Source organism: Mesoplodon mirus, assembly GCF_964341445.2.
Source record: "Mesoplodon mirus genome assembly, chromosome: 20".
Classification (NCBI taxonomy): Eukaryota; Metazoa; Chordata; class Mammalia; order Artiodactyla; family Ziphiidae; genus Mesoplodon; species Mesoplodon mirus.
The window spans coordinates 39,737,253-39,809,341 of record NC_138996.1 but is presented as its reverse complement, the minus strand read 5'-3'; positions in this window follow the sequence as shown (position 1 = coordinate 39,809,341).

Here is a 72,089-nt window from a genome sequence, read left to right as displayed (position 1 = left end):
TAATGTTTTATTTGGCAAGTGCAACCCAAGGGCAGCAAAAGTGAGGGTAAGAGAAATGAGGTAGGAAGCAGGGGAATTGTGCGTGTGTAGTGATGCATGCCCTGCCGGCCACGACTTCCCAGCCAGTCTCTGCATAGCCACTTGAGCACATGGGCATCTCTGGACGGGCCAATACGAAGAAACCACCATCTTGGAAAAGCCCATTGGAGGCAAGAATGGAGAGACAATTAATCCCAGGTCTGACATTGATCAAAGTTCACCTCAGAGAAGATATAATTCCCAACACCTGATCCTTTTAATCTGGCTAATTGCAGTGCTGTTTATATTTTACTGTGAATTAACGTCTTCATATGCTAGATGAATTAACTGCAAAGGTATCCCATGTTCGACTGGAAATGTCAGACAGAGGGGAGAACCCACTTGGTTTTCAGGGCTGCCTCACAGCTGCTTGAGCTTTATAACTGTGACCCACAGACCCTCTTACCGCTGGCTCTTTAGTTTAGTGCAGACTTAGGAGCTGGTGGAATGTACAGCTTCTTGCTTGGGCATGAGAGTTCATTTTATTGTTGTTAGATTGATTCCATCCTTGACTTTGTGAGTCTATCTTTAATATCCAGTTATAAATGATATGATCCTGACTTTTGAGAATATTGGAGAAATGAGACAACACCCATAATATATTAAATGATTTTTTTTGTGAGACCCTGGACAGAAATTGTGGCACGAGTTATAGACCTTGAGAGGCTCTCGGTGTCAGGAGGCTATTCATAAAAGCACACTGCTTACAATAGCAGGTACCTGAGGAGGTGAGATCGAGGGTAATTAAAGTTAATTGATATGTTATTGTTCTCTGTGTCGTAGCATTAAAATATAGAGGAAAAAATGAGTGTTAACTTGTCCAATTGCTCTTCGATGTTACATAACAGAAAAAAAAAAAAAAGACACAGCCATGAAGAAGGTATTCATGAATATTTTCCTGGACCTTGACCTTAGTCTCCTCCCCAGACAGTAAGGTGAGGCATAAAGAAAACTGTTCGTTCATTTAATATGCACTTTGAAGGATGCAAATTTACCCGAAATGGTGGTTTCTGATTATGAAAGAAGTCACTGAATTAAAAAGACGTTTGAGTCATTTCATCTACAGTAAGTTTTGACCAAAGATCCTTAACTATCATACAGTTTGACCTCTTTGATGACTGTAAACTGGGTTCATTTCTTTCTTCTCTCCTCTTTCTTCCACCTCGTCAACAAGCACACACAGAAATAAAATCTAGTTGACGGTTTGTCTATGCCAAAAGAATTAACTAACTTCAGAAGTCAAGAGGGTAATTGAATTCTATTTATGCTATAGGTAACATACCCATCCGTAAGTTACTAAGGCATCCTCAGATATTTTCTGCCTTCCTGTAAATGGTAATATAAAAATTTCCATTTGTGAAATCAGTAAAATAATTAGGATAACAATGACAACTATCATTTCCTGAAATATATGTGTCCCAGGCACACATTGCTTATCGTTAATTCTTACAAGTTTCTGAGTTAGGTGCTATCATTATTCCTACTTAAATAAAGAAATTGACCCCTAGATGCTATAAACTGTTTCCTTTCTCCTCAGGTAGGCATTACCTGTTTGATATCAGGAATCTATTCCTGAAAAACAAATTTTCTGCATGGAAACATTGAGCCCCTTTCCGTCTATTTTAAATGGTAAAAATTATGATGCATTACATGTCAAGCCAAAACCTTGATTCAGGTTCCCAAAAGGCAACGAAAACAAGTAAAACACATACAGGTAAGAAACAACTGGTTTAGGATATCAAAGTCCTAGAGCTTTATTTCTTGAGAGACACAATGAATGTAGCTGTTGACAGTGATTTAGAATGAGCAGCATGACTATTACTGCCAGCAACCTCCAAGGTGGGTATGCCCCAGGCTGGCATGCCTCTCCCTTTCCAAAGGACTCTGGCCATCTACCAATTGTATTTGTCAGGCAGCTTGAGGATTTGCACACGGATTTGTTTAAAATGAGTATTGAGTTTTGAGACCTTGAATATACATGTTTTTCTTTGTAAAAATTAGCCATAGATTATTTTGGTCAGAATTACCTATAGAAACAAGAAATGCAAACAGATAACACGAGGTAACTGAAGAGTTTATAAAAGGACTGTTTGTCAAGTATGAGCAAGACTAGGAGAAACCATCCGTAGGCCTGAACACTTGTGTTTAAGTTGACACCTAGAGAAAGTAAGAAAGCAGCCATGGTATAAAAGAGATCACCCAGAGGAAGCTGTGGCCTTAGCAGAGGGACAGGGCCATCCCATAGCTCACTTGGGAGATGCCTGGGAAATAATTATCCTAACCCAACTCTCCTTCTTCCCTCTGACCTTTGGCTGGTTCCCCATTGGCCAAGCCCAAATGGAAACCAGAGATCAAAAGAGCCTGCTGACGGCGTCCATAAAAGTCAGCTTTCCAGGGCACCAAGTAGGGTGTAGGAAGGTGGGGAGTGGATCTGAGGGGGGCAAATTGAAAATATTCATCACAACAAGTATTGAATAGTTGTGTTTTGCTTTGAAGTCTCTGGTCTGACTCCCTTTGTTGAGCCGCTGTGTCCATAAGCGGTATCAGCTCTCTTGTCCTTTCCCCACCTTCCAGAAACAAAACACTGAAGTGAAAGCCTCGTCCAACCCAAGACTCCTAACCAATTTCTTATCGCAGAGATCCTTCAAGTAAAATCTGCTCCACAAACACTAGTCAGACCAATGAACAACATATTACATGCTCCAGACAAGACAACTCCAAGAGAAAGACGTTTTAGGTCTTCCCTCTGCAATGAAAATACTTGTAGGATGAGTTCTATCTATAGAATGTTATTCAGTTCAAATCCCCTGAATTTTCCAAATTGGCTTAGAAGCCTTAGGAATTTCAAAACTACAATTGCCTCCAAAATCTTTGGGCAAAAACAGACTCCTACTGTAACACTGCAGATGCAGACATCAGCAGCTTGCAGGAAGTTAAAACTGACACCACCTGAGACCTAAATCACCCTCTGGTCAACAGCTGATGGGCTAACAGCCCCTAACACCCTTTCTGAGCAGCAGTCACACAGAGGGGTGGTTATATCGGCTGGTAAGTTCCATCTCCATGGAACTCCTTCAGTCTGGGACAGTTTCTGCTGCTTCACCTGAACGAAGTGCTCTGAGAGGACACAGCTAACTGCCTTGCTGGCTGTGCAAATCCGCCAAAGACCCACGATACAACCGAAAGAGGAGCATGTTGATACACTGCAAGCTCTGTATTGTTGTACTTTGTTTTCAAAGGTGACACCGTGGAGGGTGACTGTGCTGTGGGTGTGTTGGGAAGCTGGACTCTGATGCAGGACTTCGGGTTCAGTCACTTCGGGTGCACTCGTAAAGGCGGCCCTTCAGACGTGGCCGCTGCCACTGTTTACAGAACCACGGAACTCTCACCACCACCACCCCCGCCCCGTCCACCAGGTGAGCTATCACTTGCTGTTGTGCATGTTTCTACAGGAATCCTTTTCATTGGCGATACTGGCTTTACTAACGGAAGTTTGTACAGTATCTGGTTTACTCCTGACGGTTCCACAGGCCCACAGAGAAACTTCAGGGTATACAGAGAGATTCTCCTTTAGAGTATTTGCTCCGATGGTCATTGGTGTTCCCTATTTTTCATCACTGTTCACTAGCTCATTGACAACCGTGTCACTCCCAGCTCAAAGCTTCCAAAGCTTTCCTACTGTAAAAAGAATAAATCACCAACTTGTAACCATGGCAGACGAAGTCCATGCCTGTGTCTCTGACAGCACTGGCTCTGTGTGCCCTCCAGCCATAGATCTTTTTCTCTGTGGCCCTTTGTGCTGACGCTTGTACTGCAGGAAACCTTCCCCTGACTCATCCTCCATGGGCCTGCCTCTGCTGCAGTGCGACCGCTTCGGAGCTAAGCTAGAATAATTCCCTGCTCCGTCCCAGTCATTTCTATTACACTGCCCTATATAGTTGCTTCATGACACTGACTAAAATTAAAATAAACTTAAAACATTCTGATGTGTTAATGACTACCACTTCTGTTCCCTATAGAATCCCCAGTTCCTTGAAGAATTCTCAACAGATAGTAAGTACTGAATAAATATTTGTTGTATTAATTTCTTTACATCTAAATTCCACTGGACCATCTATCATTTGTCAATCAGTTTCCAATCATTATTTGAAAAATTTTCTGAAGACGAGCATGTTGGTGTGTGATGGTGGGTACATGGGTAGTGGGATGATGGGAATATAGAGGAAATGAAAGATACACATCCTTGTTTGCAGGAAGGAGGGCAAGGTTACCACTTTCTCAGGTTTGAGAAACGTTAGCATATGGAAAATACTGATTCCCCCTGAAGCATGTGTATGTATGCATTTTAATATAAATTCACCTCATAGTAGGAATTACTTAAGGGGTGAAAGCAAATTGGAAACTAATTATTACTGTGGTTATTTCTTATTCATGTTGTTATTTACATTTAGTTGCCAAAGGGAAGACGGAAAAACAAGTCCTCACTCTCTTACTGTCTCTCAGCCAAAATCAAGAAGACCTGCTCTAATCACCATGAAACTAACACAGAAAATAGGACCCTTAGTTACCACTGGTTATTAAAAAACAACTTAGAATTTTCCTGCCTCAATTTTCTCAAACTTCCTTCTTTATGTGGGTAATAAAATGACTTTCTCAAAGTTAGATCCATTACTCCCTAGAAGATAGTAAAGTGTCTCATCTGTAGGCAGATTTCTCAAAGGTTTCACATTATGTCTTTCTCATTGCCACGATCACTATGAACACAGTCAACTAATGTATTTTGTTAATGAGGCACCCTGTGACCTCACAGAATTAATGCTGTATTTTAAACTAGGGGAAAAAATTCTCTAAGTCTTAGTGGGAGCGCGGCTGGTATATAAAGCCCATACAATGCATTTTGAGCTGCTGGAAGTTACTTATATTGGATGTTTGATGCACCCATTCTGTTTTGCTTTCCTCTGAAACAATTCATTTGCCTTTTAAATGGAATCACAAAAATACTTAATAAAAATGGTAATACATCCAAGGGAACATGGTTATAGCCAAAGGATTGATGTAGAGAAAATTCTAGCAAATGAACATGGAGGTGGTACGTGGAGGCTGAAGAAGGCTTTGGGATATTCATTAAGTGACAGTGGGCTTCATGACATTTTTCTTTTAAAAGATAGTACGTTGTGGTCAGGATTCTTTTTGTAAATTTTATCTGTGGGTTAGTGTGCCTTTCTCTGGAGGATCTTTCACAACCAGTCACAAATGAGAGTATGGCAGAGAACTGCTCTGTGGAAAATTAGACTGTAGAACAGTTTTGAAGGCATCAACTCTCACATCCCAGTTCTAGTAAGTCTTGAGGCCATAAGCATCACAGATGAACCTCTCTGATCATAAAGAAGTGATTTAAAGAAGATGAGTAGAAATTTCCACAAATGACCGTAAACCTGGGAACCTAAAATTCAGCAGCAAGCTTTGGATTCCATGTCCTCTTCCCCTTGCCCTCCATCTCCAAAAGATAAAAGTCCGATGGTGAGAAAATCAGCAAGTTAGTTTCTAAAACTGCATTTCTCACTGTCAGAATGGCCCTCATCAAAAAAATCTACAAACAATAAATGCTGGAGAGGGTGTGGAGAAAAGGGAAACCTTTTGCACTGTTGGTGGGAAGGTAAATTGATACAGCCACTATGGAGAACAGTATGGTGGTTCCTTAAAAAACTGAAGATAGAACTACCATGTGACCCAGCAATCCCACTACTGGGCATATACCCTGAGAAAACCACAATTCAAAAACACACATGCACCCCAATGTTCATTGCAGCACTATTTACAATATCCAGGACTTGGAATCAACCTAAATGTCCATCAAGAGAGGAATGGATAAAGAAGATGTGGTACAAATATACAATGGAATATTACTCAGCCATAAAAAGGAATGAAATTGGGTCATTTGTAGAGATGTGGATGGACCTAGAGACTGTCATACAGAGTGAAGTCATACAGAGTGAAGTAAGACAGAAAGAGAAAAACAAAATATTGTATATTAATGGATATATGTGGAATTTAGAAAAATGGTACAGATGAACTTGTTTCCAAGACAGAAATAGAGATACAGATGTAGAGAACAAACGTATGGACACCAAGGGGGGAAAGCCGGGAGGGTGGTGGTGGGATGAATTGGGAGATTGGGATTGACATATATACACTGATATGTATAAAATAGATAACTAATAAGAACATGCTGTATAAAAAATAAAATAAAATAAAATTCAAAAAAAGATAAATTTTAAAGACTCCAAGGCATTTATGAGGATTATATCTATCAATATTTATACTGGAGATATAAAATGAGAAATTGAAAAATATGTATTTATGAAATCATTTAAAATAACCGTAATAGACCTATTATATGTTAACAAAAAGAACACATGCATTAATAAAAAGTAACTCTATTTTCCAAACTAAAACTACAGTGAGAAGAGTGGCATCATTCTACATTTTTGCAAATCTCCACTGTCTAGCTTAACAGAAAACAGCTGGACTCTCCTACGTGCTTCCACGTTCAATTTGTTGCAAAATTCCAGGTCACATGACCCCTGAACACTCTTAGACCACTCGTGAGAGAATAAGAGTTGAAAAAGTCAAATAACACCTTAGCATCATTATGAAAATAATTCAGCCTAACTGACCCATGGAAAGGATCCTGAGGACCCTCCCCGAGTTGCCCCTGCAGTCCGCGACCGCAGTGTGAGGGCAGGTGGATTACATTAAAGGGCCAACACGATTCTGAGCTCTTTATTCTCATCCAACCCTCCAACCCTGTGAAGGACCCATCCTTATCTTTACCCCTATTTCATAGGTGGGGAAACTGAGGCCGAGAGACACTAAATAAAGTCAGTGGCAGAGCTGGACTTACACCCAGCAGTCAAATTCTAGCACCCTACACCTTGACCCTGATGCTATACTGCCTGCAGGTTTAGAAAGCTGCGGGCAGGCATATTCCCAGGACATTGGAAGCAAGAGTTTAGGCAACTAGCAAGGGCTTTGCCAAAAGACTGAACCGGGACTGAACTGAACTGCCAAACACACACTTACCCCCTCCAGCTTCCCCCAGCCCGTGGCTCTGGGCTCCCACTGGACCGGCTTTGCTAGTGTGGCTTCAGTTCCGAGTGAAGGAATCCTTCAGCAGAAGGCACGGCACGAAAACTTGCAGTGCAAACCTGGGAACAAGGAGAGGGAGAGGTCCCTCCTTTATGTGTCACCTGGCCTGGAGTCAGGAGTGTTTTCCACATGTACTGTCTCTCTTCTCAATATTGATCCTTCTTAGAGAAGCAAAGCCTTGCAGCAGCCCGACCAGCACGCACACACACGTGAGTTCTTTCAGTGTTTTTCAAGCTATCAAACAGCACAGTGAAAATTAGAATAACTATACCTTGATAAAAGTAAACTCTCGGGCTTCCCTGGTGGCGCAGTGGTTGAGAGTCCGCCTGCCGATGCAGGGGACACGGGTTCGTGCCCCGGTCCGGGAAGATCCCACATGCCGTGGAGCGGCTGGGCCCGTGAGCCATGGCCGCTGAGCCTGCGCGTCCGGAGCCTGTGCTCCGCAACGGGAGAGGCCGCAACAGTGAGAGGCCCACGTAACACACACACACACACACACACATAAAGTAAACTCTCACAAACTTTTGAAAGTTGATGTGTAGTGAAACTTAAGATCTATTAAAAATTAATAAAAATAGATGGCTGTCATATTTTTAAACATAAATATTTTCTTGATGTTGACAAAATACCATTTAACATCTCTGAAATGGGTGTCTCATAGCATTGTGTCTTTTTTATTCAACCAAGCATTGTGTCTCTCATCACACAATATTTTAGAACACTTCATCTTTAGCTTATCTAGGCCTAAAATGAAGTCATATTATGTCTTTCCCTTATGGAAAAATCAACTAGTATGTTAGGCCTTTGGGCAAGGTCTTCTCTTCTTGCTACCCAGTATTTTAACAGACTTCTTACTCTGTCAAATAAAAAGAGAAAAAGAAAAAGAAAACACACACACAAACACGCCTTCTTAAAGTTTGGAAAAACACATTGAGGTACAGCCTGGCCATTGGTGATAAAGACCCCACTGGCACAGAAGAAGTTAAATCCTGTCTAATCTCTCCTCCTCCTCTCTCTCACATCTTAACCAAAGAATCATTTCCATCTCCAAGCTGTTTCTAATTAGGAGTTAATGACCTCAGAGTTGTGTGAGTTTACCATGTTCTGTACCTCATTTGATTTCCCCCTCCTCCCAGGCTAAAACAATACCAAGAGGACTGAAATGAAGATAAAATACACCTCTATGGTCCCACTGGTTATTGGATCAGAGATATATAAATACAGAGAAGTCCAGAGGGAAAGATTATTATTAACACTACTTCCATGACCTATGCTAACCAAGAAATGGAAGTAATTATAGCGCTTTCATGTGCTGGGCAAGGGGTCCTCAGACTTGGAAATCATGAATGAAACGAGGACACGTGAGTGCCACTGATGCTTCGGGGGCTGGAAGTTTGGGGACCGACGGCCCCTGCGTACAGAAGGAACGACACGACACACAGTCCCTGGGAAGTGTCAGAAAGAAAATGTTTTTTCCTGAAGTAAAACAGCCACAGTTATTAACCTGCAAAATAAGAACTAAGTAAATGGGAAAATAATTGAATAAGAGAAAAAAAGATGTATTATATACGGTGCCTGATAGCAAAATGCCACACTACCTGAGAGGTTTCCAGAATGATGTTATGCAGACAAAACAGTGAATTCCAAAGGACCAAATGCGTCTTCTAATCGGTGAATTAAATGATTATATGCATACATGCCTGTGCTCTCTATACCCCAGCTTCCCATTTGTGAATGAATTAGGTTGAAGTAAATATTTAGTCTCCAGGAATCCTTGGTGCAACGTTTTATTTATTTATATTTTTAAAATTGCACACGTTTATGACTATAACTGGCAGTGCCTCTTACTAAGGACTCATTCAGTTGTTTAAAAAAAAGAATTCTCAACAGATTTTAGCCAAGGATTCAGAGGAAAAAGAGTTACCAACCAAAACCTCAAATGTTATAAAACAAGATGAATCATCTTGAAGTGCTGTTAAATACATAAATCTTGAACAGTCTCAAAAATATGCCTGAAAATAGAGCGACCTGGGTATCATTTAAAGAGGAGAAATGGAAAAAAAAAAAAAAAAAAAAAGGAGGAGGTGGAAATAAAAGCAATATGCCATTACAGCATATTGACTGAGCTGGTAAAGTCACCACGATTAAAATGAAGCAATTCACTTTGAACTAACTCTAGTTGACTTGGCTAATGTGCCTCAGGACAGTCTGTGACCAGCCAGAGGAAGCCTTTTGTGCTTCAGTTAGCAATAAAGCCTGGAAATCCTGACTCTTTCAACGATGAACACAGATAACAGAGGAAACCAGAAATGCCTGGGCTCTTGTATTATACTTTCAGCCTGCAAGTCGTCTAGCTGTGCCGCTTCAACACGGTTGAGGTTTTTATACGTGGACCACTTTAAACCTCGTAAAGCCTTCTGCACATAAAAACTCCATCAGTCACCCAATTTAGTCTATTAACGTGGCAAAATACATTGTTCAAGATGTGTCCAAAATAGAACATTGAATCAGTGGTGGAAAAGGTAACTCTGACTCATGAAACCTACAAAATTGGCTAAGGTTTCTATTATTAACCAAATACAAGATCAGTTGTTCTTTGGTCTTTTCAGGTGGGCTGTCCACGTGTCTGTATATCCTGTTTCATTTTGTTTTGTGGAAAAACCGAACAATCTGTTAGGAACAGATGTTTTGCAATCTTTGGGCGGGAGAACAGTGGTAGGATTAAGAAGCCCTTCGGATTCCTGTGCTTCTGGCTCTGCTCTGATAAACACGTAGCTTTCATTTCAGGAGGGCTGCTTGATGTCCGCATATCTGAGTACCTACAGCGTATAACCCACCCCCAAAACAAAACAAAACAAAATCTGCTAAACACCCCGCTTTCCCTCCCCAGCAGTTATTTATGAGGCAAGTTTACAGCGTATTTCTACAGGTTAGTCAGTGTCACATCACTGACCTGTACAGTTTTAGATGCAGAAACGAATTGTCTCCCTGTTCTTCAGTGGGATAAATGCCTCCTTTTTGATGCTTTGGTGCCACTGTGTAAAAGACAGCGAAGTGAGGTACATGAAGCTAGGTTAAAACTCTTCATATAACTCTACTAGGTTGACAAAGCTCTGGATTAAAAATCAGTCACGCATGCAAAAAATGTAATAAATGAATGAAAACGTATGTTATGGGTCATTGCTGCTTTAATAGCACCTTTGTGCTGTGGAATCCAAATAGCAACAGTCATCTTATCCACGCCTCACAAATGAAATAACATTAGGTTTCTAGGCACCTAGGAATTTGCAAAGCCTTAAAGGGAAGGTGAAAAACGGCGACATCTGGAACATTTTCCTTGGATGCGAGAGCCTTCTCGGTATCTCTCAGATACTATCACGTTTTGTTGCCTAAAGGTCATATCCCCACAGCACACAGCTAGCACAGACCGAGGCTCCTGCCCACGGATTTATTTCACGCAAACACCGAGGGCGTGCAGAGACAACTTATCAGTCCGAGAGAGGACTCCATTTAAAGCTGCTGCAACACGGATGCTGTGGTTCATCTCCATTTTTCAGCTAAATAGAGGTTTTCTTTTTCACTTCATGTAATGTCTTCAACCAGCTCGATCCTTCTAGTAAAGTGCAAACTCTGTAACAATATATCTTCTATTATGCCGCTTGTTACTTTACTAAGACAGGAAATTAAAGCAATAAAACACTTTCAAAATGGTAGGGCACACTCAGGCACTCATTTTTCTTATGTACCGTATTATTCTTCAAAATACCTTTTATGATACTAATATTAAATTCTTTGAAGTCTGAAGAATCTGTTGAAAGTGTTGAATTTCTAAGATATAGAGCCCAAACACTGCCTCTACTCATGCATTTATTAAAATGGAATATGTGGTTGAACATTTTAAAACACAAAATACAGTACGGTTAAATAATATATGACCAGATACATTTCAAGTCCACATTAGAGAGTCCGTTGTGTGGAAATTTGATTGAAGGCTCAGGAAAATCTATTTTGCTTTTGCTCACCTGGTGTGACCAAAGGCACAACATATGTGGTCGTTCATATAAAAGGCTGGTAACTGCAAAACGAAGTGCTGAGAACCAGACAAATACCGTAATGGCCACTTATGCAGCAGGTTCATATAAAAGAAATTGAATCAGGCTTATGAGGCTGTTCCTTCTTTATTAACCTCCTGGGAAAAGGTCAGACAACTGTTCTTTTAATACTAAGAGTACTATGTGAAAATGGCTAAAAGAGAAATATAAAAAACTGCAATGCATCCTAGGCAGTATATTAGGTAATTGTATTAAACAGCTTAGAGAGATGTGGGAAAAAGCCCTCTTCGTTGACTACTATGAAAAAAAAATCGTCTTATTTTCATTTTAGCAATATTCATTTCATCCAAACTTACGGAAAAAGAAGTAGAAAAAAAAGAAATGGATAAAAGGAAAACCACTGAAAGTGAAAATTTAGGAGATGTGAGAGCTCATAAAACAGGTCTCTTCCCTCATTCACACCCACCTTCCAGGCCCTCCTCCCTCCTTTCTTCCTTCCTCCCTTCCTTTTGCAAAGGTTTGCTAAAAAAGCAGAGGCTGAGGATGATGAACATCTTTCCCTCAAGACCGCACAAAACTCCAACTTCCCCTTAGGTGAAACTGCAATGTTGCCTCAGCTGTGCAGGAATTTTTCTCTTCTTTGGAAACCCCCAAAACAGTTGATCTCTTTCTCAACGTGTCATTTAAAACAACAGCTATTTAGCAGGTGTGAATGTTCCAATTAAATAGCAACTGCTTTTTGGAGGTGATCGTAAGACCCTTTGCAGTGTCAGGCTCCAACCCCATCCACTGCCTCCCCTTGCTCAGCTGATTAGGGTCAGCACTTTAAAATTAGAAAATGAAGCCCTTGAACCTCTCATCACCACTATAGGCATACTTGCTAACATTAAAGGATCTTCCCTACACCAAAGGGAAGTCAAATTGGCCTGCCTGCTGATAATTTACTCCAGCCCTTTACCAATTCCTCTCCCTGTCTCAGAAATATCTTTTTGATATTTTTTGAAACACTGCACTAAATTCCCAGTGATAAAATTAGCTGCTCCAGTCTGAGGCATTAGTCCTCAATAACTTATGTTTCCCTTCTCATCTGCCACCATTCCTCTCTGCTGGAATTCCAAAGCAATCAACTACCTGGGGATACTTTTCCCCAGAGACCTTTTTTAGCACACTATATCAATTAACACAAAAGCAATTTTGGACCCCCTCCAATACCCAGCACTACCATCTGGTCTCCCTGGAACCTCATGGAGGGGGGGCAGATTTCAATTTGTCAAAACAATGTAAATTCCCCAAATTATTTTCAAATTATGTGTGTTTAACGTCGTGCCCATTCATCTCTTAAAAGGTGTTTTGCAAATTCTTTTAAATTGATTCTCCACCTTGCATGCTTGCTCTCTCTCTCAGGCAAGAAGAAATTAGAGTTATAAAGGTTGAAGTTTAACTCAAAAGAAATAAGAGTTTGTAAAATCTAAATAGCTTATAACCAAGGACAATAAGAAATGATTAGATGCATTCACACTCTCCAAGCCCACTTGCCTGTCTCCCCGTGATTGCTGTGGGGATATGACCTTTAGGCAACAAAACGTGATAGTATCTGAGAGATACCGAGAAGGCTCTCGCATCCAAGGAAAATGTTCCAGATGTCGCCGTTTTTCACCTTCCCTTTAAGGCTTTGCAAATTCCTACTAGAATATAAGCAATTAATTTGAAAGTATTAATAAATGAAGTCATTTTTAAACTCATTTTAATCGGTTTGGCAGATGAGTTTGGCTGTTAACTTGAAAAGTTCTGATGTGAAGACAAGTGTCAGGCAATCTCTTATCTTTTTTGGGGCTGCGTTGGGTCTCCATTGCTGCACGCAGGCTTTCTCTAGTTCCAGTGAGCCGGGGCTACTCTTTGCTGCGATGTGCAGGCTTCTCACTGCGGTGGCTTCTCTTCTTGTGGAGCATGGGCTCTAGACATGCAGCCTTCAGTAGTTGTGGCTCGCGGGCTCTAGAGCGCAGGCTCAGTAGTTGTGGCGCACGGGTTTAATTGTTCCCCGGCATGTGGGATCTTCCCAGGCCAGGGCTCGAACCTGTGTCCCTTGCATTGGCAGGCAGATATAACCACTGAACCACCAGGGAAGCCCCAGTGGCAGGCAATCTCTAGATCAATGCTAGCCAACACAGCAGCCATTGGCCACCTGTGGCTATTTAATTTAAATGTGAACTAGTTAAAACCAAATACACTTTTAGAAACTCAGCTCCTCAGTCATCCTAGCCACATTTTAAGGTTCAGTAACCATATATGACTGGTGACTGCCCTGCTGGACAACACACAATAAGACACCCCCATCACCGAAGCCAGTGCTACTGGACCACACTGATGTCTAAGAACATGGGATGTGCCACGTGAAGTGTAGCCGGCTGTATGCACACACAATTCTTCTTGATGTAAAAGATGGAAAATGGCCCCCAAAGCAGGCAGGACGTGTGCAAAAAAACAAATTGCAGAGTCCTGAGTAGGGTTCCCTGTGCTCTACAGTAGGTCCTTATTAGTTACCTATTTTATATATAGTAGTGTGTGTGTCAATCCCCATCTATCCCTCCCCCCCTTAACCCCCTGGCAACCATAAGTTTATTTTCTACATCTGTAACTCTATTTCTGTTTTGTAGGTAAGTTCACTTGTACCCTTCTTTTTAGATTCCACATATAAGCGATATCATATGTTTTCCTCTATATGGGAAAAGAATCTGAAAAAGAGTGGATATATGTATATGTATAACAGAGTCACTTTGCTGTATACCTGAAACTAACGCAACATTGTAAATCAACTATACCCCAATAAAAATTAAAAACAAACAAACAACAAACAAATTGCAGCTTGTCTGACTCTTGCTGAGACTGAAACAGAGCAGGATCATAGTACGGTCCTTCCTCCCAACCCCTGTCTCCGCTTGCCTTTTGTCTGTAGGAAAACTTTAGCCAAAGAATCAGTTTACTCAGAGAAGTGAGAAAATGCAGGAACAGAGGAAAACAGTGCAACAAACAAAATAATAATAATTTAGTCGTTAAGCAAAGTCAAGGACCTTCAGCTCCTCCTCAAGGGCTACAGATCATATTCTGAGCCGTGTCCTGTGAGCTGTCTTGTACATACTAAACCCCACCAGGTGTAAGAAGTTAACTACCTGATGACCAGGCTGTAGCCGTGACATAAGCTGCCACAATTCCGAGAACTGGCCTCAAGGAGATAGGAACAAACCGACCCAAGAACTGAAGACTAACTGTACTTGGAACAATCAGGATGACGCTGGTCAGAGCACCGCAGGACCAATTTCAAGATGACGGTCAGAGCGGCCTGTGCTGTTTCTGCAGGGGGCCCCTCCCTCCGCCTGTAAAAGCTCCTGCCCCTGACTGTCGGGGTGGGAGTCGGTCTTCGGACAGGAGTCGCCGCCCCCCACCCTGTTGCCGGCATCTGAAATAAATCAAACAAGCTTTCCTTTCCACCCACCTTGCCTTTTTATTGGCTTTTGGGCAACAAGCAGGCGGATCCCCACTTTTCGGCAACACGAGGGGGCCCTTTCCATTAGCACGAAGCGTAAATGAAAGATGAGGACACCTTGGTGTGCTTGGTTGTACGGAATTGAACAGATGTATCTCATTTTCTGCATGCTTTTGGCTGATGACTCCTGCCTCCGCTGATAATAATCATCCTGCCTCTCTGCCCGGCCAGGTGCTCTAAATGGAGCTGATTCTAGCCCTGGCTCTGGGCAAAGACCCTGGGCTGGCCGACGACTCTGGGCTGGCCGAGTCTTGCAGCTCTCTAGCTAGCGAGATAAATGAAAACTGTTCAGCCCCTGAAGCCGAGCCGATCGCATCCCACTAGAGCTGCTTCTGGCCTCCTGCCTGAGTGACTGGGAGGGAACGCGCCGCCCCCTCCGGCTGGAGTTGCTCAGAAGGCGATGCCCCAGACTAGCAGCCATCTTACCCCATAAGAGGAGGAGGGCCGCTGACTGATGACTACGGAGAGGACAGCAGAGGCGGGGGAGGTAAGAGACCAGGTCCTGGGGCCTGCGCGTCAGGCACTGGGTCCACTCATGCTCGGAGCCAGTTGTCCCCGGATTCGTGCAATTCTCTGCATTTCCCTGTGGGACACACACTTCTCTCGCATCAGTGGGTAAATGTCCACACACACAGTCAGGCACACGGCTTATACCAGACCTTCAAGTTGTATGGAACAGACTAAAGAGCATTCCTGGCAGAGAGAAGCACATCTGCGGAGGTCCTAGGGCGGGAAGGAGCCTGACACGTTGAAGGAATGGGAGCAGGGCAGGGTGGCGGAAGAGTCACAAGCTGGGCTGGTCGGGTGGCACAGCAGGAGGAAGAGGTGCGGCGTGGAGATTGGGGCGCATTTCACAAACAGTGAGGACAACACGGGGTGACTCTGCTCACATGAGTGACAACCCTTTGGCTGCTCCGGTGCATATGGAAGAGAAACCAGGCCGGAAACATAGTGGCAGTGAGGAAAGTCAGGTGGGAGACTGTGGCGGGTTGGACCAGGATGCGGGCAGGAGCGTGGAGAAAAGCGGTGGAGGTGGGAGGCGGTTTGAGGAGAGAATCGAGAGGACTCGAAATCAAGAGTTTGGGCTGGCGCACCTGGGTGGGGGGTGACGGCATTTACCAGGACGAGGCACCGAGGAAGGAAGAGAAGAGGGTGGGACGTGCAGTGGTGCCCTGTCATTTGATGAAGAGGGTAACGTGGACTGTCCAATTAAATCCAAACGTACAAATGAATTCTCCACTCTTAGAGCTGGAAATTGCCCTGAGGAAACAATGAGTCAAAAATTCAACTTAGGCTTAAATCCCACAGGCCCAACACTATCAAAAGATTTTAACTGCTAACTTGTTTTTGGACAATTAGGGTACCGCTTATTAGATTATAATAATGTTCCAAAAATACCATTTCTAAGACGAGAGTCTGATGCTATTCTAGTACTTTTCTAGTGCACTTGCTTTATATTCTTTCTCTGGTGCTTAAGAAGATGAGTGGACTCTACTATAATTGTCTTCTATTGTACTGGTGTACGTGTTTTCTTATTTATTCATTTGTGTATTTCTTTGCTTACCGTATGACCTAGTAGGTTCATATACCAGTGTACACTAGTCCTGGATTTTTGATCTCAAGTGATCCAAGCCACCTGGCGAGTCCAAAATTACCTGACTGTATTATACCATAGCAATAAGAGCCATCACTTAATAAACACTTTGTATAATAACATGTATTAAATCAACCTCCATGACAACAATACGAGGTAGTCTCATTGCTCCATTTTACAGATGAAGAACTGAGGTACAGAGAGGTTAAGTAACTTCCCAAGGACACAGAGAGCTGAAACGTGCCCCAGACTGTTTGTATCCAGAAGCCACAGTCTGATTCTGTGCTACCTCCTGGGTCGTGCGACTAGATTCAGTTCACACCACTGGGGCCAGTATCTTGATTCAAATGCAGGGAAATGAAATGCTCTGTATAAATCATCCTTACCTTTCTATTTGAAAAAAGTATTATCATAGCAGAATTTCAAATCCTACGATAAAATCATAATATGCCATAGACTACGATACATTGATTAGAAAATTCTTAAAGAAAAATTTCCTGTGAACAACTTTGGCCGGGCTCAGGGTAGGGGTGCAAGGCGTTCTGTCATTTCATGTTACGTTTAGTCTGGGGGTAGGGCAGCTCAGAAGGCAGTGGCCCTGGTCAGGATGAACACACACTGCTGGGGCACTCAGGAGCGGGGTACTCTTTGGATTTGGTGCTGTACGTGGTCTCCAAGAAAATCCCAGGTGGGGCTCAAAGCAGGAAAAGTATTATCTGATCTGAGAGGGCAGGAAGTACTGAGGTGCCATCCTGAGGAACAGGAAGGAGATAATTTATATTTTGAAGGATATCATAATGCTTCCTCATTTTTTTCTCTCTCTACAGTGAAAATTCTGATGAAGCATCTCTTTGAATTCTTGTTTAACAGAGGAGTCAGTATATTTGATGAAAAGAGCATTCCGATATCTAAGTGGACCTTCCCAGTTTTTAATGGAGACTTTTATTTTATTGCAGCCCTGATAGGACCAGGCAGCTCAAAGCTTTAACCACAACAGAAATTTCTTTAGGCAAGTTCAAGTCATCTTTATTTCTAGTCTTTTTTTTAATGCAATTTATTAGTGATGGCAGATTCTCTTCTGAAGCTACTACTGAAAGAACATTTTCTCCATGATTTTATTTCCAAGGGGTTTTAAGATTTTTGAAGGCAAGGATTATATCTTTATGCTCCTTTATACTCATCAAAGCAGCTTCTAGCATTCCTTGTGTGCAGTAGGTGCTCGTTGGATGGAAAAAAGCACTATTTCTGTGATATTTCATGTCATTCTTATTGAAACTTTAGAGGAAACATTTAGGGACAAATTCTCCCTACCCAGTGCATAGTTTGCTTTCCTTCTTGAACCTAAATATTTCACAGGCTTTTGAGGCACTGGAATCTTCTGATGGTTATTGTTGATTTTCTTCTTCTTCTTACATAAGTGTTGATTTCTTTGGTGCCAGCAAACCAGTCCTAATGGAAGTGGCTGATAATAACAGCACAAAGCATTTAAATAATACTTTAAGATCTACAATTCTGGACTTCCCTGGAAGTCCAGTGGTTAAGACTCCATGCTTCCAGTGCAGTGGGTTTGATCCCTGGTCCAGGAACTAGGATCCCACATGCCATGCGGCACAGCCAAAAAATAAAAAAATAAAAATAATAATTTTCCTATCCATCCCTTCACTTCCATGGACCCTCCCACAATATAGTTATCGAGGTATTAGGATCTTCGAGTGGAATTTTCTTCTCTTAAGTATCACACCATGATAGATGCAGGATCAGCTGATTGTCTCAACTGCATTTCAAAAAGTTTTTCCTGCTTCATATAGAGTCAGTAAATGAATATGGCAGTAATTTCAACCACTGTGGCATTTTGTCATTAAGAGCCTCTTCATGTCCTAGAGTTTCATGTTGAGTCATCCCGATAGCCTGGTTACATCCCTAATAAACACTGAGAGAGGAGCAGGAAATAGCCATTTCAGCAGGTGGCACCTCACATATTTGCAGTTTCTGTCCCTCCTTTAGTCAACATAGTTGAAGGCTGCATGATGACTGAGTAACCACTGATTGGTCCTATTGTGTATTTGTGGCTCTTCTTTTTTTATGTCGAATTTTAGTATGCAGAAGATACTGTGGAGGATCAAAACCAGATATGTGATACATGCACCAAGCTCAAATATAACAATGCCATGTGGTCAGGGAATTTTTTCTTCAGGCTGACTTGGGCTGATAGCAAGCTCTTTTGGTGGTGGCCGTGTGTCAGAAGTTGCCTAGAGATGCTAAAATTTAGTCCTTAAAAACTGAAACTCCTTATACCTCCTCCACCTCTATTCTTTCTTTTTCTTTTTTAAACTTTGGGAGGAACATTTCTTGAGAATGGGTGACTTGCCTAGCCTCACACAAGACGGATTTGGGCAGATATTAAGGATATTTCAATTGCCGATGATGGAGAATTTTCATTTCAAGTCTAGACTTCATGTAAAACTTGTCACTAATGACAAAAAAATATTGGCAGAAATCTCATACAAATGATGATGTGCAGTACCTACTACTAACTACAATGAAGGAAAAACTCTTCAAAAGCAGTCACCTCAGTAGGTCTCAGAAAAATGGAAATCAAGGCAAAAATAAAATGCCATTTACCTCCATTTGACCGGCAAAATTACTCAGTGAGGAATACTCCTTAACGAGAGATGGGATGGGGATTGACAGAATCTCATTTCTATGGCTGTGGGAGTATAAATTGGTAAATCCACTTTGCAAACTACTTTATCTTATAAAGTTGAGCATGTATATTTCTTCCTACCCACCAATTCCATTTTAAATATATTGCTTAATTTTAATTGTTTCTCACCTTATAAAAAGGGTTTTATAGTGGATTGTATTGCGGCACCCAAAAGACAGGTCCACCAGGGGCCTAAAATACGTCACCTTATTTGGGAAAAGGGTCTTTGTAGATGTAACTCAGACTCTAAGGATGAGATCATCCTGGATTAGGGTATGCCCTCCATCCAAGGACAAGTGTCCTTTTAAGGGAAGAGAAGTCACACAGAGGAGAAGGGGATGTGAGGACAAGGCAGTTGGAATGATGTGTCTACAAGCCAAGAAACGCCAGTCATTATGGACTGAATTGTGTTCCCCCAGCACCTCAGAATGTGGGTGTATTTGGAAATAGCGCCTTTAGAGAGGTAATTACGTTAAAACGAGGCCTTTAGGATGGGCCTTAATCCAATCTAACTGGTGTCCTAATAAGAAGAGGGGATTAGAACACAGAAAGACATGAGGGGGACACCTGCGTGCACAGAGGGACCACCGTGTGGAGGGGCAGCAGGTGGCTGCACTTCGGCCAGCAAAGGGAAAGGACCCAGAAGACCCAACCCTGACACTGCCTTGACCTTGGACTTCCACCCTCCAGGACTGTGGGAAAAGACACTTCTGTTGTTGAAGTCACCCAACCCGTGGTGCTTTGTTATGGCAGCCTGAGCAAACTATATGCCAAGGATTTCCAGTGACCCCCAGAAGCTAGGAGGGAGGTATGGAAAGAATCCCCCTTAGAGCCTCCAGAAGGAGTGAGGCTCTGCCAGCATCTGGATTTCAGACATCTGGCCCCCCAAACTGTGGGAGAGTAAACGTCTGTTGTTTTGAGTCGCCCAGTGTGTGATAATTTGGTATAGCGGCCTTAGGAAACTGATAGAGGCATCACACCCAAGAGACACTGCTGCCCCGGAGCACCAGCAGTCCTGCTCCTAGAACACAGCAAGTGCACCCCACACCTAGAGTCTCCTACAAATCACAACAGGGAGCCACAAAGCCTTTCCCCAACCCCGCTTTTGGGTAACGTAAGAAATTTGCTTGAAAATTTGATAACCAACCCATTGGGGCTCCCTCCCCATGTCAAGGATGCACGTCTGAGGGTGAGGGTGTGGGTGTGTGCACGTGGTGGGAGGATCGCAGCCACAGCCCTGAGAGGCCAGAGAAAGGATGGCGCCCTCCCCAGATCCCCAGGGCCAGGGTCCAGGCGGACCAGTCTCCCTAGCCCGTGGCACACTGCCTCCATTCTCTTTGGATGGTATGGTTTGGGGAGGTGGCTAGAATTACCAGGAAACCTCAAGTCTCAAAAGCCGGGAGCTGGGGAGAGGACTTGCCTGCCAGGGAAGCTTCACCCTGTCCCACTGTGGGTTCAGGCAGGTCTCAGCACCTCCCAGGAATAGCTGGCCTGGGTCTACCTTCTGCCTACTCTGGCCCCTCAGGTCACATAGGCATGGTGGCTCCTCTAGCCTCTGGATTAGAGGTCCATTCCTGAGAAATGGACTCTGGGTCCTTGGGTGGGAACATGAGTCAGGCTGTGGGTGCAGCTGAATTGATCACATTTACTATTTTGTGATATGGTGTGTGAGCTTCGATTTATACTGTGACTTAAATTCTCCAGGGGAAGCTGTTTCAACAAGAATATTCATAACAGCTTTATGTGCAAGAGCAAAAACCTGGCAACAATCTAAATGCCCACAGGAGAAGAATGGACAAATTCACTGAGGGTATATTCACACAATAGAATATTACACAGCTGTCAAAATGACTGAATCATGGCAACAAGGAACAAAGTGGTTATTAGCCTTAGCAATAAAATACTCAGTGAAAAAAGTACGTCACGGGAGATTACATATGACATAACTATGAAATACATGTGAAAACAACCAAAACTAAAAATATCTGATTTTTGGGTTTCCCTGGTGACACAGTGGTTGAGAGTCCGCCTGCCGGTGCAGGGGACACGGGTTCGTGCCCCGGTCCGGGAAGATCCCACATGCCGCTGAGCGGCTAGGCCCGTGAGCCATAGCCGCTGAGCCTGCGTATCCGGAGCCTGTGCTCCGCAACGGGAGAGGCCACAACAGTGAGAGACCCGCGTACCACACACACACACACAAAATCTGATTTTTAACGACACACTTATCTAGGTTAGAGGAAAGAGAACGATGAGTACAAGATTCGGGGTGGGCGGGTCCCTGGTCCAGGGACAGGGGACTCCAGATGGGGAGGGAACTCTTGGGAGGATACGTTACTCTGAACGATCTAGATCTGGGGTTGTGAGGTGTGTTCACGAGAGTTAATACATTTTTGCAATAAATTAGTAAATAATTAAAGAAACAAATAATAAAAGAAAATCATAGCTGGCTAAATGACAGGGAGGTATAACGAAGCAATGATTGTCTAATTATTTGCACATCTGGTCAAAGAATTAAAAGAGCAACCACCTTTTCTCAGAGGTGTTTTTAACTCATAAATACGATCCTGTTTTTATGCAGATATAACTGCTTACCGCACCTGATGAAGAACCTCATCTAAAGAGAACGAATACTGAGGCAAAACAGAGAGAGCTACGTGAGTTACCTAATGCTGGGCTAAGTTATGAAACAAGCAAACCAGTCTTCTTAGTTATGTGTACAATTTTAGGTGTGGAGGAAATACGACTATCTCAATGGTAGGAGAATGTGTGCAAATTATTCTGCTTTTGATAAGTTGGGTCTCAGCACCAGTCTTGTTTGCCTAATAATTTGTCTGGGACAAAGCACTGGATCTGCAATTTGTTGTAGCCTTTGAACAAGTTTCTCTGTGTGTCCTCCTTAACTGCGAGGTTACAGCGCCCCGCTGTTGCTTTTGTCCTGATTTTGAATGTGGGACTTATAATGATAGTGTGAATCACTGGAACCTTCTCCGTGCTGTATCCCTGGTCTTGCTCATAATGAAGGGATAATGGTGCACTCCTCCAATTGGGACGCCCAGAGATAATGAGGCTTGTCAATAAGATATCTCTACTCAACGTGATTCCTCCATTCTCTTTCAACTTGTTTAGACATATTCTACCTATGCGCTTATTAGTATTTAGGGATAACTAGATATGTTTGCCTTTGCCTGGATGTTTACACAACCTTTCACTTTGTCAGTTTCAACTACCATCGCTGAGAAAACAGAGCGGAATGGAAAAACTTCAGATACTTAAATTGCCCACTGGTTAAGGGGTTTTTTAAAAATGCAATGCATGTAAAAGAAGAGAGAAAAACTTGTTTCCATTTAAATTTGCATCCCAGGTATAATGAGATTACTATATATATATATATTTGAAAAACCCGCATGGTTAAAAACAGTGGCCTATAATATTTTCATAATACTTGAAAAATGGCAAATTGTTCCTTGAATTAATAAGCAAATGATCACTTTCTTCATAGTCATCTTTTCATTCTGGTCAGAATTTCATGGCTGTGTTATTACAGGATAGAATCTTTTACTTTGGTGGCCTTCTTATTTTTCTTCTTTACATTGGGTTGGCCAAAAAGTTCGTTCGGGTTTTTCTATAAGATGTTACAAAAACCCAAATGAACTTTTTGGCCACCCCAATATTTCTTTAGTAATAAAATTAAGATATGTTAAATACTGGTCTTTTGATAATGGGATAAACATAATTTAGACAATACCTAAAATTTTTTACCTAAATTTCAGATGTTCACTTTTGTCAAAATATCTTTTCATTGTGTCCTATAAGGTAATCAAATATATATCCTTTTAAAAGTAACTTTAAAAAATCTTTGAAAAGAAGTAACATTAGCATTTCTTCTACATAATGCAGTAACATTAGCATTTCTTCCTTCTAGAGGAGGAAACTCCACCAGCACCTTAGCTAAACATTTTGGTGGTACCCACTATATCCTATGTCTCCCAGAAGCCTGCAGAAAAGAGCCCTTAGTTGGGGGACAAAAAACAGGAAGAAATCAAAATCACCCCTTGGGCCTGATCGCTAGATATTATCAATATCATTCTTAAGGAAATGCGCACTGGAAACAGGCTATAGTCAAAATATAACCTTCCAGAACAGCTCCTGGGTGTTGGAAAAGCAAAAGAATTTTCCTGGAACCTTCTATGGCAACTCTGGAGCTGAATTATTGATCACTGGAAACATTCAAAACTGAGAAACGTTTTGGACTTCTCTGTGTTAATCAAAACTACAGCTTTCCCTCTTCCCAGTGTGTTTCAACACAACAGGAGCGCTGCTTTACTGAGGGAACCGATGGTAAGCTATTTTACAATGTGCTTTCTCCAGGGAGACTCAGTGGTATATCAATTAGGCAATATGTGACATACTAAAATATTTTATCAACAACTGTTAAGGAATATTTAAACAGGAGTGAGATATAGCCCTAGATATGCTAATACATAAAAGAGAAGAAAAAGAAAACTGTCTCCTCAACAGGCAGAAATTTAATAAGAGATAATATATAGATATGTTAGCAGATAAAAGATAATGAGAAACATAACATGAAAAGAAGCACCGACGTCTGCTTCTACTCCTAAAGGTAGAAGCCCTGAGTTGTCAGGTGTTCTTGAGATTAAATATAGCCTCATCCTTACACCCTGTTGCAAAAACTGTTTAGGAAAGGTTTAACATGGCTAAACTTGATTTACAGTTAACTGATTTCAGTCACTAAATAGTAAGGCTGAATCTAATTTTTCCCTAAAGAAATGAATACTGATTGTTTAAGAACTTACCATTCTTGTGCAGAAAGACCAACGTGGGTTTATTCTTAGACAGACAACCTATGTAATAATATGTAAACAGAAGTTTCATAGGACAATGTTGCTGTGATGGTTGGATTTGTGTGGCTCTGATTTTTTAAAGCTACAAATGAAAATGAAATGAAAAGGTTACGCATTGATTTGGGCTCTGGGGTCACAGACATAACAGTTAGGTCCCATAAATGGTGGAAGTCAGGCTAAGCGTAGGCTGAATACAAGGTATGAGGGGTAGGAACCTGTGAGCGGCTAAACTCTTCCTTCTTGTGGCTCTGAGGAAGGCAGACCTACACTGTTGCCAGATGGTCAGGGTATTTAAAGAGGCCAGCAACTTGTATTTTTATGTAAAATCTTCATATGTTGTGTCATGGCTCATTAAAAAACAAAAACAAAAACAAAAAACAAAAAAAGGTGCCAGGTTGTCAAAACATGTCTGCACACCAAACATCAGCTACTTGTATAGCAGATCTGGAGAACATTTATGCCATGATAGAGGTTCAGAAATAGAGAGATATTTACATTATCTTTTTTAACTAAAACAATACAAGTACCTATTTTTCGTAATCTACAAAAATAAGCAGTCAGCCACTTATAAACTGTATTGAGCATCTGTCGTGTGCCAGGAATTGTTCGAGGTGCTAAGGGTGTATCAATGAATGACATCAATGAAGACCCTGTCTTCAAGGTATTACAATCTTACGAAGAGTGAAAATGAAAGTCATGAAGGCAAACAAATAAATGAGCAGGAAAAGATAGGCGATGTGATCAAGCAACTCGGGCGGGGACTTTGCGGCATGAGTGGCCAAGAATGACTCGTTCTTATATAAAACGAACACAGAGGAAGGAGAGTTGGTGCTTAATGATAAAGGAAAAGAGACAAATCGTCTGGCATGAAACTTTTTGGGCTTGGCCTAAGCAACTGGGAGGGTGGTAGGACCAGTATCTACGATGGGGAAAACTTTGAGAGAAGCATAAGCGGGCCATGTTAAGTTTTGGATGCTGGAATTATTTAAACGAAGGTATCTAGAGGGCAGCTGCATATGTGAGCCTAGTTTAGGGGATAGATCAGCATTTTAAAAAAAAATAGATTTGGGAATCTTCAGGACATTGATGGCATTTAAAGCCACAGACTGGATGAGGCTGCCTTTTTTTTTCTTTCTTTCTTTTTTTAATATTAAGATGATGCTATTTCTTCATTTTATTTACTTATTTATTTGGCTGCACTGTGCAGCTTGTGGGATCTTAGTTTCCCCACCAGGGATCAAACCCAGGCCCCCTGCAGTGAAAGCACCGAGTCCTAACCACTGGACCACCAGGGAATTCCTGGATGAGGCTGCTTAGATAGAGATGTAGACTGATGGGAAAATTACCAAGTAGAAAGTTCAGGGGCTCCCCAACATTGAGAAGTCTGGGAGACAGAGATGACCCAGGATGATGAAAAGGGCTCTGGAAACGAGTGATTAGAGAGGCAGAAAGAAAACTAGGAGGGTGTTTTGTATAGAACACCTAGAAAGTAAATTATTTCAAGAAGAAGAAGATGGACTAAATACTGACGTAAGGTTAAGTAACGTGAAACTCAAGAACTAACCATTGACATGACCAAATCAGTTTATTTTGTAAACACTTCAAGCACACCTTTTGAAAGAGTGCTAGCTGTTTAATTCTTAAACACAAATTGCAGACTCTTTTTGGTAAAATAAAAAATGATTAGAAATTTTCAGCGGGGTAGCCATAAAAAACTTACATTATTGGGTCATATAGATAACTTACACGTTATCTTATTCAACATGCCTATGCACAGTTTGTAAAAGGAATAATACGTTTTCCTGTTTTCAAATTGTTACATGATTTCTCAGTCTAGAATGAATTAATCAAAAGGAGTCTTCTTATACCTGGAAACAGCTACCTTACTAGGTTGACTATCATTACTGTCTTCACTGATAAATGAAGGCATCAAGCAGCTGCCACCAATTTCATTATTTAAAAACAAAAACTTCCTGCAGAGTTTATCCGTAACCCTTACATTTATTTTAATGGCCACTGTGTCGAGATTACTAGCAGATGGCTATACCATAATTAACTCTTCTTCAGCATTTAAGGATTTACTCTGACACCAATAAGAAAACTGGAAAGAAAGTATTAGTTACTGTTAATAATACTTCTCACGGCTTCAATTATCACATTAATACACACCACCAGATCTCTATCCCCTGCCAATCCCTCCCCCCGCTGTCAACGATCGCTCAATGGCCCACCAACAGAGCTTGGTTAAGAAAACTTGATGATCCCCTTTCCATTCAAAATAGAACAATGTTAAACTGTATAGTAGCAACAGAGTTGTGTTTTTTTCTGATTTCCATATTTTTTAGGTTATATCAAATATGATATTTTTTCAAAAATTGGGTGTTAATGCCTAAAAATATTTTTATACAGTGATGTGTTGTTTCCACTTTATGATCTGGTAGTCACTTCGAGTGCAATTTATCTGCAACGGTCCTCATCAATTTTTCCTAACAAAGAAATGTTGCTTTTAGACCAGCGGTTCTCAAACTATTTTGGATCGAGTGTCTCTTTGAAAAGCTGATGAGGCCTATAGACCTCTAAAAAAATACACATAAATACATACGCAAGTATTTTTGACAGCTTTATTTTCTTTCCCTCCGTGTTCATTTCCACTATAAAGCTAGATGAGAAATTCCTCTGAAGAATCAGGTCACGTTCACTCTTGATTTTCATACCGATCACTTACTAATCGTAAAGTGGAAATGGCTCCAAAGTGTGCAGCTAAAACAAAATAAGCTTTAATTCTGCTCAAAACAACTGTTAATGAAGAGGCTATTGTTAGGTTTGTATGAGAAGTGATTGTGGCACAACTGGAAATGTGTAAATAATCTTTGAAAGCCAACTGATTGAAGATTTTGTCTTTGGTAGAGGGAGGGAAGAAAATCTGTGCTCACACACACAAAATTTTTTTTTAATTTAGAAAGGCGGTAGCAAATGAAATCCAAGCTCCCATGACTGACTTTCTCCTATGAGGAGAAAGGTTTGTCAAGGAACGCCAGAATCCCCATCTCATCATTTCCTTTGTATTCAAGTCAAAGAAGACATGGTGGTCAGGGCTGAATCACTGAGACCATCTGTGTTAACAGCCAAAGGATTACAATTCTGTGTTTCAATTTTAAAGCCTTCTGAGTGGAAGTAACCTTCAGAAAAGTTCTGCAGATTTCTGCCTGCTGAGAAACTGAAAGGCGATGTTACTCTTGACACCGGCCTCCAGAAATGTTTCTTCCACGTTGAAAAGCTTACATTCTTTTCCACTTCCAATCTCTCCTTCCAGAAGGCAGCTGGGACAAAAGAAAGTAGATGTTTAGCAGGCTCCAAAATAGTAACTTCAGACTTGAATCAAAAGTTTCACTTCTTTATTATGGCTGAAAATATCAGCCAAATACCCGAGTCAGGAACAAACTCCTTCCTGTCAGACTGTGCGGAGAAGGGCTTCTGTCTCTCTGAAAACGAACAGAACTTCTGCCCGTTGTTCAGCTTTGGGCTTCGAGATTTGTCCTGTGGAATGCAGCTTTGTTCAGTAATTCAGGATTAGGCTTTTGTGATCAGTCAAGTTAAATTCTGAGTAAGTTCCAGCCTTTTTAATATTAGAAAGAAAGAAAGAGGGAGAGAGAGAGAGAGGGAGGGAGGAAGGAAGGAAGAAAAGAAGGGAGTTCCATGGTCTGTGGAATTTGAGGAGGGCAGATATAAGGCCCTTCTTGACTTCTGTTAGCTGTGTGTGTGTGTGTGTGTGTGTGTGTGTGTGTGAACAACTTTTGAGATATAACTGACCTACACTAACCTGCACATATTTAAAGCGTAGGAACTGGCGAGTTCGGCCACATGTGTACACCCAGGCAACCATCACCACAGCGGGACCAGCGGACGCATCCACCATATCTGAAAGTTTTCCCATTTCCTTTTTTACTTCTTCTCTCCCATTCTTCTCAGAGGCTTCTTTCCATGAATCTTCTTCCTGTCACTATAAATCAGTTTGCATTTCCCAGCTCTTAATATAAATGGAATCATAGAGTATGTTCTCTTTTTTACAGCTTTTATTAATCACTCAGCATAATTATTTTGAGATTCATCCATATTGTTCTATGTAACAACAGGTCATTTCTTTCTATTGGACTAGTATTCTGCTGTACGTATGTAGACCACAATTTGTTTTCCCATTCATTTATCGATGGACATTTGGATTGTCTCCAGGTTTGGGCTATTACAAAGCTGCTATGAACTTTGGTGTAACTCTTTGTATGGACACCTGATTTCATTTCTCTGGGCGAATCCCTAGAACTGCTGAGTCACAGCAGAGGTATATTTTTCAGTTGTCATTAAGCTGCCCAACTGTTTTCCAATGAGCACGTTCCGTTTTACATTCCCATCAGCCACATATGAGAGTTTCAGTTATTTCACATTCTTGCCAACGACTGGTATGCTGAGTCTTTGAAATTTTAGACATTCTAATACCTATGTAGTAGAATCATGATAATTTTATCTTTGGTTTTATGTTTTGATGTTTGGATTAGCGGGCACTTTGTTACATAAGCCACATTGAGGCTTTGGTATTCCAACATGTTTGTCAATGCCAAATTACCAAAGGTACATAAGATTCACTGTATTTGTTTTACCCTGACATTGACCAGTATAATCCAGGCTTGATGTAAACTAAAGAGAAACTTCAATAATAATAAGGGTAGATTACATCTATCAAAATATTTTAGACAGCACAGCAAGGTGACCAAGGTGCATAATACATACATTCCTATCCTTGCTTGGAGCAAAATAATCTCTTAATAACAAAATTGGACAGGATTAATTTTTGTTGTTGATGTTCTTTGGGTTGTTTTCCCCCATAGAACTAATCTTCAAAGTATGAGAAAGAAAGAAAATGAAATACTTCCTTGAAAATCCAGTTCAATATCTGAAATTCTTCTGTGGATTTCCTGATTGATTTAAAATCCTTGCTCTGGATGTTTATGTTTTTATCTGTTGGCAAGAGAATTCCTCTATTTTTCTCCTCATTTTTACTGGGTCCTCCCAAAGGAGAAGGGGCTGCTATAGCCTGGTTGGTCAGAGATCAGGACATTTATTGGATCAGAGTTTCTCATGGGAGGGGTCGCTGTGTGCTAGAGGACAGTGCCCACCCACAGTCCACCCTAGCTGTCCTTTCTTACTCATCTGAGATAAATTCCCAAAGCAGCAATGGCCTGGCCCTCAGCCCAGACCTGCTGAGCACCTTCCCTTCCAAAAGGACCGCCTGTGACTGGGTAGGTTAATCAGACAGGAGTTTGTTCTCCAGCTGGGACAGCTGAGAGCCTCGGATTAGAGGGAGGGAGAAGGAAGCAGAAGGTTCTTCCCCAGCTGTTTAACTGAAGCTGTATTTTTCACTGTTGCTTTCTCTGGGGAGCCCTGTTTTGGGGGGGGGGGTATCAGGCCTTTGATAAGCTATTCATGAATTGGTAGTTCTATCCCATTCCATTTGGTGCTGTTTTATGTATATGGTTTCTTGGTCACCAGCCCTGGAGGAAAGGGTTGAATGAAAGGATTTGGGGATGCAAGTTCAAATGGTCTCTTTGAGTTGTACATCAAGGTTAGAATTGTATTTGATGAAATACTTCTTCCTGAGTCATAACATTCTATCTATTCCTTCCCTTTAATTTTTACTTTCATCTCCCCAATCCTGGCCTTTATCTTACTATACTTTGGTGATCACAATTGTTTCAAAAACCTACTCACTTCCATAAAGTTTGTACACTACACACAGCATGCAATGTTCCCTAAAAACAAAAAAAAAATCCGTTATTGAGCAATAATATTAAACATAAAGCATAAGGGATGTGACAATTTCTGTTAGGACTAGCCCTAAAGTAGCTTATAAACTAAAGTTGTAAAAATGATATGGAGTTATGAGTCAGAACCATTCACAATAAAAGCATAAAGTCCATCTATATATGAGGCCACCAAATTAGGGAAATGTCCAGAAAATTATTTACTTAATATACCCCTATCAAGTGTATTCTGTCCAGCCTCCTTTTCCAAGACAGATTACCACCCAAATCACTGAAGACAGATGGCTGCCTCTATTTTTAGAATGTTCTAGAGTCGATAATTCCGCAAGCTCCTTTGGTAGAGTCTGTTTCAGTGTTTAATCACTCTTCCACTCAAGACGTTCTTATGTCTAATATATGATGTCTAAATAATGAACTACACTGAGTGGAGGAAGGAGGGTAATTTTAACTCTCACAGCTGCTAGCACTGGAGACCTGAGCGATTTTTCAAGGAGATACATGGCTCAATTATGTTCTCCGTGGGGCTGACATCTCCATCCCTGACCTTTCACCCTCTTTATAAGTCTATAATTCTTACTTTTCACAGGATATTGTCTACTGAATATCCTACAGACATTTGGAAGTTAAACTAGTCAAAGTAGACTCACTTCACTTCTTAAAAATGCCATTTCCTTGAATTTGTAGTTCTAAGGTCTACCTTTACTTCTATATTTATTTTTCTCCCTCTGTTCTCTATTTGCAACACAAAATTCAGCCAAATTATCCCATAGTATTTCTCAAAGCAACTCCATAGTCATGGTTTTGGTTAAGGATCTAGGGATTTCATTCCTAAACAATTGGTGGTATAAGTCCCAGCTGGAATCTCTACCCTTGCCAACACCTGGAGTGACTACCTTCCTCATTATAGGACTTGGGGTAACAATGACAACCTGCTGAACAAGACCCTCTTTTCTTCCCTGCCGTCCGTTGTCACCTTTCCTCCAGCCAGGGACGTCTCCTGAGGAGCTCTGATTAAGGATAAGTTTTTATTCTTAAGCATTTTTGAAATGCTTTCAAAAGGATTTAGAGATGATTAAATGTGAAGAGAGACAGCTTAAGGAGTATCCCTTCCTAGGGTGTGTGAACTTTGAATGTGTCTGATGTGAGGGAAGGGATTGCCTCCCTGAGCACTGAGTTCACGTAACACCATGGTGCATTCTCTCAGAATGGTGACCAAAGGCAACTCCCCCATTCCTGCTGGCTGTGAATGAGTGGCTGTAGGGCAACCGGGCTTGTCTCACCTAGAAAGCACGTGCCTGCCTGGGCGCCCCCTGCTTTCTTATCTTCCCATCAGACCCTCGCTCACCCCCCTCCCTACCAACATGCCCAGCCCTCCCTCCCCCTCAGACTGCCCAGAAGGGCCATTCAGCCCTGTCACTCAAAGTCACTGCAGCAGGACCCAGGGGATCCCTTCCAACTTCCCCCAGAACACTTATAATGAACTTATCTACAAAACATAAATAGAGTCACAGATGTATATAGAAAACAAACTTATGGTTACTAGGCAGTAAGCGGAGGGAGGAATAAATTGGGATTGACACATACACACTACTACATATAAAATAGATAACTAATAAAGACCTACTGCAGAGCACAGGGAACTCTACTTAATACTCTGTAATGACCTATATGGGAAAAGAATCTTAGAAAGGAGTAGGGACTTCCCTGGTGGCGCAGTGGTTAAGAATTCACCTGCCAATTCAGGGGACACGGGTTCGAGCCCTGGTCCAGGAAGATCCCACATGCCAAGGAGCAACTAAGCCCGTGCGCCACAACTACTAAGTCTGCGCTCTAGAGCCCGTGAGCTACAACTACTGAAGCCCGCGCGCCTAGAGCTCGTGCTCCGCAACAAGAGAAGCCACCGCAATGAGAAGCCCACACACCACAATGAAGAGTAGCCCCCGCTCGCTGCAAGTAGAGAAAGCCCGTGCACAGCAACGAAGACCCAATGCAGCCACAAATAAATAAATAAATGAATACAAACTTTTAAAAAATAAAAGAGCAGATATATGTATAACTGATTCACTTTGCTGTACACCTGAAACTAGCACAGCATTGTAAATCAACTATACTCCAATAAAAATTTAAAAAACAAAACAAACAGCAGAGACGAAGGTAGATATCTTAATAATGCTATTTAGGGTCATTCTACTCTCCGATTAAGAAGCTACGTGGAAGTTACTGATGATCTTGAAACAAAAAGGGAACAAAGCCAGGAGCAAGAATTGAAGAAATTCTCAGCATTCAAGTTAGTAATTGAGGGGAGATAAGTACAGCTTCTGGTTAACAGAGGGGTCCCAGGGCCTGAGCGACTGTGTTTGAATCCTTGTTCTTTCAGTGCCTGCTAGTCAGACTGGGGCGTGTCACTCAAGCTCTCTGCCTCGGTTCCTTCATCTGTAAAATGGGGACAGTACTGACCTCAGTGTGACCGTTAGGCTTAAATGTCAGGCACAAAGTTGCCATATACAGTGTTAGTGGTGCTCACTGATGAAGGATAAAAACTAGCAAAGTGAGACTAGGTGTTTCAGAGTTTTTGGCAATGTGGAGAAAGAGGATAGAGCAGGTCTTCCTCCAGACAGGAGTGCCTTCAGTGTGCATGGAGCCTGTGGGAGGGGGTCCTGGGCGAGGTGAGCAGAAAAAATGGAATCAGTAGAAGGAAGGCACCCAGCGCTGAGCATGGAGCCCAGAACTTCATAAATCAGGGTTGAATTTAGTAAATAGATAAGGGTCTATTTTTCCTCAGCTATAGGAATAAGGAGAGGGCATTGGAATATAGAAAGACTTCACACAAAATAAGAGAATTTGATGCTAATTCTGTTGGCCTAGGAATCTTTTAATAAAGTGAATATGGTTTGTTAGCTGGACAGGATGGAGGGAGGGCAGAAAAGAATAACCAATATATTGGAAAGAGTAGGGGGAAGCTGGTTTCCACTTAAGAAATGCAGATAAGAGGAATAAAGAAAAGTGTAGTGGGGGTGAGTTAGTTCATGTGTTACTCCTGATCAGTAACAGCATAATGCATCATTCTTTTAGATGCTTAAGAAATTTCTTTTAGGGAAAAAGAATAGTTTTTGTTTATTTTATAAGGAAACCACGACTTGGCCTTGGATTTGAACAGAGGCAGTTCCAGAATGATCTCCATTTCCTTGATTTCCACCAGCCGCTTGCCCAGCGTTTGGACCTTACTGTAGCTCCTGTTCTCCTTTGATTCATTGTCTTGTTTAGTCCTCACAACAGTGAAGTAGATATTATTTCCCTTTTAAGGATAAGAAAAGTGCCACAGTTGGAATCAGAAGCAGTCTGGGGGTTTCCGCAGGTCTCTGCATGTGTCCCTTTAAATGCTGAGGACCTGCTACTGTGTTTTGTAAGCTTTGTGTGTGAACTGGACACTTACCACAGGTATTTGCCAATCAGGGAAATCTTTTAAAAGTCCATTCATCTTCACAGATGAGAGATCAACTTGAACCTCCGGCAGTGAGAGTGAGTCCAAGTCTCTCCCTTCCCTCCACCCCACACAGTCACACAGTTCAAGCAAAGCAATAATTTCTTTTTCTTTTTCTTTCTTTTTTTTTTTTTTTTGGATAATTTCTACATCTGTGCCCTGCATTCTCATGATTAAGGCAAAAGTTGGAAGTCAATATTTTCCTGAATTCTAGTTCTTGCTGCACCCCCATCTCCCTGGGAACCCTGAGGCTAGTCACTTAGCCTTTCTGGGCTTCTGCCAATCTAGTGATAAAACTGGGCAAAAAAAATAGAACCTCGGGCTTCCCTGGTGGCGCAGTGGTTGAGAGTCCGCCTGCCGATGCAGGGGACACGGGTTCGTGCTCCGGTCCGGGAAGATCCCACATGCCGCGGAGCGGCTGGGCCCGTGAGCCATGGCCACTGAGCCTGCATGTCCGGAGCCTGTGCTCCGCAACGGGAGAGGCCGCAACAGTGAGAGGCCCACGTACCGCAAAAAAAAAAAAGAAAAAAAAGAATCCTAGGCATTTGATTGAAATGGGCTCATTTGCTATTTTGTTTTCTAGAGTTAATGATACTTGTTCTGCATTACATTATTTTTGTCCTGTTTAAATAATAATTTAAAAAAGAAAAGAAATGAAAACAAAGGACCAAGTGTCCTTTTGCCTTGCTGGAGGAAAAGTACAATGATAAACAGTCTCCTTTTCCCATATATCATCACATTTAAAATAGAGTTTTCTCCCTACATTAAACTAACCTACAAGTTTCAGTGGTTCAATGGATTTTCTTATTGGTCTTTGTGATTCCTTTCCCCCATTTTGCCTGATGAAAACACAAACAATGTCAAAAGCTTCAGGCTGTTATATACAAATAAGAACAACAAATACAGACAATGCAAAGTCGAATTAAATTCAGAGACTTCATTTTTTTTTCTCTGAATACTTAACGTAGCCTCTGTTGAAAACTGTAAATAATAATGATTAAAAAAAATTTGGTCCAACCCTGATGTGATTCAAATATAAGGTATCTTGTGTCTTTTAAAGCAATACATTTAAAAAATTTCTATTTATACACGTTTAGTTATCTCTTTTCCTACCCACAAGGGAAACTGCAAAGGTAGTGATGCAATCATATAAAATGGAGATCTTTGTTTGGGTAAATCATCAGATGATTGAAAGGAGGAGGAATTTTTAGCCACTGGATATATCGTTTTCTTAATTTAACTATGAAAGAATGTATACTTTTTAGTTTTGAAGCATCCCTATGGATTAGTCAAATCTAATAATAATTCCAAAAGCAACCTATGCTTCATGCCCTTTCTGCTGCTAAATATAAAGCCAGATAATTCAGAGAAAACATTTTCATTAGGCACCTACGTTTGTTCCTACTGCTGTCATTGCAAATGAAAAAAGATGTAATGATAATTTTTAAATGTAAAATATTTTAAAGTTTTAAGGTTTAAATTTTAAAAAATCATAAGTTTTGAAAGCATTTTATTTAAAAAAAAACCACTATGGTTCTAATATTGTTAGAAGAAGAAAAACTTGGATGGAATTTTGAGTCCTAGGGAGCATTCATCCGAACTTCCTTCATTTGGGGTCAGGACTGAAATAGAAATTTTAAGTTTCCTGCATTAACTTAAAACACTTGTTTAAGTAGTTGGATATGTCAAAGGAGAAGAAAATTCTAACCACAGAGGGGATTTAGTTTATGTCATTCCCTTTATTTCAATGTTAGATGATTTCTACAGCTATAAAAGGGGAATAATAACAATAATATTTAAAAATAGCACCAATGTTGACATTAAAAAGGGTCAATTGGCCACTCCATGGTCACTCTCAGTCATGTCTACCACTGCCCCACTATTCACTGTGGATAAATGCTCTCCCAGAGTGTCTCTGACTATGTTTTTTTTCAAGTTGCCATTCCTAAACCACACAGTAATAGAATATTAAAATAATTAGGATATGACAAAAGCATTGCCATAAAGACTAAGCATTGGTATTAGGACTAAGAAATGAAAAAGGAGCTTAGTGGTGGCCAATCTTGAACATCAAGGATGGACTAAATTGGGTGATCTAAGGACTAAAACAAAGTGATACAATAAAGATTTATCAGGAGTTATACCTGAAGTTATATCTGAAGCAGGAGTTTATACCTGCTTCAGAAATCCTGAGGTATTCTGGCTTTGTTGCTGCAGGGTTTGAGCCTCTGAAGAAAGAGTCCTCCCCTCCCCACCCCTCCCTTGTTTTTTGCAGGATCCTTCAGTATCCATGTGAGATGCTAGAAGCCCCCTTCTGGCTTTTCTAGTAAGATATGGCCAATCGTTCTTTCAACAAATACTTACTGAGCGCGTATTAATGTCAGTGCTATGAAGGCAATGTGCTCTTGTGCTGGGGAAATACGGAAAGGCAAAAGAAAGTGCTCCCTGCCTGCAAGGAGCTGAGAATCTTAGGGATACAGAGCTTAACCAGATAAATCTTCGTAAACTGATAACTGCTTTGGAAGGGGCTATGAGAACGTGTAACCAGGGAGAGTGATCGAGGCTAAGAGGATGGTGGAAGCTTCCTGAAGTGAATGAATTTTGAATTGAGAACAAGAACAAAGTCTGTTTCTGAAATTGTATTAAATCTATATTAGTGTTCATAGGATGTTATTAGAAAAAGTTAGGAGTAAATGGAAAAAATTGCACGACATCGGGGGTCTGTGTATGTGAGAATGTTTTGAAAGGACAGGGGGTTGGTGACAGTGCACGACTGAATTTCTGAAATCAGCAGGTAAGACTTTAGTCAAAGTTTAACAGAAACTCATGGGCGAGTTACCAAGCTTCAATTTCTTCATCATTAATGTAATTTCATCTACCTTGAAAAAAGTCATTTTCTGATTAAACTAAATAATGTATATAAAGTACTTATCACAGTGACCAGCAGCTACTCATTTTTTAACTTAAATTATTTTCAAGGGTGAATTAAATGTACAAGCAACAGCCCACGTGGCGACTCCATATAACTAGACTCATGTTAAATTTATTGTCCAGATCAGGAAACTTTTGAGCATGAAAGCGACAGGATGAGACAGGTAAACTAAAAAGTATGTTCACCTTGTCTATAGTTTACTGCCTGGCAGAGATGATGCGGAAAAGCAATGAGCAGAAACTCCACTCAGCACACGCAAGACATAGCCAACTCCCTCAAAACCAGGCTTCATGGTACGGCCGGACAGAACTCTGCCTGGAGTATCCTTATATAATACAACTCTGATAACATGGATCAGTTTAAAGTATATGAATATCAGAAGGATTCTCGCATGGCTGTTACCATTTTCCTTTTACTACAAAAACAACAGCTGCACAAAGTAAAACATTTCAACACTACGGAAGGGTATAAAACAAAAGGTAAAAACCTCCCACATCTTCCCAGGTTCCACTGCTATTTCTTGAATATCCATCCAAGGATGTGTGTGTGTGTGTCTATTTATATATATGTCCTTAATACCGCATGTGAAATAATGCAGCTTATCTCTTTTGAGATATAAGCATATTTAGAATGAATAGTTAATGCTGCAGGCATGTAACTTTCTCCAAAGGTGAGTTAACAAAGGCTTTCCTATTTTACGACCAGTGATTGCACCAGAAAGCTGGCAGCTTCCCTTTTCAGAAGTTGAGGACCTTGGCCACCAGTGGCGGGTGTCCCCGTGCAGCCCGGTTCCCTGACCCTGGGCAGTTCCTCTCCCTTCCTTTCTCACCACTGACAGCAAAGGAGTTTGATTTCACTCCCCTGACCGTGGGATTCTGCTTGTGTGGTTTAAAGTCACAGCAACTTTGTGTTGATTAACCCAGTTCCCCTGCACCTGCATGGACTCCAGCCCCTCTCAGCCACATGCACGCATATCAGGCAATTCAGATTCATTCCAGAGACCAGGAGGGAGACTCCAAGCTCGCTCGTGTTCACACACCAATCACAAATGATTGCTTTCTCTCTCCGCTCCCTTTTCTCCTTCTAAATGCAAAGCATGTACAACAGCTGTGAATGTGAGAGACAGGCCAGTGCCCCGTGCAAAGAAAAACAGTCACCAGTACTTGGAAAACATTATGGTGCCTGCCATCCTGAGCTCGTGAAACCAGGAACAGTGAATTCATTTAGCCATTAACAACTTTATTTCAAAGGCAAACATATGTGCTTACAATCTGAGCCGGTGCTCATTGAGAATTAATTGCTTGACAAAATAAATTTAAGGCAGAGCATCGTTTGTGAGGGGGAAACACCGTGGAAGAAAGTCACAATGGGTGGTAACGGGTACAGTATTCTCCCACAGACCCAACGAAGGAGCCAATGATTTGTTTCCTTAAATTTTTTAATAAATGCAGTGGTATTTTTAGAGTTTAAGAAGGGAAAAATCTGGTCCTCTGTGGTGTTTCCTATGGAAAAACTACTAGATGCAAGAGAATAGTGAAACTGGGACATTTGAAGGACCAGCAGTGGCTTTTCCTGATGGTAGCTGCTCACTCTACTTATGTTCCTGGGGCCACTCTTTCCTCTCTTTGCTATGTGTACTATTTCTCCTATTTTCCGTGGGCTGAGACGCATAGGCAAAACATTAGTGTGTTCCTAGGTTTTCAAGGAAAAACAGAATCAATATAAGGCGACTTGGCTACTTGGATACAAGTGGCTGTGGTATGTGACCAGTCACACTTTCTGTCCCTAGATGGATGCTAAGGCACAGCCTCTTCATTCTTTGACTCAGAAATTCTGAAACTATAGGAGCTACCAGATCCAGTGAGAATCTAGGCTTTATTAAGAGGAGGTACCAAGTCTAGGTCATTTCCGCCAGATGGTTTCTTTCTCTGACATTGCATGGGGCAAACATGAAAGTGAAACACCTCTCTCGCTCTCTCTCTTCTCTCTCTCTTCATTCTTCCTGTCTCTCTCCTCGCCTCTCTCTCTTTCTCTCATAACCCTAAGATTCTCTCCTCCCAGGAGGCACTGGACCACCCATGTTTCCTCCTCTTCCTCTCTCTGGAGAAAACAATCTGACCATCTTAACCACAGTCAAGTGCTGGGGGCTGTCATCTCGATATCTGAGCTATCCATAGGGATTCCCTTCTTTTCAAAACATCATTTATTACCGAGACCCCTCTGTGAGAAGACACAGACTCTCTCCTCTCTCTCTCTCTCTCAAGTTTTGTGGGCAAGGGAGTCACTTGGTCCTCCACAGACAGAGTTAGGGACCAAGACGGGCGTAGTGAAGACTGTGTTACAAGCTTCCAAACAGGGGAGTTACCGCCATGCGATCCCTCTAAGCTGATGGGTATTTCTCCCGGCAACCATGGGGGCAGTTTCCCAAAGGTCTTCTTCATCCCGCTGGAAAGGCCCCCAGTCATGGGAATGCTTATGAGCCCCTTTCACTGCACCTAAGTGGGCAGGAGGTTGAACAGGAAATAAGAAAACTCTTCCATTCTTGATAGACCTATGCTGTTCTTCATGGGGCTGACCTATGGGGTAAAGCTCCTCAGAAATTCTGGTTTAGGGATCCCCTTCAGCCTCAAACGTTCCTTTAATCTCAAGGCTACTATTATTCTGGCCATCTGTGTGCTTCTGGGAAAAAAATACTGAGTTGAAAGTTACTGAAAGGATTTGGAGATCATTTACATTTCAAAAATCACAGTGACCGATTTGGTAGAGTTATAAGGAGTCACTGAAAGCCCCGTATCTTATCATGGTTTTTCTAGAAGTGAAGAAGGAATACATTCAGCCTTCCCAGTTCACTGCCTGCCGACTTAGCTCCACGAAGAATGTTATCTATATATTAGAATGGGAAGCATTTGGGAAGAGTCTAGATTTTCCAGAATTTTCTCAGAAGTGATAGCATATCAAAGAATATCTGAGGAAAAATAGGATGCTATTCTTAGGGTTTCTGTAATTCAAAAATTCAAGTTAGGTAGTTTGAAAAGATTCCTATGCCTGTAGTGTAGAGAATAGGTTGAAAGGTAATTCTAACTTTAATAAAGGTAAGCAAGTAATTTTATTTCTGTGATGGTAGGAAACTTGTTCTCCTTTCATCTTTTCAGGTGGAGTTTGTCCACTATGACTTTTATTGAACTCATTTACTTTGGAACCACTCATCATATTCAAAGAAATGAGAGAACATTTACATGGAGGTTTATAGATATTTTGGTTCTTTGATAGCCAAGACCTCAAGGAAAGTGATTGGGCAGGAACTTTGAAAGAAATTTTCCTCAGCTGAACAGAAGCATAAAAGCAGGTATCAGAGATAGTTGTGGAATAATTCACTATATATTTCACAAGATTAAATCTTTGGGGAGTTTCAATTTTATTAATGGCCTCTTTTCTGAGTCCTCGATTACTGTAAGATTTATGAATACACCTCTGAGTTTCTCAGCATGCAAACTGTACCTATATGATATCTTGGAGGTTTTTTTCCCCCTGCTTCTGAAAGCACATTTCTTTGAATTCCACCAATTTGTAATTTGAGATGTTTGGGACAGTTTCATTCTGAAGAATATACTTGTACCAGGAAGGGGCCTTGCTCAGCAACGACAGGGAGTGAATGATAGTATAATTTTTTTTTTTTTGGCCACAGTGTGTGGCTTGCAGGATCTTAGTTCCCTAACCAGGGATTGAACCCGCGCCCCCTACAGCGGAAGCTCGGGAGTCGTAACCACTGGGCCACCAGGGAATTCCTGAAATTATAATTTTAATGCTTGTCTACTTTCAAAGAATAGAATATTTTAAGGCACTCTTACAAAGTAAAGTGTTTATTTTCTAACATAACCTGAGTTCATTTTTGGTTAGGTTCAAATTTTAGCAGTAAATTCCTTATGTCCTAAGGCAAAAAAGAGCTGGGGTGGGATGAGAGAGAGAGAGAGAGAGAGAGAGAAGAAAACAAATGTTCACCAGGTGTCATTTAATTAGCTTAATTAGCTTTGGTCCAGTTCCTTAAATGTTAATTTTCTATACTTCCTGCTTTCACAATTCATATCTTATAAGCAAGAATTTAGTTTTACATCATTAGCACATAGTTATTTTCCACTAGAATAAAACAGTAATGATCAGTCATCTGGCTGTATAAAGTAATATAAAGATTCTTATTTCTTTAAGAGAAAGTATTTTAAGAGTATAAAGCTTCTGTCAGAGTGGTAAGGCAGCCACATTTTTACAATATTTTTTATTTTCCTAATGGAAATATAGACACACTCTTGCTATGTAAACTTTGGATTATTATATTTTATATACTTTGTTTCCAGAAAGAGAAAAAAAGTAGCAATACATTAAAAATACAAATTATACCCTGTTGGGATTTTCTCCCTGAGACACTATAGGAAGCATTGAAAATCTTGCCAGGTTACTTCTCATGAGACTCTCAGCCCATTTGTTTAGTACTTTTGTTCTGAGGAATGTTTTGCTCAAGTATTCAAACTATGGGAACTGCTAAATCAAATCTCTAACACTGATAGAACTTTTTAAGTAGAAAAATGTTTGTAAATTTGTTAAGTTTCATAGTTATTGGGATGATGGTTTATCTATGGTTTTCAAACTCTTGCAGCATCTCTAAGATGAACTATCATAAGATAAACTCTGCTAAAGCTATAAGCATGCTTGCCTCTTATAAGAGCCAATATGTGCTATAAACTCATATCATGGTGGTTAAATATATATGTATATTCTCCTTTTCTTCTTTTTTCTCCAAAAGGAAAAGGAAGGTAATAATATGTATAACAAGAAACTGAAATTATTAGTTGTCTGTGATGTCATAAATTTAGTAAAAGTATTATATTACTATTCAAGAATATATATGAGGATCAATAACAAAAAATTTCCAAAAATAAAATAATTTAAAAACTCAATAGCATTTAATGAATGTCTACCATGTGCTGTTCACTGGCTCGGCAATGGTTTATCCAGTCAGTGTAACGCAGTTCCTCTCCAGTTCCTTCCCTTCCTGCTTTCCTACCTCTAGCTTTCTTGAATTCCGAGGCCACTAAGAAAATGCACCACTCAGATATGCTGCTGTGGTGAACAGAACCAACCAGCACCAACTACTGCCCATCTCTACCCACTACTTCCTTTGGGCATAAGCCCGTAAATCCCAAGGACGCCCTCAGCCAGCAAAACAGGGATGATGACGTGGGCAAGTCCTAAAGGACACAGGACTCCTCCGCTCACTTTTGGCTCCAATTCCCCCACCAGAGAGGCCATCAGAGGCGCACTACAAAGTAAGGCACTTCTTCCCCAGGGCTCTGCTTCTCGGGGACAGAAGTCTCTTCCTCTTCGACCTTCACTGGCTCTGTCGCCTTCTTCCATCACAGGTGTCCCCCCTTCCTCCAGCGAATCTCTCACACACCTCATGCTGTCTCCTGTCTCAGAGGTCTGTTTCAGGAAGGAGGCCAACGAACACCAACCCTTCTTGGCATCTGCCCTTGGGGCCAGGCTACCCTTCTCTGCTTCACTTACCACTGCCTACCAGAAGCTTCCTTCTGGTTATTTCTTACCCTCTTTCTGTTTCCTAAGCCCTCCTTCTCTGTATGCACCCCCCAACGCTGCCATGTCTCTCTTTCTTATTTAGGTTTGTCACTGTCTGTTTTGTTTCCTGATATAGCCTGAATGCTTAAAACCGTGGCTGACACATAGTAGGTCCTCAATAAGTATTTACTGAATGAAAGAATGTTAGTTCTGAGAAAGAATAAACAGTTCTGGGGTGTGCTTCTTTTCTGATAATGTAGATGCAAGCTGACCCATTCTTCCTGATACCTAGTGGCAGGATGGAAAATTACCCTGAGACCAGAAGTAATTTCATTGGCTGGCTCAAGTCCAAACCGTAGAAAATGTCAGAGGGCTTACTCTTCGGGGCATACAACATTTTATAGGGTTAGTATACTTTTTAGATACTTAACAGGTTATGTATTTATCAGTGAAAACTCCAGTCAATTCTAGCATGGACAGCCAGTTCTCACTGGATAGAAACCCAGTGAGAAAAGTGTAACCAGCCCCAGCTGGGTAAAGGAGTTAGACAGCAAGCTGAATCTATACCATCATAGAGATTCTCCAATCCTGACATCCTATTCCATCTACCTATGGCAACATAAATGGACACATGAAAACATACAACAATTTCAACAAGTTACAGTGTAGCAGCCACAGAACTTGGAATATGGACGAGCCAGGTTTTAATTCCGAGATTCCCAGTGGCCAAATGATGCACTTGAACTCCAAAAGGAGCTTGCACAAGGACCTGGTGAACCATATCCACACCACGCTCTTCCGCTGGAGGACCAGATAGTGAAACGAGAAAAAAACAGGCAGCAGGGAAGACTCCTTTTTATCACTTTTTTTCCTGCATTCAACACATATATTTAAGGGGCACCAATGTGTTCCGGGCACTGTTCCAGGCTCTTGGGATACAGCATGGAACAGAGGACAACAATTCCTGCCCTCGGGGAGTCAATGTCTCCCTCTTCTCATCCTCCAAAAGGGCTACAACTCTCCAGATGCCCTAACATGACAAGGATATGCTGCTTGTGTAACAGGGGACAAAGCCTGCTCTTAACAATGGTAAGATCTACAGTAGCTTGGAAAAGAGCAGGGAACTGGGGTCTGTTTTCCTCTAAAGGACACTTCACTAAGCCAGCCACTCCCAAAGACTGAATAAAGTATCAGATTCTCATGAGGGCTGTATTGCCTGAGAAATAGGTCAGAAAATGAAAGTTCATTTTCTGGAGGAAATGTCCCAAAGTGCCAGGATTCCCTGAGGAGTTGGGTGGGAATGCGGAGTATCACACTGGCCCTGAGATGATGACAAGAGAAGGTGAGAGGATGTTCAGAGCCCCAGATGGAAAAAAAAAAAAAAAAAGTGAAACAAGTGTGAGGCACAAATGACCACCCTTAGCCTCTTCATGTGGGTAAAACATATGCCTTGAAACCTACTGATTGTAAAAAAGGATGAGAAAGATGGTAGAGGTTTATAATTCCTGTACTCAAATTTTAGGACACTCTATGAATTTCTTAGTTTCTAATATGGTATATATATATTTCTTCCTCTTCATTTCCTGGGGAATACATATCTCCATAATGAAGTTGGCTGAATGCGCCATGGGCTTTGTCGACAGACAGATGTAGATGTAAACTCAACCACGGTAGAATTTCGTGACCCTGGACACGCTATTTTGCCTTTCTGTTCCTCAGCCTCCTAAGCTATAAAAAAAGTTATAATAGTACCTCCCTAAATTCAATATTATATATGGAAATGCCTGGTATATAACAGAACCCCAAACATGTTAATTTCCTTTTATTCTATGGGTTGCCATCAACTTCTAGCTCACAAAAATCCATGTACTATGATTTTGCTGCTATTCTCAATCTTAACTAAAGGGCTATAGTTAGAAAAATGTAGGATGTCTCATGGTCTTATTATTTGGTTTGCATTAGACCAGAATTTTCTGTGTCAGATCGCTTGCATTGTTTAGGAAAACGTGTATGGCTTACTCACAAGGTTATCCATTCCATGGTGTCTGCCTCATGTGGTGATTAAATGACTTAATTGGTGTTAATCAGCCTCCTCCTTTTTGCTACAAGTATCAAAGTTGACAAAGTTTCTACACTTGCAAAAGACACCCAACAGAACACAAGTCAGTATATTTTTGAAAAGTTGTTTTATAAACTGTAAAATGAATCTTTAGAATGTACTAAGGGCACAAAGCTTTTAGTAAACTGAGTTTGACCACTGATTTTTAAAGGTGATAAAATAAAGCTGCCCTTTTAGGTACACTCCACCCTGCCCATAGGGTCTGACAGTGCCTTAGCTGAAAATCACTGGATATGAAGCCCCTCTTACTGATCAAGTATGGTGTCTGAAGTGGGATCTTTTGCAGTAACCCTGCACATCCCAACTCTCTGCTCCCCAGACCCAGATTTCCTTTAAGAGTATGTTTGGGGATGCTACAAAAAAGACTTTCCATTGAGACCCTTAAAAGACAGCATCTTTACAGGCAGTTTCTTGTATTGGTTGACACGGGAACAATTTTAGAGCCAGAGATGGTCTCAGGCAGCCTCACCAAATTTCTCATAGACCTAGAATAAGTGTGGTGGAGCAGCCTGATTTTTCCTTGGTTTTGAGAAAAGCCCCGAGATCAGCTAAGAAAGAGCTGGCCGGCACGAGGGGTCTCTCAGCCAAGAGGAGGTGGTGCTGTAACGGCCGTGGTGTGGACATGCGACTGGGCAGCCCGATGTAAAGGCAGACTTTTCAGAGAAGAATAACAGCAACTGAGAACCAGACGGGCCTGTGTAAACCACACCTGGTAGCTGTGTGGACAGTTTCCAGACGAGAACCAGATGTCCGGTCCCAATGCTGAGCTATTACGTAAGCTCACCGGCTCTTTGATGCCAATCTGGGAAGGGTGGGGAAAAGGAACATCTCAAACTGATGGTATTATAACCTGCAATTGAGTTTACCTGGCATTGACTAAATAAAAGTCTCTTCCTTCAAGTGGAATAGAAGCCCAGGATAGAGACTCAATTTAGTAATAGAAAAAAGAGTATCTTTTTAAACATGTTTTTAGAGTACACTGAGTTCATTGGCAAATGTGTACTCCACCTTCCCAAAATTTCTCCTGCATTCCTCCTGTCAGTATTTTCCAAACAGCGTTTTGTGAGACACTAATTCTGTGACATATTACTAGATATTCTGGAGAAAGCAACGATTTCCCTAATAAATAATTTCGGGGAAACACTGCTTAATACGTTAAAGTGCTAAAAGATCTTGCCAAATGAGAACCATTCCGCTTTTCTCTCAGCTAACGTTTTCCCATATCATTTCGATACAACCTATTTTTTATTTGCCAAGCATCAATAAACATCTTTGAGGAAGCTACCATTCTGTAGAAAACTTTGGCAACGCTGTTCCGCCAATAGGAACATATAATTTCCATCCCTGTCTCTTCAGTTTAAAACAGTGTGTTGGTAATCGATCTTTGCCTCATTTTAAATGAACTGATTCAACAAGCATTTTGTGGTCTCCTATTATGTGCCACGTGTTAACTAGAGGATTCTGGAACTTCTCCTACTATGTGCCAGTGTTAACTAGAGGATTCTGGAACTTCTCCTACTATGTGCCACGTGTTAACTAGAGGATTCTGGAACTTCTCCTACTATGTGCCAATGTTAACTAGAGGATTCTGGAACTTCTCCTACTATGTGCCCCGTGTTAACTAGAGGATTCTGGAACTTCTACTATGTGCCCCGTGTTAACTAGAGGATTCTGGAACTTCTCCTACTATGTGCCCCGTGTTAACTAGAGGATTCTGGAACTTCTCCTACTATGTGCCATGTGTTAACTAGAGGATTCTGGAACTTCTCCTACTATGTGCCCCGTGTTAACTACAGGATTCTGGAACTTCTCCAGGCTTTGTTTTCCAGCTTTACTGAGATGTAACTGACATGTAGTGTGTGATGATTGCACACACTCATGTATTGTGAGCTGAGTGCCACGTGCTTGCTCACCCACCACCAAAGCTTCCTCTCACTGCCATCAGGGTGGGAGTGTGTGGAGGTGAGCCATTCGGGCCACTGGGGGTGCCGGGGGTGCCGGTCGGGGGGTCCGTGGGCAAGGTGTCCCAGTGCCTCCCGGGCTGGCCTCCTGATGAAGCCCGGGATTTAGCGAGTAGGATCCATTTTCTTTGCTGACAGTCACGCAGTTCAGGACTCGGAGTTCTGGGGGGGCGGTGAGAGAGAAATGGGCCCCTCCCACACTGTCCTCTGTGGTTGGGGAAGCCAACGTACTCTCTCACGTGCTCACTTTCCCACACAGGAGAAATCCTGGGCCGAGAAGGGCTCTCTGCAGTGAGCTGGGCCGCCCTGGGGTGGGGGGGATGTCGGGGAAGTCACAGTGTTCCTCTTACCCACTCCAATGAGTCCAAATTTGGATTTCTTTTGACTCTAATAGTGTGTTGGAACTTCTCTGCTGCACTGCTGGACAAAGGCTCTGTCATCTCACAGTGCTTGTCTATCAGTGTCCGCAGAGGTGCCTGGACCATGGCCAAGAGGGGCCAGAGCCGGTTCACAGGCTACTTGGAGGCCGTAACTGGGGCTGAGGTCTGAACATCTATTGTCCTGCACAGGCACAGGTGAGGCCCCTCCCAGGGCCCTTGGAGTCTGGTACTGGACCTCACAGCTCCCACAGAGGCCCTTTTGTCCATGGATGGTCACCAAATTGTTGTTGTTGATACACAAAGTGATGTCATATTTGACCATCTTGCTATTTCTAAGGATTTTTAGTGGTTTCAATAATTCTTTCTTAAAAAATGTGTGATGTTCCCTTTTTCAGTACAAGTTCAAATCATGGACTCTTTGTGTGTAAGAAAGTAAATCCATCTCTGACCTGGGCTGGTTCACCCCTCCTTAGGCAACCTGGTGGTTCCCTGCTCCTGGGAGGTTACCATGTCGATGTCGATGTTAGTGTGGACACCTGATCAGCGTAGCGCACTACAGCCCAGATCTCCTGGGCTCAAGCAATCCTCCTGCCTCAGCTTCCCGAGTAGCTGGGACTACAGGCGAGCATGGTACATAGATGCAGTGGAATCTTACTCAGCCATTAAAAAGAATAAAATCATGCCATTTGCAGCAACATGGATGGACGTAGAGACTGTCGCACTAAGTGGAGTAAGTCAGACAGAGAAAGAGAAATATCGTATGATATCGCTTATATGTGGAATCTAAAAAGAAATGATACAGATGAACTTATTTACAAAACAGAAACAGACTCACAGACTTAGGGGACGAACTTATGGTTACCGGGGGGAAGGGCAGAGGGAAGGGACAAGGATTCTGGGATCGACACGTCCACACGGCTACATTCAAACTGGAAAACCAACAAGGACCTACTGTACAGCACGGGGAGCTCTGCTCGGTGTTACGTGGCAGCCTGGACGGGAGGGGAGTTTGGGGGAGGATGGGTACGTGTAGACGTGTGGCTGAGCCGCTCTGCTGTGCACCTGAAACGACCACAGCGCTGTTAATTGGCTCTATCCCAATATAAAATAAAAACTTTAAAAAAATTGAAAAATATTTTAAAATGTAAAAAAAAATAAATCCATTAACTGCAATCTACTTTTCAGTATAACTCGCCAGTGTGAAACTGTCCTAGATAATGTAGAAATAGGCTAACAAATATGATAATATTTAACCATAAAATATAGAAATGATAATATTTAAAATAAAATATAAAGTGTATGCAACGCAAGCACATTCTTGAAGATTTAGTTCTGCGACTTCTTTCTATAGGAAATCATCCTGGTAACCTCCTTCCACCCTATGACTCTGCCATGTGCCTTTCTCTTTGTCCCTGTGATATCCTATATACACTTCTACCATTACATTTACTGTCTTGTGCTTATTGCTTTATGTCTAAGGTTTGCTTATTGTTGGCTAGCATTGTCTTGTTTGTTGATGTACTGCTAGGGCTCAGCATAATACCTGGCATATAGTAACCATTCAGTAAAATTTATTGTCTAACTATGCTTCTTTTCTGATGCCTAAGTTTAAATATGTGCATGTAACTTTGATGGATTATAGTAGATTAAAATTATTCATAGTGCCCCAGACTAATGGAGAAAAAAGTGAATCCCAGTTACCTACAATCTCCTATCCTGCAGTTTGTCCTCCAGCGAAGATCACACAGTTTTAGGAGAAAGACCCGTACGTAACTTAGACGATCATTTGATAAATAACAAAAATTGCTCTGTAGAAAAAATGCTATAGTGTGAATAGTACAAACAGGCTGTTAATTCTCTTGTTATAAAGTGACAGATTCACAAATAAGGAAGTTGAAACATTCATTTGATATATACAGTCATGGTAATATCTGAGGATTTGGAGGTCCTTGAATAAAAGGATATAGTACTAGATGAGATGTATACTGATGAATTCTACTGATGGCTCCTTCAATGAGAGAGTAGTTTGATCAAAAAGCCACAAAGTTGCCCACTGAGATATACAGAGGAAAAAGTGGAGATTCATTAATACTTCAAAGGTGAACTTGCCTAATGCTGATGACTCACACAGCAGGAAACTCTGGCTTATGTAAATGATGCCTTCATTAAGGATACAAAAATATTTTGCAAATTATGGGAGGTCAGAGATGGTGATTGACTGGGGTTGCCTATGAACTCTTTCATTAACATTCTACACCTGCATACCAGAGAATCAACCTGACCATTGAGAAGGACTGAATGAGGAAGGAAGGCATTTTCATTAAGACTCCAATTCATGCAAGATACTGGGTGATAAATTACACATATAATACATATTATACATATAATTACATAATATGATTATAATATATAATTATTATATAATATAAATCATAATTATAATATATAATTATATATATATACTTTATTTAATGAAAAACTTGTAAATACATAGTGTCAGTCTCTTTTGATACCTGAGTCCACTAGACATGTGTATATCACATGGCATTTAAAATCTTGGGTCCTGAAATTGCACGTACCTGCATTTCAATCTGCTCCTTGTTCAATAGCTCTGTGACTTTAGGCAAGTCCCTCAACCTCTTTCTATGCCTTGTTATCCTCATCCTTTAAATAGGGAAAAAAGAATGCCCACTTTGTAAGTTAGCAGTGACTTTAGTAACTCCTGAATATGTGTTACTAATATTATAATGAATGCCTCAATCTATCCTGAACTATTTACAATATTTTATCTATATTGTAAAGTTATAATGCAGTATACAAAAATTATGTGGTTCCAATGCCTATTAGAAAATATCAATGGGATAGAATAGAAACTACAGGAAGTAAATAGATATTGTTGGTCTCATTTTTTTTCCCGGTCTTACTGAGACATAATTGATATATAACATTGTATCAGTGTTAGGTATACAACATAATGATTTGATATAGGTATGTATTGCAAAATGATTACCACAATAGGGTTAGTTAAAACATTCATCACCTCAATTTTTTTTTGCCACTGATGAAAACTTTCAAGATCTACTCCCTTAGTGACTTTCACATATACACTACAGTATTGTTAGCTATAGTCACCATGCTGTACTGTTGGTCTCATTTTATAGTTGAGCATACTAGACATGAAATATATCACATGGTGTTTAAGAGCTTGGGTCTTGTTTTGAATATAATAAATATGGCATTTTAAACAATGAGAAAATTGGGCGTTATTCAATGATACTGGGAAATTGGTTTAAGCGTTAAATAAAAATGCATTTATAGTCTCTCTCAAAGGCTAGGCTAAAATAAATTCAAGATGGTGAGACCAACAGTTGACTCCCAGTTCTACATTCCCCTAACTTTCCCTTTGCCAAGGTAAAGACTATATTTCCAAGTGTCATTGGTTGAATTATGAACCCCCAGATTTATATATGAAGTCCTAACCTCAGTGCCTTGGAATGTGACCTTATTTGGAAATAGGATCACTGAAGATACACTTAGTTAAAATGGAGCAATTAGGGTGGGTCCTAATTCCCTATGACTGGTGTCCTTATACAAATGGGAAGCCTGGGCACAGAGACACGCACACAGGGAGAACACCAGGTAATGATGGAGGTCGAGGTCAGGTTGACACTCCTACAAGCCAAGGAACAGGAATGCCAACGATGACTGCCAGCAAACCACCAGAAGTTAGAGGAGAGCCTGGGAACAGGTCCTTCCTCAAGCCTCAGATGCAAACCATCTCTGCCAACACCGTGATCTCAGACTTCAAGACTCCAAAACTGTAAGACGATGCATTGCTGTTGTCTAAGTCACCCAGTTTGTGGTACTTTGTTCTGGCGGCCCTGGCAAACTAAGACACCCGGTTTCCATTGCAGATGTGGCCGTGCAAAGAAGTCCCAGACATACTGGCATGAGTAAAATATTATGTGAAACTCCTGGATGGCTTTCTTTAAGAAGAAGGAGAAGGAGAAGAAGGAGAAGGAGAAGGAGAGGAAGAAGAAAAAGAAGATACTTGTTCTCTTCTCTCCTTGTCTCCTTTGCACAGATTGGAAAAATAACTGTTTTTCTGGTGACCCAGCTTTGATTCTGTGGGTGAGGGAGAAAAAAGTTGAAATGGAGAAGAAACTTGATGGACAAAGGTCCCTAGAAGACTGCATATACCAAATTGCTTACCTGTGTTGGACCACTGGTCTACATCTAGAACATTATGTGAGAAAGAATTAGTTTCTCTCATTTTTGAGCAACTATATTTCGGGTGCTTGTTGTATCCTACACCCTTGCTAATACAGTGGATTAAAAAAAGATAAATGTGAAAAATGAAATTAAAAGTTAGTATTTATCTGACTATATGTATATGTAACTTCAGAGCTAAAAACTTTATGGGTAAGAAGACCTTTTAAACATAAAAACAAAGTAAAAAATGTCTATTTGTCTACAAAGAAATTTTAAAATTCTACACATCAAAACAAAGAACTAATTAAGTAACACGAAACTGGCAAAAATATTTTAGACGTATGATAGGCAAATGTTTGTGTAAACACCATATAAAACTCTTAACAACAAAAAAAGTGATCAACATCACAGAAGTTAAAACCCCATATCAAGTAGGCAAAGTGAAAAGATGAAAGCAAGCTATCCACAATTAGAAGAAATTCAGGGAACTCTTCTGTCGCACTGGTAGTAAGAGTGTAAATTGCTGTCGTCTCCTTAGGTGGTTACTTGACAACATGCGTCGAAAAGCTGGGCCATGTCGTTCACACTCTTGGGACCAGAAACTCCGCTTTTAATCTTAAAGATTTTACCTGAGACCAACAAAAGATACCTATTTACAGCAGTGTTACTAATGATGGCAAAACTCAGAAATAAAAAGTCCAGGGCTTCCCTGGTGGTGCAGTGGTTGAGAGTCCGCCTGCCGATGCAGGGGACACGGGTTCGTGCCCCAGTCCGGGAAGATCCCACATGCCGCGGAGTGGCTGGGCCCATGAGCCATGGCCGCTGAGCCTGCGCGTCTGGAGCCTGTGCTCCGCAGCGGGAGAGGCCACAGCAGTGAGAGGCCAGTGTACCGCAAAAAATGAAATAAAAAAATAAAAAAAGAAGTCCAGTGGTCGGTTTTAAAGTTGGTTATGTGCAAAATGCCTGAGGGAATTACAGCACATTTCTAGGATGCAAAATTCCTGTTGTTAAATTTATCTACACGTGTGTATGTGTATATATATATTATATAGATATATAATGCCATAGAGAGTGTTTGTGACATTCTACTAGGTGAAGCAGTAATTTGTTAAGAAAAATTATGAAAGTTTAATATTGATTTTCTCTGTTGCTGACATTATTAACTATCCTTAACATTTTTTTTTTGCTTTTGACTTTCATATGTTCAAATTATATAATCAGAAAAGAAAAATCTCACTGCTCACCCGAAAAAATGCTACAGCCACCCAATTTCAATATGAACATTACACCCACAAAAGGCTTTTGATTTACCCAGGATGCAGCCAAAATCCCCTTTGAACTGTACACTTACAAATTGCATAAAATACATATTAAACTTTATTTTACATGAAGGAATCACATTATTAAGTTATAGGAAGTCACAGTCTTCCTCCTCCCTCCCTTGTTATTTCATTCTGAGCCTTCAAACCACGCCCTGCTTATCCTGACATCTGTGTGGATGCTACCGAGCAAAGCAGCCAGGGTGGAAAAGGCACTGCCTTCCCCAGGGGCTCCTATATCAGGGGACCCACCCTCTGTGAAATGGAGCTTCATGCAATAGAATATTATGCAGCTGTTAACAAACTGAGGCGGATCTACAGTGCTGCTCCTATGTAAAAGTTCCAACCTCTGTCATCAAACACCAATAAAAAGGTCAAACATAATATGTTCCCTAGTTTCCATCTGCATGAAAAGGTGTGTGTGGCAGACACACACTCACATATGAACCTGAACATGGAGAGCATCTCTGGGAAGGCGGATTGGAGGCTGGCACATGGATGAAGAAGCTGTCTGCTTTCACTGTACATCCTTCCATAGCGTTTGAATTTCCTCCATGTGTATACATAACTTTAAAACCAAAAACTACATAAAACAAAGCAAACAACAAGCCAATCCCGGTTCAAACAGAAATAGAAAATATACCATTATCTTTAAAAATGAGGTTTACAACATTTTAAAAATATATTCATGTTTTTAAGATTCAAAATCTTCAAGTTCATTAAACTAGAGGACATAATATTTTTCCATTCCTTCTTTCAGCAGGAAGGAAGTGTGTGGTTATTAAACACTTTCTGTATGTGACATGGGCTCCCTGTCTACAAGAAGCTCGTGGTCCAGTGGGAGAGATGGGTATGTAAATAAGTATTTCATATATAAAGTTACTTTAAAAATAATAGAGGGTTATATTAGGGAGAATGTAGGCACAGAGGAGACAGTGAACGACACTGTACTATTATGGTGTCATTCACTAACTCTAACAAGAGTTAGAGACAGCTTCACCAAGCGTTGACAACGCTACATCTTGAAGATGTGGTAGAAGGTTGGCTGGAAGATTATAGAGAATGGGTCCCAGGTGGAGGGACAGCGGGTGCAAATGGGCCGAAGCAGGAAACTGAATGGACCAGGCATGAAGCTGCTGTTTAAGAATCAATTCCATGATAGTCAACTATTAAATATACTAATAACACCTAACATTTATCAGACACTTAGTATATGTATACGCCAGGCACTGCTCTAAATGTTTTACATGGTACACTACCTCATTTCATCTTCACAATAATGAAGGATGCTTATTATCGTAAATTTTTGAGTGAAAAAACAGAGACTGGAAGAGCTTTAATTAGATCGTCCAGAGTCACAAAAATAGTAATTAGTAGAGCTGGGATTTGAACCTAGGTTTTTCTGGGTCTAGAGACACTTTTAATCACTACTCCATCTTGTCACCTGTGTGAAATCTCATAGAAAAATACAAGCTACTATATGCTATTTTGTGTGTGTGTGTGTGTGTGTGTGTGTGTGTGTGTGTGTATATATACTTTTTATTGAACTATTTAAGAAAGTAACACTTTTCCTGCTCTCAAGATTTAATCATTGAATATTTAGTAGATTATCAGGAAGAATCAGAAGAAACACATTTTAAATCCTTATGTTTTTCCCTTCATCATTAGTGAAAAATTACTTCAATTACTCTTTAGGAAGCACTTTGTTTATCTATACTCACAGGAATTGTAGATTATTTCTTTAATTTGAAAAGCTAATCAAAAATTAAAGTAAAACCTTCACTTCCATCCTCTGAAATATCAATGAATAAAGGGAAACAAAGGTTGTGTGGTTCAGTGTGCCATCTACCAGATAGTTCTAGTAGCCTGCACTTCAACAGATTTACAGTTAAATAATAAATAAATTAAAAGTAAAATAATAATCAATTTACAGTAAAATAATAATCAAGATTCATAATTATATCCCTAAGGCTTTGTAGTTTCCCCAAATGCTTTTGAATTATCAATTATTAAGCCATGGTTAGACTATTTTTTCATAAATTGGATTTCATTGTATTTTAATTCTTTAAAAATTGTCCATGTAGGCAAGGTATCTGGTAACCATAAAATCCGATTAACCCAAATATCTTCTGCCTGACCCACAGCATACTGCAGTCTGCTGTATAGATCTGCTCTCTTCTGCATCTGGAGAATTGCCAGGTGTCTCCATGTTCTTTGCAGAGCATTGACTATTGATAAATGTTCTATCCTCACAACACAGGCGTCCCCGCCACACAAGTGATCTAAAGGGGCCCTCCCAGCCTACCTATTATACCCTAAATGCATCCATTTAGACTGACAGAGAACCGTCTGCTTGGATTATACAATGGTTTATGAAAGAAAGTCTTCATAAGTGCTTGGCTAATAGTTTACAATCCTGTATTGAATCATTCATATACTAATTTATTACCCATGTCACGATCCAAACTTATATCTTTGCAGAGCTGTGGACCAACTGTTTATTCATGTTCGGGAATCACATCGGTGGTGGGTTTTACAAGCCTCTTGGAATTTATTGTTGAACTCAATTGTGGAATGATCAGTCCTCTGACAGGACGTCATACTTCGTAAGTTCAAATCTATATTTTTGTCCACAAGATCGAGTGTGTTGACAAATTTTGGGCATAGAACTTCTATATTCTGTGTCAAGTGAGACTCTTGTCTGATGCTTTTACAAAGCCCTTGTGAAATTGATCTCCCATAGAGATTTTCTCATACACTCTTTCAATACCTGAACTTTCACCATAGTACTTTGGCATCAAAAATCAAATCCCTTCAAAGTCTCTGGAGAGTCACTCTCCCAACTGCTTTGGAAACCATGAAAGAGAACAGATTCACAGACTTGTCTGAAGAACAGTACTGGTGGCCTTAGCAATCACTGAAGGGATATACAAACCACCAGCTTCAACAGACTGAAAGTTGCTTTGCTCGCTTATATCTTTACTTCTGCAGATCCAGTGAGAATCTTTGCTTTAATTTTAGTTTCAAAATTTTAATTTTAATTTTAATATTTAGAGAGGTGTGTATTTTGCCTATCACATTCAATTTTTATGGAGTAACTTCAAAAATTTTTAATTGCTTTTAAAAATTTAATATATTTTCAGCATGTAGTTGCTCATATATTTAAGTACAGTCTGATACATAAAAGCCAAAAAGGGGGCTATTTACTTTTTTTTTTTTAACATCTTTATTGGAGTATAATTGCTTTACAATGGTGTGTTAGTTTCTGCTGTATAACAAAGTGAATCAGCTATACATATACATATATCCCCATATCCCCTCCCTCTTGCATCTCCCTCCCTCCCACCCTCCCTATCCCACCCCTCTAGGTGGTCACAAAGCACCGAGCTGATCTCCCTGTGCTATGTGCCTGCTTCCCACTAGCTATCTGTTTTACATTTGGTAGTGTATATATGTCCACGCCACTCTCTCACTTCGCCCCAGCTTCTCCCGTCCCGCCGTGTCCTCAAGAACATTCTCTATATCTACGTCTTTATTCCTGCCCTGCCACTAGGTTCATCAGTACCATTGTTTTATTTTATTTTTTTAGATTCCATACATATGCGTTAGCATACAGTATTTTTCTCTTTCTGACTTACTTCACTCTGTATGACAGACTCTAGGTCCATCCACCTCACTACAAATAACTCAATGTTGTTTCTTTTTATGGCTGAGTAACAGTCCATTTTATATATGTGCTGCATCTTCTTTATCCATTCATCTGTCGATGGACACTTAGGTTGCTTCCATGTCCTGGCTACTGTAAACAGAGCTGCAATGAACACTGTGGTACATGACTCTTTTTGAATTATGGTTTTCTCAGAGTATGTGCCTAGTAGTGGGATTGCTGGGTCCTATGGTAATTCTATTTGTAGTTTTTTGAGGAACCTCCATACTGTTCTCCATAGTGGCTGTATCAAGTTACATTCCCACCAACAGTGCAAGAGGGTCCCCTTTTCTCCACACCTTCTGCAGCATTTATTGTTTCTAGATTTTTTGATAATGGCCATTCTGACCGGTGTGAGGTGATACCTCATTGTAGTTTTGATTTGCATTTCTCTAATGATTAGTGATATTGAGCATCTTTTCATGTGCCTCTTGGCCATCTGTATGTCTTCTTTGGTGAAATGTCTATTTAGGTCTTCCACCCATTTTTTAATTGGATTGTTTGTTTTCAATCTGATGGCATGTATAACACAATATCAAACAAGGAATTGGTCTTAGGTGACTATACAAGGATTATAGCCATCATCTTCTAAATACTGACTTTTTGGCCCATTGACCTTGTTTTTTGAACACACAGTAAAGAATATAATAGTGATTCAAAGAGTAACTCCTCCTCATTCTTATTTATTCATTAAGCAAATAATACTAGGCGCCCATTATGTTCTATGTAAGACATGACACAATTTTTTCCCAATATTATTCTTTTGGCCACATATATTTTAAATTTCCACCAAGAGCGATAATGGGGAAAGAGTCCAGAATGTAGAAATTTTAAAAAATAGAGATACATCTATGACTAAACTATCAGTAATGAGAATTTTCATATCAAGGCTGTAGGGGAAAGAGCTAATATTATATGAAATCAAAGAGTTTTGGAGAGCTTTAATAGGGTAAGAAAGGTTACATTTTCTCATTATACTGAATTTGGTATACTATGCACTTGAGATGTTGCAAGTTATAAAGTCTCAACTTAAAATTGAAGACAATGCACAATGTCGAAGAAGAACAAATGAAAAATGTTATGAAGTCTCATGGTAATGACCCATTGAGAAAAGAGTAACATATTAATTTTATCAAAAGTGCATCAACACTTCAGGATGAATAAACCATGAGAATAAAGTGAAGAATTGAGGTGGGGTTAGAAAAATAAAGTGAGCAGCGGATGTGTTCACAGCGGCTATCTTTATACTCTGAGTAGTGCCTTTACTAGGGATATATGTGAAAAATCAGTTGTGATAAGAAAGCATCCAGAATATACAACCAAAAAAAATTATATGAGTCTTGAAACAATTAAAAAAAAGGTTGGATTCTTATCATCTACTTTCTTAACTCACTGTTAGGACAGCAATTAGGTGTATGTTAATGTTAATCAAAGTTTATAAATTGTCTCCAATAAAGGTGTTTAAAAAAAGTTTATAAATTGTGAAATCTTCATAAAATTATGTTGTAAAATTGATATATTAATTTTACATTAATATATTGGGGGAGGAGGGGGAAAAACACAAATTGGAATCTACTGAACACCCAATTAGTAAGTCATCAGGCGTGAAAATCCACTTCAATTCAATACATCAGCCTCTTACAATATAAAAAAATTATCTCAGGTAGTGAAGATATATGGAAGGATAAAGTACATGGAAAATTCTACAATTTTGAGGAAGAAAATAAAAATAAGTGTCTAAAATATTCTTTAATTATCATCAGCTAAGCTATCGCAATGTGAATCACAAGGCCTACGGACTTAGAGCCTAAATCATCCCTAAAGTAACAGTAAACGTGAAAATCTGAACACTTTTTGAATTTGTTAGTGAGTATACCTTAAGGGCTATAAAGCATGGCTGGCACTGGCCGGTTAATTATTCACCAATGTCCATTGTCTTTCTGCCAGCCTCACTGCCAAACTACATTACCCATCTTTCCTTGGAGTGAAGTGTGTGCTTATAACTGAATTCTGGCCAATAGTATGTGGGTGAAAGTGATGTATGCCAATTCCTGATGTCTTCCATCCTGACCCTCCAACTTCTTTCTTTTCATTCAACATCTGGTCAAGTACATAGGACACAGGGGAGAATTGCGAAGACTCATAAGATGGTGAGGGCACAGACAGAGGGAGCAAGTGTCCCTCAATACATGGAACCGAGAATGAACTGATTTGCATTGCACCTGAACTTGAACTAATCTTTGTTATGTTTAGCCACTGACATTGTTGCAGCTCTAGGTGGGCTGCCCCTAAAGGTGCCACAATGGCGTATTGATGATTCTGAATTAAAGTTACTTAAGATATGGCCAAAAAAGAGGGACATTCTGAACCTCTTCTGTCCCCTGCTGAAAGCAGGAAATAAATCTCTCATGTGAAAGGTGCACTTCCTGCATCTGGAAGTAGGACACCCTTACCACCAGAGGTGGTGAGTTCAGGCTGAGAGGCCTATATAAACGAACCTTGTGACTTCTTTAATTTACTCCCCCAAGCCCAAATTCTGTTTAGATTCTTCACTAATCGAGCATCCAAAACCTAAGCTTCTTTGTCCTGTCAGTTCCTTACAAACTTACTGTTTCTTTGTCTAAGGAGTAAAAAAGCTCCCTACTTTGGCCACTTCTTAGGCCCCATTTCTAGGCGACCTCCAAGTGTGCAAATTAAAATTTGTTTCTTTTTCTCCTGTTACTCTGTCCTGTGTCAATTTTATTATTAGTCCAGCCACAAGAATTCAAGAGGAAGAGGAGGGAAATTTCCTTTTCCCAGACCAGATGTTAGGGATGTTTGAAACAAAGTTGGGTTCACGCAGTGAATACACAAGGAAAAGCTCAGGTTGGAAATAAAAGTCACTTACTTTATGAAACTGTAAATAAGTTAACTCACAATGAATAATTTTGTTTTATTAATTAAACATGGTTGCTTGTCAAGTTGTTTAAATTTGATTCCAAATTTCTATATACTGATTATACCTTAAATAAAACAATCACAGGAATTAAGACAGTTGAAACAGAATCTTAAGAAGAGCACTTTTCTGTCCACTTAGAATGAGAAGCAAATGATTTTTAGCGGCGAAGATAATATATTCTAGAATGAGACAGAACTTGACTCGTATCTCAGCTCAAGCAGTCACCAGCTACATGACCTTCGTCCAGTTTCTGAACCTCCACAACTCTTAATTTCCTCATCTGTAAAGTGAGCAAAATAATAGCGCCAACTTCATGGTCCTGAGGATTAAATGTGGCAATGCATTTAAGGTACGTGGTCTGCCTGTCACGTAGAAATCACTCTAAAAGTGTTAGCACTTATTACTGTTATTACTAATAAAAGCTAATGTGCTAGAAAAGGTTCATACTTTAAAAAACATGTTACCATGTAAAGTGATAAAAATATTACTAGTTAAATTATGTCTTAGCAGTTTTAACTGATGACACTTAATCTGGCTAAGGTAAACAAATGTAGTGATGATTCAAATAAACAGATTTTATAACAGATAACAGTACAAGGGTATAAAGCCCTCAGAGCTAGATTACCTATGTAGGCCTTTTTTTCTTAAAGACCACTTGCATCCATACAGGCTAATACTTCAAAGCGACTACTTAACAGGTTAACTTCTATAAGAACGTTTTCCATTAAAAATACTCTGAGATGCATTATTGTACATCAAGCACTCTCCTATCGAAACATTGCTTTTCAATACATTTCAGGAGGTTAGGTTAGTCGAGGAATGAAATATTCCCTGAGAGAAACAGAAAATAGACAACAGAAATGGGCACAATGTCTGGTTTGGAACTACAGTCATAAAATAATAATTTTTCTTAATTTTAGGGAAAATATATCTTAGGTTCAGGACAGACTAGATTGTCCTGAATCTCCTCAATTTATGCTCTCTTCACAAGTAACAACTTATAATTATTTTCTGCCTCATCAAATTATTTATTTATTTTTGTTTTTGAAGTAGAGTTGATTTACAATATTGTGGTAGTTTCAGGTGTACAGCACAGTGATTCAGTTTTTTATATATATGTATATATATATATAAATTTTCAGATTCTTTTCCCTAATAGGTTATGACAAAATACTGAGTATAGTTCCCTGTGCTATACAGTGGGTCCTTGTTTTTTACCTATGTTATATATAGTAGTGTATACGTGTTAATCCCAAATTCCTAATTGGTCCCTCCAACTCCTTTTCCCTTTGGTAACCATAAGTTTGTTTTCTATGTCTGTGGGTCTGTCTCTGTATTGTAAATAAGATCATCTGTATCTTTTTTATTTTTTAAGATTCCACATACAAGCGATATCATAGGATGTTTGTCTTTGTCTGTCTTAACGTCACTTAGTATGATAATCTCGAGGTGCATCCATGTTGCTGCAAATGGCATGATTTCATTATTTTTCATGGCCGAGTAATGTTCCATTGTGTGTGTTTGCGTGCACATATACATACATGTATATATGTATATGTATATACACGCCACGTCTTCTTTATCCATTCATCTGTCGATGGACGTTCAGGTTGCTTCCGTGTCCTGGTTACTGTAAGTAAATAGCTGCCATGAGCCGCCCACTAGCTCTCTGGCATCATGCCTCTCCCCCTACCCACTCCAAGCCTCCAGCTTTGCCCAGAGGACGTTTCCTGCCTGCACGTCTTCCCACACATCATTCCCTCGGCTAGGACGTTCTCTAGGCTCTCGTTCTTGAGTCAAACTAACGGTTCCTCCTCTTGAAAAGAGTTCTTGGATGCTCTTTGGAGAAACCCTATGCTCCCAAAGCTCCGTGGGTGAACTTCTAGTACAGCTCAGTCTCCTGAATGTACTGCCGTCTTCTCTGTCCCACTCTTATCGCTACACCACAAGTATATGGAAGAGATTATGCGTTACTTCTTCTTGCATCTTTACTGTCTGAAGAGAGCACATATCCAACTCATATTGGCCGAATCAGTCAGTATACAGGCAGACCTGGGAGATATTGTGGGTTTGGCTGGAGACCAGCGCAACAAAGTAAATATCACAATAAAGCCAATGTGGCAATAAAGCGACTCACACGAATCTTCTGGTTTCCCAGCGTATATAAAAGTTACGTTTACGCTAGACTGTACTCTATGAAGTCCGCACTAGCGTTATGTCTAAAAAACAAAGTACAGACCTGAACTAAAAACCACTTTATTGCTGAAAAATGCTCACCAACATCTGAGCCTTCAGTGAATTGCTATTTTTGCAATAGTAACATGAAAGACCACTGATCACCATAACAACTATCACCATAATGAAAAAGCTTGAAATATTGTGAGAATTACCAAAATGTGACACAGAGACACGAAGTTAGCAAATGCTGTTGGAAAATGGTGTCAACAGACTTGCTCAATGCTGGGTTGCCACAAACGTTCAATTTGTAAAAAAGGCAGTATCTGTGAAGCACAATAAAGCAAAGCACAGTAAAACCAGGTGTGCCTGTAATTAAAGCTCCTACGTGTTATTTTAGGGAGTTTTGTGTCTTACACTTGTGTTCATATTTAAAACAAAATTCTTTCTCAGTATTTTTGTCAAACAGATCCCATTAGACCAGCATGTTTGTTTTTCTCAAGTTTGTTTTTCCCCGCTGAGAAGAGCTCTTCACAAGCATGGGCACCAAAAGCACTTGTTTTTGGTGACTCTCATACAAATACATCGTGAGAGAATTTTCAAACACAGATTGTAAGTCGACCCCTCTTGGCTCTCATGATGTCTCTGATTATTAGCATCAAATCATTATTGTCCTGCACATGTTGGGTGATTCCTCAACATTGATAAAACTCGAGCACAGAACATCAGGGCCCAAAGCTGCTGATCACTGAGCATGTTTTATTATTTATTATTTTACATGATCTCTACTGGGTCTTCTTCTCCCTGTAAACAGGCTTTAGTCTTCACTAGCTCTTAAAAGTGCCATTATCAAGGCCACTTTTAATGACTGTCCTTTGCCACACCTGGCCTTGTGTCTCCCCCATGCTTTTAATAGACTCCACTGAGCCTGCATCAGAATCACATGGAGGGCTCCCGGGAACACAGGCTGTAGGACCCGCCCCGCAGTCTCTGATTGGTGGGTTTGGAGCGGGGCTGAGAAATTTACATTTCCTAACAGGTTCCCAGGTGATGCTAATACCGCTGATCTGGGACCTCACTTTGAGGCTCCAGCCTTTACCAGCATGCCTCGGGCCTCGTAGTCTTTGCCAGTTTTCACAGCTAGAGCCACTTAAGTCTCACGTGCTGATCCTGCCCCACGCAGGTAGGAAGGAATACAGGCCTTTCATTGGTTCAGCACGACATAACTTTACGGCAGGTTTGACGTGAGTAGCAGAGCTGAGCCCGTGCTGAGCTGTCCGCCTCCTGTAATTCAGCCCTTCCTGGATTCCTCGCTGGACGCGCTGTTTCCTCGGGACCTAGGACGCTTTCATTTCCCTTGCTGGGTTCCTTCTGGAAGCTGAAGTCAGAAGGTAAGTTCACTTCCCACATCTGGGAATCTACCTGGTTGCCCTCTGGACATTTGTGACCCTAAACTTACTCTGGCGCTTTTGGTTTTCCTGCACTGGTTTCTTTCTGTTGCTTGTTGTTAAGACTTTGCAGTTTGCGTTTTTTGCACCAGTGATTCTAGCGTCCTGGGTCTGGCATTCCCCGGCCTGACTTCAAATATCCCAGGCTTCCTTCTTCTCAGCTTTTGAAACACGGGCTATTTATTCAGCTGAAAATCACTGTTACTATTTCTATGGCTGCTGCCCATTCTTTCCCTCTCTTGATTTCTAAACGTGTTTCCAGACCCCTCAACTTTTTCTTCTATGAATGCATACTTTTCTGGTAAGATCATGCAACTTGGCTGGAAGGTTCTAATGCCCCCTACATGCGTGACTTAGATCCAAGTAAGTCAGCTATATCTTTTCCTTCCTAAACCTGTGTCAAGGGGGTCCATGCACTTGCTATGCAAAGTGCAGCCTGAGGGCCGGTGGCTTTAGGATGTTCGGGGAGCCTTTTAGAAATGCAGAGCCTCAGGCGCGACCTCAGAAGGACTGAGCTAGAATCCACATTGTGACAAGAGCCCCAGCTGATGTTCATGCACAGTGTAAGCAGCTGCTGTGCGGTGCAGCGCCCATAGCAAGAACTGCTGGCACCTGAGACCGATTGCGACGCTCCACCTCACCAGTCACTTCTTGCTCCAACTTGCTTATTGCCACTGATGAAATTTTACAAACCTGTGTTGGGTGAGTTTCCCGCTGACAGTGTGAACTATGACCAGCAACCCGCGATTCTCAGGAACACAGAGTCTCTCCGTGCACATCTCACACTGGTTGTTTCTTGGGGTAGCTCGTGCACAAGGCCTTTTCAACTATGTCAACATACCAAAGGGGGATTTCTTTATGCTTCTGGCCATGATCTGATGTGTGCTTGGATGACAGGTAGCCTGAGGGTGCAGGGTGGATGAGTACCAGTCAAGTTCAACAGTACATTTGAGGTGCTCGATGTAATGCTGACTAAGAGTAGGTGACCCTCCAATCATCTCTCATCAGCATTTGTTACGGAAAAGGTGCTGAAAGTAGATCGGGCTGGGTGAAGTCATTCCACTCCAGAGCGTCTGTGGTGGGTGGCCCCAGCAGTACTGCTCTGGACCACGACAAGTAAATGGCTTTGTTGACAGAAACCCATCCCTGAAGGAGCAGGACCCCAGCCACTGCATGAGTGCACAAGTCAGGCCCAACCATTGCAGGGAGGGGGCTAATAAGACATATACAGAGTGTCAGAGCCTCAGACAGGACCGCCTCCATTCAGGATAGGGAGGCAGCCCCCAAGGGAAGGGGGCTGGCACATTAACCTGGAGTCCCAGGTGGACAGGCCCCTATTCATAAGTAGTGGCATGGAAGGAATACGGGTTCTGGCGTCCAAGCTGCGTTTGCACATTGCATTGAGCGACTTTATCTTAGCAAATGAAAACGCATGTCCGAAGTCTAACAGAGGACTCACGCAGTAGATGTTTAATTCAGTGGCAGTTACTATTATGTTTATTATACAGGGAATCCTATTCTTATGTGAGCCTCTGTATCTCAGGGCTGCTCCAGGTTCTTTGAATTCCGACCCGATTGCTTGGAGGGTTGGGTAGCTCGTGTACTACTTGTTCCAGATCTGGGCAGAAGGGAACGTGCCTGCTCAAAGCACACGTGCTCTGTCAGGTATACTGGAGAAGCTGGTGATCGTGTTTAATGCCACCTGGGCAGCATTAAAAAATCCCTGGGGGAATTGTGGATACGCTAACAGGAAGGCTGGATTCCGCACGTAGGCTGCTGCTGAGGTCTGTGGCTTTTGGCAAGTAGCTTTATTACTCTGCACCTCAGTCTCTTCATCTGTATATAAGGGAATTGAATTAGATGCCCCTGCAGAGAACGGGCAATGCAGGTTACTGCAAGTGTTCCTCCTGACATGGAATTCAGTGGGAATTTTGCGTGTTGCCCGATGAAGCAGTGCAGCTTTCATGACTGTACAGAACCTCTGTAAGCGTGGCTGTTTGGAGTGACGTACAATTCAAGTGCAGCCCACCCTGTACCCTTAGGTCTCTAGGCAGTCAGCGAGCTGGAGCCATGGTGACGAGCGGGAGGGCCTGAGGCCGGAAGTCAGAGCCGAGTCTCCTCCCTGCCCTTCAAGCTCCTGACATGCCGGAACCGGTCCCTCAGATTTTAGTAGCAACCGGGCTGCAAGGGACTGTTACTCTTTTCTGGAACTGAAATCGTACAGCTGAAGGTTAAATCTGAAAGCAGACTGAGGTGTTAGGTCTTTTTTACCATCAATTCTTAGATGTATAACAGTTTTTTGAAGTATAATTGATTTATAAAGTTTCAGATGTAAAGCAAAGTGATTCGGTTATATATACATTATTTTCCAGCTTATTTTCCCTCTTAGGTTATGACAAAATATTGAGTATAGTTCCCTGGGATTAAACAGTAGGTCCTTATTGGTTATCTGTTGTATATATGTTAATCCCAAGCTCCTAATTTATTTCTCCACCCCTTTCCCCTTTGGTAACCATAAGTTTGTTTTGTATGTCTGTGCGTCCATTACTGTTTTGTAAATAAGTTCATTTATATCTTTTTTTTAAAGATTCCACATGTAAGTGATATGATATGATATTTGTCTTTCTCTGACTTACTTCACTCAGTATGATAATTTTTAGGTCCATCCATGTTGATGCAAATGGCATTATTTCATTCTTTTTTAAGGCTGAATAATATTCCATTGTGTATCTGTATACATGTGATATATCTATAATATACATATATATAATATATTTATATATATATATCACATCTTATTTATTCAGTCATCTGTTGGTAGGCATTTTGGCTGCTCTCATGTCTTGGCTATTGTAAATAGTGCTGCTATGAACATTGGGGTCCATGTGTCTTTTTTTTTTTTTTTTTGGCGGTACGTGGGCCTCTCACCATTGTGGCCTCTCCCGTTGTGGAGCACAGGCTCCAAATGTGCAGGCTCAGCGGCCATGGCTCACGGGCCCAGCCGCTCCGTGGCATGTGTGATCTTCCCGGACCGGGGCACAAACCTGCGTCCTCTGCATCGACAGGTGGACTCTCAACCACTGCACCACCAGGGAAGCCCCCATGTATCTTTCTGAATTAGAGTTTTCTCTGGTTACATGCCAGGAGTGGGACTGCCAGATCATATGTTAGCTGTATTTTTATATTTTTTACAGAACCTCCAATACAGTTTTCCATAGTAGCTGTACCAACTTATATTCCCATCCATGGTGAAAGAGGTTCCCTTTTCTTCTCACCCTCTCTAGCATTTATTGTTTGTAGATTTTTTGATGATGACCATTTTGACCAGTGTGAAGTGATACCTAATTGTGGTTTTTATTTGCATTTCTCTAATAATTAGCAATGTTGTGCATCTTTTCACATGCCTTTTGGTCTTCTTTGGAGAAATGTCTAGGTCTTCTGCCCATTTTTTGATTTTTTTTTTATATTAAGCTTGTATGAGCTGTTTGTATACTTTGGAAATTAATCCCTTGTTGGTTGCTTCATTTGCAAATATTTTCTCCCATTTGGTAGGTTGTCTTTGCATTTTTTTTATGGTTTACTTTGCTGTGCAGAAATGTTTAACTGGGTGCCATTTGTTTACTCTTGCTTTTGTTTCCATTATTTTAGGAGATGGATCCAAAAAAAATATTGCTGCAATTTATGTCAGAGTGTTTTGCCTGTGTTTTCCTAGGAGTTTTATAGAATCTGATCTTACATTTAGGTCTTTAATCCATTTTGAGTTTGTTTTTGTATATAGTGTTAGAGAATGTCTAATTTTATTCTTTTACCTGTAGCTGTCCATTTCTCCCAGCACCACTTATTGAAGAGGTGTTCTTTTCTCCATTGTATATTCTTGCCTCCTTTGTCATAGATTAACTGACTGTAAGTGCATGGGTTTATTTCTGGCTCTTTATTCTGTTCCATTGATCTACATGTCTGTTTTTGTGCCAGTATTATATTGTTTTGATTACTGTAGGTTTGTAGTATAGCCTAAAGTCAAGGAGCATGATTCCTCCAGCTCCATTCTTCTTTCTCAAGATTGTTTTGACTATTTGGGGTCTTTTTTGTTTCCATACAAATTTTAAAATATGTTGTTATGGTTCTGAGAAAAATGCCATTGGTAATTTGATAGGGATTTAATTGAATCTGTAGATTATTTTGGGTAGTATGTTCATTTTAACAATACTGATTCTTCCAATTCAAGACCATGGTATATCTTTCCATCTCTTTGTGTTGTCTTCAGTTTCTTTCTTTTTTTTTTTTTTAATTTTGTGGTACGCGGGCCTCTCACTGCTGTGGCCTCTCCCATTGTGGAGCACAGCTCCGGACGCCGCAGGCTCAGCAGCCATGGCTCATGAGCCCAGCCGCTCCGCGGCATGTGGGATCCTCCCAGACTGGGGCACGAACCCACGTCCCTTGCATCGGCAGGCGGACTCTCAACCAATGCGCCACCAGGGAAGCCCTGTCGTCAGTTTCTTTTATCAGCATCTTATAGTTTTTGGAGTATGGGTCTTTTGCCTCCTTAGGTATGTCTATTCCTAGCTATTTTATTCTTTTTTATGTGATGGTAAATGGGATTGTTTCCTTAATTTCTCCTTCTGACCTTTTGTTGTTAGTGTATAGAAATGCAACAGATTTCTGTGTATTAATTTTGTATCCTGCAACTTTACCAAATTCATTGATGAGCTCTGGTAGTTTTCTGATAGTGTCTTTAGGATTTTCTATGTATAGTATCATGTCATCTGCAAATAGTGACAGTTTTACTTCTTTTCCAATTTGGATTCCTTTTATTTCTTTTTCTTCTGATTGCTATGGCTTCAAATTATTATTATGCATGTAATTGTTCATGGCAATACAACCCATTTATAGAAGAAGTTCAACTGAGTTACAAGCAGGAAACAAGTTTATTCTTTCTCAGCCCTCTCCATGAAACTTACTCTGTCTGTTTTCTCTTTCTCTGCACATGACTGACATAGCAGGCAAATCCCCATAGCTTTTCAGGTGACCCTTAGATAATAACATTCCAGATTAGAATGATTTAGATTTCACTCTACTCTGATAATTATGTTAAGTCCTAATATCTATCCAATTTAAAGCTTCTACTTTTCCTCATCCTGGGCTGGCTTCAGGCTGTGCCTGTACTTCCTCTTCTCCCAAATACACAGACTGTTTTGAGTTTCTACATAGCTAGAGCAGCAAGAGGATGAAAAGATGAAAAATGGAAGCCAAGTCATTAGCTAAAGGTAAAGGGAGAAGCTAGAAGAAATTGAAGAAAACAAATAGTCATCTAAGAGTGGGGATGTGGTAGGATTGCTGGATGGCATTAAGAGTCCAGTTGAAGAGACAAGTTATGAGTTTAAGGCTGGTCAGCTGGGTTATGAGTTCTCCTCCAGCTTCATTTAGTTCTTCTTTCACTAATTACTTGACAAGTCCCACTAAACTATAAACCGCCCCCCCCATGGGGACAAAAATCCATATCTATCTCATTCACCACTGAATTGTCAGAGCCTAGTACCATGCCTGGGCAGAGGTTTCATTCAATAGGTATAGTGAATGGCTAACACAGCAACGAAACTTCCCAGAATGAAGAGCCTACACGTGCTCCTGAAATCTGTAGATCTTCAGGACCTAGGATCTAGAGACCAGGCTAGATGTCACAGGCCACTCATCAAAAACCTGTCTCTTCCAGGATGAAAGCAACAACATAACTCTAAAACAAAAGGTGCAAGCCCTAAATCAAGTAAGTCTGAGCAATGCAAAAATTAAACATGATTTTCACGGGGATAGTTTCATTCATCAGGGAGAGAGAAGGGAATTGGGAAGAGCATGATCAATATAATTCGTTCAGCCTCATCCTGGATCACCAAAGAGGAAGATGTATGTGTGCTTGTGCACAAACATGGAAATTCCTACATTACGACGACATCCAGTGATCTAGCAAATTGAGTGTAAACAAGCCGGTTTGGGGAAAGCCCCAATTTGAATATGGGACTACTTCCAGTACTTTTGAAGTTTGCTCTAAGGAAGTGATTTTACTGCCATTTTCTCTCCTGCTGTTACAATTTCTCTCCCTTAATCTCTTCCACAGGAAATCTTTCTCTTCTCAACCAGTGAGAACATAATCACAAAATCTGTTTTTGCCCCAGTGACTAAGAATGCAGAAAACATACAAAACGAGAGCTACAGCCTGTGATATGGCATGTTCTCAAAATAATAACTCATAGATGATTTTGGTTTATAGAAAATCATTACAAGCTCTGACAAGACTTTAGGGGAGTGCCTTTGAGGAAGGTCTTATGGAAGGAAATAATAATGACTCTGAATCAGGGATCAGAGCCTTTGCATCATGAGTAAATCAGCTTTCCATGGCACCCATACCTTCAGAACAATCAAGAGAGAGAGATTGGAAAGGAACGGCTAACAATAATAACACAGGAAATGCTTACAATGAGGCACCATAATACAGTTTAATCTGTTCTCTTCATTCAACATACTTAATCACACCATTCTCAACCAGGGAAAAAGTAAGTGTAGTTTTCTGTCAAAGAACAAGTCTACCAATTTGTTTGGAAGATCTAGTATGACACGGGTCATAAGCATTTTTGCATAAATTTAGAAAATCTTTCCTTATTTTCTCCCATATTTGCCAGAATATATTTGCTGCTGTCTGATGTTTGACAAAAGGAATGAAATTACTCTTTTTATACTTTAAGGTACATATTAAAATTCATTCCATGTTACACATTCCCTCTCTCTCTCACGCACACACACACACACACACACACTCACGCTCGTCCACACACAAGAATAAGCACACACAAATAATTCACGGCCCCAGCAATTTCTTCTAGCTTCTCCCTTTACCTTTAGCTAATGACTTGGCTTCCATTTTTCATCTTTTCATCCTCTTGCTGCTCTAGCTATGTAGAAACTCAAAACAGTCTGTGTCTTTGGGAGAAGAGGAAGTACAGGCACAGCCTGAAGCCAGCCCAGGATGAGGAAAACTAGAAGCTTTAAACTGGATAGATATTTGGGCTTAACATAATTATCAGAGTGAAATCTAAAAATCAGGAAAAACATCTTGAATATTTTAAAAAGACTATTGTTTGTTGGAAAGACTATGAACAAAAACATATTAGCAGCCTAATTTGTAAAGGAAACAAAACCCTCCAACTCCAGCTCAAGGGAAGTTTAGACACTTGCTCCTGCATCGTTTTATTCACCATTTCCCACCACAGTATATTGACTATTTAGGCCATCGCTTTTCAAATATTGTTTGTGACAGAAATTGCCCTATATCACTGAAAGAGACTATTCTCCATGAAGTTTGCTGGAGTGATTGAGATAAAAATAAAAATGTTCTGATATTTCCCCCCAGGAAAGTGCCAGTGGTTTCTGAAGCTCAAATAAGCTTTAACTACATCCCACAGAGCGACGCCTCATAGTGTATTCTTAGTGTGATCAAAGAGGAAGGCCTGAGCGCCAGCCCACGTCCCACACTGTCATGTGAACGTGCCACGTGGAGTCTTTAGTTCCTGAGTGTGTATCCGCTGAAAATTGTACCACATTTACTTCAAGTGAGACCTTTATTAATGATAGCGACAAAAACAAATGTTCCTTCTCGAGAGGCATTTTTCCCTCCTTAGGAGTTCTTGTTAGGTTGTCAAGGCAGAGCAGCTCAAAATACAGGCTTTTACTCCATCTGGGGATAATTGAAGCAACTTGGTACCTGCTTTTAAGAATTTGTTTCTGCTTCGGTTGGGAGGGAATCGAAACAGGCCACCGTCACCTGCCTCCAGAAAAAAAAGGAAAACCCCTCATGTGTGTTTAGTAATCTTGTAACATCAATCAAGAGTCTTCATAGTATCAGTGTACAGAGAGTCACTCTGCTGATAACCTGGCCCTCCTGGGACTCCTGCTAGCACGAATCATGAGGGAGTCCCAGGAGCAAGTCCACACGTTTAGTGAGGAAGGGGCGTCGTGTGCAAAGTACAGTCATTATTACACTCTAGGGAGCCTGTGGCAGAGCCCGGATGTTCGTGTCTGATAGATCTGAATTCAAATCCTACCAAAATGAACATTGGGGTGCATGTATCTTTTTGAATTGTGGTTTTCTCCAGATATACGCCCAGTAGTGGGATTGCTGGGTCGTATGGTAGTTCTATTTTTAGTTTTTTAAGGAATCTCCATACTGTTCTCCATAGTGGCTGAATCAATTTAAATTCCCACCAGCAGTGTAGGAGAATTCCGTTTTCTCCACACCCTCTCCAGCATTTGCTGTTTGTAGATTTTTTGATGGTGGCCATTCTGACCGGTGTGAGGTGATACCTCATTGATACAAATGAACTTATTTACAAAACAGAAACAGACTCACAGGTCTCGAAATCAAATTTATGGTTACCAAAGGGCAAACGTGCGGGGAAGTGACAAATTAGGAGACTGGGGTGAGCATAAACACACAACTATATGTAAAATAGATAACTAGTAAGGACCTACTGTACAGCACAGGGAACTCTCCTCAATACTCTGTAATAGCCTATGTGGGAAAAGAATCTGAAAAAGAATGGATATGTGTGTGTGTGTGTATACGTACATATGTGTGTATACATATATATATATTTATAATTTGCTTTGCTGTACACCTGAAGCTAACACAACATTGTAAATCAACTATCCTGCAATTTATAAAAAAACAAAAAACAAATCCTACGACTACTGGTCACTGTGCGCGATATGGAGACCATTGCTTAGTCTCTCTAAGCCTCCCTGTATTTGTCTATGAAATTGGGTTAATACCAACACTGCTTAGAGAAATACTGCGGAGTGTACGTTATAACGTAGGACAGGCTTGGACTGGGCCCGGCTGTCCGTAACTAGCCAGTCTCTTTCCTGATGCACCCTCATGGTAGCATGAAGGCGTATGTTTAATATAAGTTTTTCAGGTTCCTCTGCCCTGTGTGTGTCCGGTATATATGCCTGCATCAGTGTGAGTGTGCCCTGCACGTAGCAATAAAAAGCTTAGAGTCAACAATTCACTGTCGTCATTACAATGAAAAATACAGTTGCAGTGTTTTCTCATGTAGTTCTTTTGGTAGGGAATTTTCAATAATTCCCTTACATAGGATTCTAACATCTCTGGATTGGAAGTTGATTTCCAATTCAATGTCACCTTTTTTTTTTTTTTTTTACGGTACGTGGGCCTCTCACTGCTGTGGCCCCTCCCGTTGCGGAGCACAGGCTCCGGACACGCAGGCTCAGCGGCCGTGGCTCACGGGCCCAGCCGCTCCGCGGCATGTGGGATCTTCCCGGCCCGGGGCACGAACCCGTGTCCCCTGCATCGGCAGGCAGAGTCCCAACCGCTGCGCCACCAGGGAAGCCCTCAATGCCACCTTTGACTGAGACGTTATTATTATTATTTTGCTGCAGGAAGTTGGTACTAGTTGTTTGCTGTGATCAAATTGGAAAGTCTTCATAAACAAGAATTTAGATTACTCAAAAGGAAGTTATTTAAATTCAGGGCATTAGTGCTATTATAATCCAAATCCCGTGTTGAGGAAAAAATCCGTTTTTAGTGAACATTATTGCAGCTCTTCCATGGAATTTATGATAAGATATTCTGTGACTTCAGTTAAAACATTCTGTCTCCCATACACTGTAATCTTTTGTTTAGTGTACCACATTTCTTAGTCAATTGCACGTGTTACCTAACACTTCATTGGAAAAGCAGAAGTGCAAAATGAACCCCAAGCACTCTTGTCACCATGGGAAATGCTGACGAGACACTTATACGCATTATATATTTTAAGGTGTTAAAAGAAGAAAAGTGTGATTTTTTAAAAGCCACGTTTGGGTATTAGGTGTACCAGAATCAGAGGAATTCAGTGCTGAAAAGATATTTATAGAGCATCTAATCCAGCTCCCTTATTTTACAGACTGAAAAAACCAGCACAAGATTATTTTGCCCAAAGCTTACGCCGATAGGCTTGTGAGTCTGCCCACCCAGCGTAGGGAATATTTTAAACTGGATTAATCAAAGTAT